Raw genomic sequence first — 60826 nt, 5'->3', positions numbered from 1 at the left:
ACCTGCAGACAATGTCATCAGGTACAAGGCGATCCTTAAAACTAAGGAACTAAAAGGTGGTCACTCATTGTGTTTTCTTAAATAGCCTCTTTATTTTTGAGAAAACCCTAAGGATAGGGCCACACCCTTTCTATCAATTTTCTAGGATTTTAAATGACACTGTTTTATCCTATGCATTCTTTTCTTTTGAAGACAGCAGTTCTCCAATGAATAGCTTTTTATATTCCTTATCCCTTTTTTGGATCTCCTGTAGCTCTGGAGAACACCCAACTTCATGATGTCAGGAGGAAGCAAGTTTGGGCCATGAAAAGAGCATCCCATTGTGGTAATTTGCAACTCATTCTCCTTTACTCTCCCCCCTACTGTGTCCCTGTTTCTTGCAGAGTCAGCAAACCAGAATCACCTCACCCTGTCTTTTGTGGGGCCTCCCACATTGACAACTGATATCTGTAATCTTTCTGTTGTCTTCTATTCTCGGTGAAACAAGCTAACCAAAAACTCATTGGATGTTGGTATCATATAAACTATGACCCTTCCATCCATTAATCTGTAAGTAATTTGAAAGATAATGCTCAGACTGATTGCTACTTAAGCAGATTCCCTTCCCCAATCATACTCTGACTCTAAGAGAGTTTTCTCAGAACCTATCTACAGGGCAAACACTATGCTGATCTTAATAATTCAGGCACTTCCCGCCAGGATGCATTTTTGGTCGTAGACTGTAAGTGTTCCAGGACATATAGATTGGTCTAGTCATTACCCCTCCCCGCGGATGAGCAATGAAGCCAGGAGTGTTTTTTATTTGATGGCTTCAAATATTTGATTTTTTGAGGCTAATGATTAGATACTCCTTGCAATGATGCTTAAAAAAAAATGCAGTATTGGGAGTTCTAGATCAAGTGCACATGGAAGAGATAAATGGACAGATGTAGAATATTAGTCACTGTAAGGATCTTATAATGACAATTAAAATTTCATTTTATTGAAGATACAGCTGAAAAGTTTTATTAATATCTTAAGTTGTATTTATTATTTTTAAAATATGACAACACACATTTCCTTTTTTTTTCAATTTGGGGAGGAGGTCTTCAGAAAAAAAATGGGACAATCAAACGTTAATACCTCCCTGTTATATCCTCAGGTCTTCACCCTCTCAATGCTCTGCAGTTGCCCTCATGTGATTAGCACTAAGAAGCCAGGTGTAGTGAGAAACGCACAAATAAAAAGTCAGAGTTAGGTTCAAATACGTGAGAATGAAAAGAAAGAAAATATCTGATTTTACTGGAAAAAATTTGTCATAGTGCTAATCTCCATCCCTCTCCGATGGTGAAGGTTCTAGAGAATGTGAGGAGCTTCTTTAAGGCTCTCAGGCTTGTTGTAACATCTTAAGGAGACGACATAAGTACTACCATGAGGAAGAGCCCTTGGCATTTTCTGGTGGACAATATGGAGCCACTTATCAGTGCCCTACCTGTACTCATCTTCAGGTTCCACAACCTGGCTGTCAACTGCCACTTACTCACAACCACCTGAGTTACAGTCACTTGACATCTCTTCACCTTTCTCTCTCCCTAGGATAATAGGGGTTTAAAAAGCAGGTGCGGGTGGTGCCACCAGATAGAGATAGACAAGAACCTTCAGCTCCTGTAAGAAAGACACTAAACACATTCAAGTTATCATAACGTGGTCTTTAAAAAGAGACTTCACCATTGCTTTTGACTATTTTTGAGGAGTGTTTTTATGGGGAATGAGCAAAGCTTTCCTTATAGACCTAGTAAAATTTCGTATTTGCCGATTTATGTTTTCCACTGCTAACTTTCATGAGAGAGACTTGTTTTGACCCTATTCAGAGCCCACTGTGCCAAGCCCACATTCACTGTGCTTCCTGGTCCATCTGTCACGTAAAAGGTTTGTCCAGGATAAACCTTTCCAAACCTTCTTTCCAAGGTCCATCGTTCTGATGTGAAGGACTGTGAGGATTCATCAGGATAGCTATACTAGTGGGAGAAGATGTAAGCTCTTACTGGATTTTCAGGGATAGTTACAATCAGTCAAAAACAGAAGGCAGCTGGGGTTGCCTGCCTTAAATGCTTTCCCTTCTCCCTGCTCCATAGTCCTCCTTTGGGCTCTCAGAGCCTCATCAGAGTTTTTTGGGTTTGTAAGTTTCTCCTAACATGGCTTTGACTTTTTCTACCAATTCATTCCCTTTTACATTTTTCTCTTGTTTCTTCCTTGTCTCCTTTCACTACTTTTTCTTCTTTTCTGACACTGACATTATTTCTTGCCTTTTAATTTCTCATCTCTTCCATAAAAGGAATAAATTTCATCATTGCTGACCAAGTCAGTCTATTTTTTGTTCTCTGTGGGCTTATGCCGAAGCTCTGTTCAAAACTGCCAGTGTGCACTGGGTCCTGATAAACTGTGGCGAGTGGAGAACCCACCCCAAAAATAAACAGGCACTTCCTTCTTGGAAGGGCCATTAGTAGCACAACTAATATTTCTTTCGTCAAAAGCTGTGAAAGGCAAACTGTTTCCTTACCAAAGGAGCTCCGTGAAACTGGCCTCCTGTGTTCAGTCAACAAATAGTTCTTGAGCCCCACAGGGCCAGGTGATACAAAAGGTGATGAGTTCAAGACAACAAGACAGGCTTAGTGTCTGTCCTTCAGAAGGCAAACGAGTAAACAAATAAAAAGCTCCATCAGTGACACCTCTGCCCCCACCACTCCTACCTCCTTCCCTGCATTATTTTTCTCCCTGCCACTTTTTACCATCTGACCTGCTCTATATTTTACCGTTAATTGTCAGCTTTTCCCCAACTAGAATGTAAGATCGATGAGGGAGGGATTTCTGTGTCTCAATTCACAGTTGAATCCCTAGTATCTGAACATTGCCCGACATGTGAAGGACTCACACATATGTGCTGAATGAATGAAATGCAACATGATACGTGCAATATCAGCAATGTGGGTGAAATGCTGTGGAATGACAGGAATCCACGAGAAAGGGTCACTGTGTGTGAGTGTGTGTGTGTGTGTGTGTGTGTGAAAAATCAGATGCAAAGAGAAATTTGACGCTTTTGGAGTAAAGTAAGAGCTTCGCTGAAGTAAGAGTTCGAAGAGGTTTGATCATCTGGTGTCTCTTGGTCATCTGGTTATCTGGGGTAGAGACTGCAAAGGGGGAAACGTGACATGTCCCACCCTCAAAGCGTATTAAACCGCTTGTTCCTTCATTGGGTTGTATTGGAAATGCTTACATTTCATTGGAAAAGGAGAAGACGGGGAGCATTCTCAGCACTTCCTAAGAACACAAAAGGAAGCCTAGGTCACCGTGGTCAGAAGGGCTGAAGGACTCAGGTGTGGGGAGTCTGGGTTTCTGTCCTGGCTCTGCTTTGTGGCCTTGAGCATGTCACTTTCAGGGCAGGGAAAATCCCATCTTCCCCTCTTGTGTGCTTATGGCTGAACTAACAAGAAAATTGACACAAGACCGGATTAACAGGAGAAAAGCCCAATTTAATATGTACACATTGGGGCTCATGGAGAAATGATGCTCGGAGAGTGAACAAAGCAGGCGGTACATAAATCTTTTATACAGAGAAGCAATAAATTTGTGAAGAATTGACAGGACAAAGAAACTTAGGTTTGGGGTACATAAATAGTGAGGAATTTAGCAGAGTTTGGGCTTGAGGTAGTGAATTTGCGAGGTTTGTCTCTGCAGCTTCGTGGCCCTGAATCCCCAGCTGTGTGATCTGGACGCAGGGAGAGCACCTCTTACACAGGAGACTGATTTCCTGCTTTCAGGGGAGCAGAGATGGGAGGGTCAGAATGCCCTCTTTGCTTCTCAAGTAACTTCAACTCAAAATAATCAATATGCTACGGTGGGATATTTTAGGGTGGCTTTCCCTGGGCCCCAACATCACCTTACCTCTCTGAGGCCGGCTTCCTCAGAGGATGATAATACAGACCTTGTAAAGGTGTCCCAAGGATTAAACAACAAAATTAACGTAGAATGTTTAACACAGCGCCTGCCTGTTAAACCCATAATTAAAAAGGTAGCTATTCTTATAGTAAGATCACAACAGAAAAAACTGAGTTCTTGCCCTCATGCATCCACATAGCTGAGGAGTGGGAACACATTGCTAAGGGAACATATACAGTTTCAGGCAAGGTCAAAACTAGTTTTCCCCCAGTTCTTGATTCCTATACAAAGTGCCGCTGAATGCAACATAAATATTTATTGGTGGCAATAAATATTAATATCCCCTCCCATTCCAAATCTTTCCAAACCTAGTAGGAAACTGAGAAGAGAGAGCACGCTCCTCGCCTTTTTCTCCTGCTCCTGAGGAGCTGTGATCATTTTCCTCCACTCAGAAAATGGTTCCCTGGGTGACGAAGTCATTATCCTGTTCCTTCCTCTTCTCCACACTCTCTCCTTTCCCACCCCCATTACTTCTGCTGAAAAAGTTTTTAGCAGAAAATCTTAATCCATAATTTTACAAGATGCTATAGCCATCTATTTAAAACATTTTTTTCTTTCTAGAATGCATGCAAACATGTTTTTTAATGTATTAAAGAAAGCACCTTTATTCCAGGGCAGATGAAGGGATAAAAAAGCACACAATGAAAGAGAAAGAAGGAAGGTGCCAGGAAGCAGGAAAGTCAGCAGGATCCAGTGGGCCTGGCTGGACGTCCCAGGGGTTGAGTTTCTGGGGGCTGAATGGCTTTGAAAGTGTGGGGATCGACCTCTGAAAGAAATGGGGTCCCAAGGCCAGACTTGGCCTCTGGGTCCTTAGTTTCCCTGCTTGGCCAACTTGGGCGCTAGATGAAATTTTGGACCCACAAGGTAAATCTAGGGACTCGAACTAGGTTCTTTGTGCCTGTTTCGTTTGAGTCCTTGATGTTATCACATACAAAATTGAACCTGGTTGTTGCTGTTTTTAATAAGAATTATGTAGGTGCCTCGCTACTTGGGTTTTGGAATTTTTACATATGGACACAGCCGTAATCAACCCAGATCAAGGTATAGAACATTTTCAATTCTCCAGAAAGTCTCCTCTTGCCCCTCCTGGGTCAAAAGACCCCACCCCAGGAAACCATTGTTCTGACTTCTATCACCATCAACTAGTTTTGCTTGGCCTCGAACTTCATATAAATGGAATCACATAAATGCTCATTTGTATCTTCTTCATTCACTCAATATTCTGTAGTTTGTTCTTTTTTATTACTGTATAGTATTCTATTGTATGAATACATCACAATTTATCTATTCCCAGTTGTTAGCATTTGGGTTGTTTGGGACTATTATGAATAAAGCTGCTTTGAACATTTGTCTACACATCTTTGGGTGGACTTACGCACTGATTTCTGGATATTAGGAGTAGAACTCCAGGGTGATAAGGGGGACACACATTCAGGTTTTAATAAATACTGCTGAACAGGTTTTCCAAGTGTTTGCTCTGTTTTATACTCACATCACTACTCTATATTACTTTCTGCCTTAAATGCATAACGGGTAACTTTCAGTTATGAGACAAAACATTCTTTGGGTTACTCTGCATTCTCAGCCCTCATGTACAAATCAAGGTGCCACCAGTTACTATTAATACTAGCTTGTACCTGTTGTTCCCTCCGCCACTAGGTACTCCCATAGCCAGTTCCTTCTTGTCATTCAGATCCCAGCCCAAAGGATGCCTTCCCACCTAGTCACTCACTATTGCATCTCCCTGCTTTATTTCCTTTCTGGCACTTACCCTGTTCGTTCATCACTTTAGTTACTGCCTATCTCCCCTCACTAGGCATGAAAGCTGTATGAGGGCTGGTATTGTGTGTCACAGAGTTGACTACAATATCACCCAAACCCAGAACAGAGTGTGGGACATAGAGGGCTCTGTGGTAGCCGGCTCCCAAGATGGCCTCCACTGATTTTCACCTTCTGGTGTGTAGTCCCCTTCCACACTGAATCAAGCTGACCTGTACATCCAATAAATATTGCAGAAGTACAGGGTGGCATTCAAGATTAGGGAATAAAAACATGTGGCTTCTGCCTTGCTCTCTCTAGGATCACCTGCTGTGAGGGAAGCCATTTTGTGAGGACATTTGAGCAGCCTGTGGAAAGGTACATGTAGCAAGGAACTGAGGTCTCCTGCTGACAGCCTGCATCAACTCACCAGCCATGTGAGAGAGGCACCTTGGAAGCAGTGCCTCCAGCCCCAGTCAAGCCTTCAGATGACCACATCTTGGCTGACATCTAGACCACACCCTCACAAGACACCTTCAGCCACAGCCACCCCACCAAACCACTTCTAAATTCCTGACCTACAGAAACTGAAAACATTCACGTTATATTGTGGTTTTAAGCTGCTAGGCTTTGAAGTAATTTGTACACAGTAATATTTAACAAATACCAGCACTCAGGAAATACATGTTGAACAAATGAACAAATAAACGAGTGAATTAGATTCACAGCAGCATAAAACAAAGTTTTGCACTATCTGCGTTATCCTGATCAGGGTGCATGTGCCACAGGCCTCTCTCCTCTCCTGTAAATTTTAGTTTAAGCTTATGATCCTGGAGCAGGATTACTGAACCTTAGCATTTTTGTTACTTGGAGCCGGATAATTTTTTGTTTGGGGGGCAGTCCTGTTCCTTGCTGTACGATGTTTAGCAGAATCCCTAGTCTCCACCTACTATGTTCCAGTAGCAATTTCTCCCTCCAGCACAATTGTCACAACTAAAAATGCCTCCAGACGTTGCCAAATGTGCCTGGTGTGGAAAAATCGCCCCCACTTGAGAACCACTGCTCTAAAGTTATCATTGAAAAGAGAATAGGAGTACTCACAGTACTGATTGGGTTCAGAGCTGGTACAAAATTTTATGTTTTTAAAACATTTGACTTACAAAAACCCAATCAACATGTAACTTATTTTTTCCAAAAAAAAAAAGACTTAGTTAAGCAAAGTACACCTATACATAAAACGATCCTTTCTTATAAGTAAATGGCCCAATTATTACATATCGTTGGCAGATGTGAAAAAAAGGACAATGCCATGAAGAACTCAAGTTCAACCTCTGGATTGAAATAAAATATTGAGGAGCTGATTTCTCCCAAGACTTTCTCTTTGGAAGAGGAACAGAAGTTACCGCTACAGTAGAGCAGTCCAAGAAACAAGTCTTTCTAGAATATACTTGTGCGTTTCCTCTTCCCTCTAGCCTGTAAGCTTTCTCAAGAGAGCCATGTGGCTTGCTCACTTATTTTGTTCATCTATCTGTTTAAATATCTCCTCTTCAGAAAGGGCTACCAAGACGAATCTTTAAGAATAGCACCCTCCCCAATCTGGCATTCCTTATCCTGGATAGCACTTCCCACCATGATATACTGTATATTATATTTTTCCTTGTTGTCTGCCTCTGCAAGGCAAAAATGTCAGTTCCTGAAGGGTGGGGACTTTGTTTTATTCTCTGCTGTATCCTTGCACCTGCGAGTGCTGTTGAGCACTAGGTCGGTCTCAGTAAATATTTGTTAAGTGAGCAAATGAATGGAAGTGGTGGGTGGTGAGCAAGGAGGGGTCAAATGGCAAGGAGGGCTCAGTGTTCCCCTAGGAAGGGGTGGGAGGGAGACCTTTCACTGCATACTGTATTGTACTTTTGGAGTTTTGGATGGTGTGAAAATAATAGCTACTGAAGCCAATTAAAAAGTAAAAGGAAAACATGGTCAGTTCCCCCCTTTCACCAAATGGGGCAAATAATGCCTACTCCACCATCTCAACATTGCTTTACATTCGTGTCACACTCAAAAGGTTTTTCACTGGGTCTCATTTACCTTTGGCGTGAAACTGGCTTGTGGTGGTGTTACTGTTTGCGCAACATAAAAGAATAGATTGTTTTGGATCCTCATCCCTCATTTTGAGAGCCTCTTGGACACTTTTAAGTCATACTTCAGTGTTTCTTAAGTTTTTTCAATATTTTCAGCCATATTACATAAGCAAAAAATAAGTAACCAAGCTGTCACTATGTGCCGTCTACAATTATGATGAACAATTATTTCAAGCATATTATATCTACTTGATAGCTACTTTCTGGGAAAAGTGAAGCGTAAATTCAAATTTTGTAAATCAAAGAGTTTAAATGCATCATGGAGACATTTTAAGATGATCTGGGATGAGTATTTTTATTTTTAAAAAAATGAAAAAGAATCCTTCTGCAAAGCAAGTGATTATCCTTGTGATATTGTGATTTATAATATGGAATATATATTTGGTCTTCATCCCTGTTTCTGGCATAAAGGTCCAAAAACCTTTAGAATTTCCTAACTGGAGAGGGCAACAAAAAGGTGTCTTTTTTTATGTGAATGAGGTGACTTTCGGATGGCACCTAAGGATGAGGGCTGGTTGCCAGGAGAACCAACCATGTGATTAGAAGGTTGGAACTTTTAGTCCCATCCCCTGACCTCTGGGGAGGGGAGGGGGGTGTGGAGGTTGAATCAATCACGAATGGCCAATGATTTAACCAATGATGCCTATGTAATGAAGCCTCCGTAAAAAAACCAAAAAGGATAGGGTCCAGAGAGCTTCTGGGTTGGTGAACACATGGAGATTTGGGGAGTGGCTGCCCAGAGAACAGGGAAGCTCTGCGCCCTTTCCCCATACTTTGTCCTATGCCTCTCTTCAGCCTGGCTGTTCCTGAGTTATATCCTTTTATAATAAACCAGCAATCTAGTAAGTAAAATGTTTCTTTGCATTCTGTGAGCCACTCCAGCAAATTAATCAAACCTGAGGAGGGCATTGTGGGAACACCTGATTAACAGCCATTTGGTCAGAAGCACAGGTGACAACCTAGGCTTGTGACTGTAGTCTGAAACAGGGGGCAGTCTTGTAGCACTGAGCCCTTAACCTGTGGAATCTGATGCTATCTCCAGGTAAATGGTGTCAGAATTGAGCTGAATTGTAGGACATCCAGTTGGTGCCTAAGTATTGTTTAGTGGTGTGGGGGAAAAAACCTGCACACATTGGAATTGGGTGTAGAATTGTAATCCCTTATTCTATCCTGGCCTATCCTTATCCTACCCAAGTTACACATGAGCATCATATCTGGCCTCTTGAGTGACATGATAAAAAGTCCCAGGGTGGCATCACAAAGATCCTAAAATACATCTGCCCACTCGCTGCATTTGAACTGTGTTGGGCAGGATACATGCAATGGTGGGGAGGGGACCACAAGTGGATAAACAAATAAATGAATAAGTGAAAGAAGAGATAATAGGATTGCTTTATGGGGAAGCAAAGTAGAAATTTACTGCACAAGTCATTCCATCTTTTTGGAATTCAGTGCAAGGAAGCAAAACGATACAGAAAAATATTATGTAAAAAATAGTCACTTTAGACAACTTTGGGTAGCCTGATAGTTTTTTGGAATACCATAAAGGGCAGCAGACAGTTCAGACTAATATTCAAAATTTAAAGATGTGATAGCTCCTACTGTGGGAAAAATAACTTTGGGAGGTGAGGAGCCAAGCTGGATATGTTCAAGGTTTACAAAAGTTGCCCAAACCAAGAACTAAGGGACAGTTCTTAGAGGTTCAGGGTCAATCTTCATCTTTTCACCCACTTTTACAAAGAAGAAATAATCATCAGCATTATCATTTTGAAATTTAAAGGGCAGACTCTTTAAGGAAGTGACAAACCCACATCACCTGTGATGCCTGGTGTTTACTGCAAGGATATTGGGTAGCAAAGGACATGTTGCCTCTTCAGGCAACAACTAGGTCCTACTGCTCTCTGGACAGCTCTGTGCAGGAGGAGAGAATGAGAACAACAGCTCAGTGTCCTCTAGGATACAACCTGAGCACCTGCTTCAACTTCTGTACACTTAACGTTTGAGTCTTCCAAAATGAGAGTATTGAGTTGGCTTGTCACTATTCAAAATGGGACAGTTTCACATCAAGCCACTCCTAGCCCATAGGCCTAGGGCCATTGATCAGTACCGAGCCAGCCCTATCTGTCGCAGCTAAGGAGCATGGTTGGCCACTCAACATAGAGGGCACAAGCCATGGCAACTTACGCAGAAAATAGTTAGGCTACTTTCAGTAAAGGCAGCTGTGGGTATGGTGGGAAGAGGTTACATCCCTACTAAACTATGTCTATTGATGGCAGAGCTATCCTAGTTATTAGGGTTATCTTTAACCTCTCTTCTGTAAAGCTGAATCACCAAGACTTGTCAAGACTTCTCTAGGATTTCTGTCCAATTTCTTCCCTTTTTCCCCTCTCGGGGCAGACAGACATGTGTTGCTCAGAGCCCTCTTCAAGAAATGACTTGCTGCCCAGCTGCAGGGAGTGTGATTGTCCTTCAGCCTCCAGGAGTCAGCTCCTTCAGGCTCTGCCTCAGCTTTTCAAGTCAAGGTCACACCCTTCTTGGGAGGATCTCTAGCCAATGACTGAGCAAGATGGTGGTGCAAAGGCCTAGCCATTTCTTCTCAGTGCAAGACTCCTCTAACAGGTAGTCTGTTACTGACATGGGGCTGGCAGACTTGTCAAGTCTGATTGCCTTCTGACTGCTCTACTTGCCCAATTCTACCTCTTCCCCTTTTCCTTTCCAGGTCTTACCTCCCAATAAACCTTTTGTACTCCAAACTCTTTCTCAGCATCTACTTCCTGGAGAACCTAGCCCACAACAGTGGATCTCTTCCCTTAACCCTGAGGGTATGTCAGATTCCACTGAGAGACTCGATGAGTAGTTTGAAAAAGTCTCACAAGATCTTGCATCCATCCCAGTGATTCTGCTATTCCCGCCCTGGGAACAGGGGAAAGTACCGTTGACTTTATACCTAGAAAGGAGAGGTGTAAAGGAAAACATGAATGATGGCTCAAAACTTGAATAACCATTATGTGAAAAAAATAAATGAGTACAAGTCACCAGGTTTTGGCTCAATATTGGAATTTTTCCCTTTTTTCCTTTTCTTTCTTTCGTTCTCTTAAACAAACAACTAGAAGTATTCAACAATAGAATTAGCTGCTGCCTTAGTTAGGAAACTCCTGTCACTGGGCTATTCAAAAAGCTGGATTCACTGAATGAGTGATTGGGCCACATGAATTCTGAAGTCGAAATGCCATGATTCTAATGAGAATTCAACATCCTTTACTTGCTGCTGGTGATACAAAGAAGAAAACCGTCTTTGACTCTAAGAGTTCAAAATCTGATCAGCAGGACCCTGTCCCAAGCAAACCTTATTTAAAGTTATTTTGGATAAATAGAACTGTTTACAATCCTATCTGTTCAACACCAAATCTGTGTATTCTCCCAATACATGAAGTCTTTAGAACATACTTAAAAACTAGAATTGAGCTACACACACACATACACACACACACACACACACACACACACACGCACGCACGCGTTAGAAGCAGGGGACCTCTTACTCTTGCAATTCCTCCCTCTGCTACAGATTTGGAATTCCTTGCCCTTCAGGCCATGGAATAAGAACCATCTATTGCCTTGAGATTTGCCCAGGCAGAAGCAGATTAAAGTGGAAAAGAGGAACCATTAAGAGGTTGTGTTACAGAGAATTTTAATTTTTGAAAAAATAATCAAAATTGTAGTTTGAAAATTAAGATTTTAAAGAGTTCAAAGGTGAAAAAGAAAAGAAATTTAAAAAAGTTACAAGGATAATACTCAAACTGGTTCATTTCTTTTCAATATGGTAATTAAAAATCAGTTATATTAACATATATCAATATTCATTCTCTACACTAATCCTTGGCAGTTTTTTGATATTTTTTTAATTGAATGGAATAACCAATTGGAAAAAGTTAGCTTCTAGATCTTCAACCCTGCAGAGGAGAAAATCTAGACATGCTAAACAGATTACATATTATTCAAGTTTGTATGTGTTACAATCCCAATAATTTAGATGAATGATAACTGCAATGATGTCTTAGCTGAGGGTAGGTTTAAGGCAATGTGAATTTTAGATTAGGTAAAGCTTAGAACGCAAATAAAAATAAAATGGGAGGCAAGAGACCATAGTGGTTAAAAATACCGGTGTGAGAATCTGGCTTTGGTTTGAATTCAAGCTCTGCCTCTTACTAACTAAAGAATCTTGAGCAAGTTACCTTCCCTTTCTACGTCTCTGTTTGCTGTAAAGTAAGAATAAGGAAATCTATCTCATATTAGTTTTGTGAGAATTCATATGTAAAGCACTCAACACATAGCTTGGTACATAGTGTCTAATCAATGAAAACAATCTATAGCAAAGTATAACCTTAAAATAAAAACCTTTTCACAATTATCACTCCAAACTTTTAAGTGGTCAACTGAAGTTTTAGACTAAGAAGACTGAAATACAAGAATAATAGTTATTACTTACTGAACTTCCACTGTGGGCCAAGCATAGTGCAGACACTTTATTTACATATCACTAATTTTCACATTATTTCAGGTACTATTGTCTATATTTTATAGATGAAGAAACTGAGGATCAGAAGGTCAGAGAGGCTACAAGTGACTCTATAAGTCCATCTCTATTCACCATGCCGTACTGCCTCCAAGAGTTGTGATGCAATCAAACTAATCTGTCAATAAAATTAATATATTTTAAACAATGTAACCAACTGCTGACTTCCATATCATTCTTGTCAGATGTCATGCAACTTCTGTTGAAATATTTCCAAAGACGGGAGGCTTATTCTCTTTAGTGAAATGTGCTTTAGTGGTTGGTTTACAGCGGTGAACGTAGAAGACTTGCTCTCTGTTTCAGTAAGTATTTTAACACCTTTCACAACGTGATTGATTTGCACTCCTGGGTGGGTACCACAGGTCTTGGAGTGCCTAGTGGACCCTGGTCTCAAATCCACTGCTGGTCTTCAATCTACTGGGCTGAAACAAAGTGCAAGATGGAAGATTCCACTGCCCTCCATCCCTCTCTAGTGCCACTGCTCTTCTGGATTTGCAGCACAACTGCCATTCCTAGAAGAGGCATCCCACAAGATACATCTTTTGCAACACAGAGAGGCTTTTCAAAGTTAGAGGAAGGAATGATTACCTTTGGGAGGAGTCAGAAAAATTACCAAGAAGGCTTATTCACTAAAATGATAACATGCTGGCTTGAAGAAGTTAAGTCTTTCACATTCAGTTAGCAACATGACACCAAAATATCATGTTCACTTTAATTTACCGAAGGATGAGCAGTAGGCATTGTTTTTTAGTTATTCTGTTGCACATTCTTCTTTAAACGACTTAGTACTGTATATGGAAATCCAAATATATATACCAAATAAATTAAGAAAGTTGCTCTCATCTATTTTTTTTAATGAGGAGCAACTTTTGTTTTCATAAAGACCTAAGATTCTTTGAAGCTGGGAAGAACCACTTCAGGACTCCTTTGAAGATAAGCTCCCTCAAAAATACTTATGTATTTGGTGTTTTTTAAACACACAACTAACAAGAAAAAAAAAAACAATTAAAAATGAGGAAAGGATAAGAAGATATATAAATGGCAAGTAAGCACATGAAAAAACAATCAACATCATTAGTCATTAGGGAAATGCATTTTAAAACCACAATGAGATAGCAGTCTATACCCACTAGAGTGGTTATAATCAAAGAGGCTGACAAAACCAAGTGTTGACGAGGATGTAGAACAACTGGAACGTTGCTTGTGGGATCGCAAAATAGTACAGCCTCTTTGGAAAACTGTTTGGTGGTTTCTTATAAAATTAAACATACACTTACCATATAGTCCCTCAGTTCCACTCCTAGATATTTATGCAAGAGAAACAAAAGCATATGTCCACACAAAAACTGATATATGAGTGTTCACGGCAGCTTTAGTCATAACAGCCAAAAGCAAAAAACAACCAAATGTCCAATGGGTGAATGGATAAAGACATTGTGGTATATCCATACAATAGAATGCTATTCAGTAGTAAAAAGGAATGGACTAAATAGACCCACACAAATATGCCCAGCTGATTTTTGGTAAAGGTGCAAGAGTAATTCAACAAAGGAAGGATAGCCTTTCCAAAAAATGGTGTTAGAACAATCAGACACCTATAGGTAAAAAAAAAAAAAAGAACCTGAACCTAGAATCATAGAATCCATGACAAGTATATAAAACCTGTAAGGATTTTAGGGCTGTTTATGCCACTATTGGCTACAATTAGAAGCCCCAAATTAACAGGGGCTTAATTACATAAGGTTCGACTCATTAACAACAACATCATCAAAAATGCAGTTTAGGGCTGGTATAGCAGTTCCCGGAAGCCGTGAGAGCCCCAGGCTCCTTCAACTTTGCTGCTTCACTTTCCTGGATACTCTACCTCCGTCCACATTGGCTGTCCAAGCCCTCACTCTGTCCACATTCTGGCCAGCAGGAAGGAGAAGGAATAAAGCAGTGGGCATCCTTCCGCTTTACGGACGTGTCTCAGAAGTCTCAAATGAAACATCTTACATCTCTTGGCCATCACTTACTTACAAGGCCCACCTAGCTGAGTGGGTGGCGAGAAATGTGGTCTTCATTCCAGGTAGCATTGTGCCCAGCTGAATATCAGAAGTTCTATTAACATTACTAGGAAGAACGGAAGAAGGTATATTGGAGAAAACTTGCAGACTCTTTCACAGGCCACATTTACATTTTTGTCTTCAAAGGTTCTCAAGCCTTTATCTTCTTGAAAAATCTGAACAAGAAATATGGCTTTTACATAAAAATCTTAAATACCCAATACTCATTAACTGACTTATCATTCATTCAATAAACATAAATACTTTCTTTGTTCAAGAAATGTGCTAGGTGCTAAATTATTAAGATAAAGACACTGTTAAGGGAAAAAATTCCTCGTTATTAGTAGCAATAAAAAAAACCCTTATTATTCATGAGTAGTTTTGTTGAGGAAGATTAGCCCTGAGCTAACATCTGATGCCAATCCTCCTCTTTTTGCTGAGGAAGGCTGGCACTGAGCTAACATCCATGCCCATCTTCCTCTACTTTATATGTGGGATGCCTACCACAGCATGGCTTGCCAAACAGTGCCAAGTCTACACCTGGAATCTGAACCTGCAAACCCTGGGCCGCCATGTGCACACTTAACTGCTGTGCCACCGGGCTGACCCCTCATGTGTGGTTTTTTTTAAGTAAACTTGTTTTTTTGTTTTTTAAAAATAGTATTTTATTGAGATTACTGAGTTGTTCTTTTTTTTTTTTTTTTTTTTGAGGAAGATTAGCCCCGAGCTAACATCTGCCACCAATCCTCCTGCTTTTGCTGAGGAAGATTGGCCCTGAGCTAACATCTGTGCTCATCCTCCTCCATTTTATATGTGGGATGCCTGTCATAGCATAGCTCAATAAGAATATTTGAATTTTAATAGCCCTTTGTAAATTTATGTCTTGAGTCTGTCGCCTGAATCATGTAAATATTTGAAAAATGATGATATCTCGTTTATTTTTAGTATTTATACATAATTGAATTCTCCAGGTCTTGATTCTCTTCTCCTTTTACTCCTTATCTCATTTCATCACTAACCAAATCTATACCTGGGTCCTTTGCAGAGAAATGAATATAAACAAAATTTACTCAAAAAAAAAAGAAAAAGAAAGAAAAGAAAATTTACTCAGTTTTCCTTAATAAATACTTCCTATATTTCTGGGTTTAAATAAATACCGAGAATGTGTTTATCAGTGCATTTCACTTATTCATATTATGTTTCACATGTAGCAGTATTAGTAATCTCCAAACTGCTATTCTCTTCTTTTAAAAAATCTATTTATTTATTCATTATTCTTTCGTTCAACCAATCTTTGCCAATTACCTACAAAGAGATGGCTAATATATTTGTCTTTCCCACCAAAATGTGACTCCATTGTGGTTCAGAAGTGTCTTTTTTGTTTTCATCTTTCCACTCTCAGCACCTGTTACACCTGGTATTTAAATAGCTACTCAATAAACATCTGTTCAAGAATGAAAGAAAGAATAAATGTGGTTTTCCCAGAACCCAGATCCATTGATGGTGCTCTGTTTTCCTAAAGACAATGAAAACAATCCATGGTGATGTTGAATGTTTCACTGACATTCCAGAATCCCCTGGTACTGATATTATTTACTTGCCCTTCTAGAAAGGCCCTAGAGATGTTTCAGCAAAGGAGAACAGTAGGGTATCCCAACCAAGGCCTTGTCATGGAACGTGCTCTCTGGTCTACGTCTCTATGCAGCAGACATTAGGTCCTTTCCCTGCATTTCAGATTCCCTTTATTCTTGGTCAAGTACAATACCCATTTCTTCTCCCTGACCTTTGACTCTTAACTTACTCCAATAAAACAATCAAGGCTTCTTTGTCAGCAGCTCAGGGTTAACTGTTCTTTCTAAAGTTTGACCTTCGCACTGTTTCTCATCTCTACCCTCTCATGTGTACATTTGCTGCCTAGGTGATATATTTTAACTTATTTATGCTGCCTGCATGCATAAGCTATTGCTAGCTGCACTCCAGTGACAGGAAAGTCACAAAAGGAAGGTGACCTGTCTTATAAATTGCTTAGATAGATCTTTTGACAAATGGTGGTTTAGAGAAACAGTTCAACACGTGTCCTTTCCTTCTAGGTCACTCACCAATTAAAATGTTCCTACAGTTGTTATTTATTCATTTTTTAACTGTCCAAGCTTGAGGCCTACTGACTATACCAGCCTGACTGAAAAATCAATGTTTTTAAATAATTGAGGCATTAACTGTATGGAAGTTAATCATGTCAAAAATGCATATTTGACTTACCCAGAATAACTCTCTCATATCCGAAGAGTGAGTTTGGTTTAAATTTACTATCAAGTCAATGAAATATTGAAATATTTCAGGGATTCCTGAGGATTTCATGGCTAAGAAAGTGTGTGAACTCCTCCTGAAAATAATTTCAAGTGGAGAGCAAATGCCCCAGAGGAAGGACCAGGGAAACTAGACTATAGAAATTTTGTTCTTATGTCCAGGTTTAAAAATTTTATATCAGATTCAGGGAAAACTGCCAGAAATCCACACTGACCCTGATTCCATTTCCAGATGCCTGTTTTGCTAGAAGAGGAAATTTTTTTTTTTAATGTCTTCTGATATATAAGCATTCTTATTGTATTTTAAACCCTTAATGAATTCCAAATGTTCCCTTTGCTTATTCTTGGGTACTCAGAACTGAAACACAGGCCAAAAAGGGACAAATTCTTCTTCTGACCTTTCTGCTCCATGATTGCTGCTGATCACTTTTGAATTGTAAATGATGCACTTTTGAAACTGCGAGCTCCCAGCCGCCTTTACCTGCCTCTAGCGATTGTCACATGGTAGCAAGCTCCGCTGGATGTGCAGACATGGTAGTACCTGTATCTTTTCTCATTTTTCTTTGTTCTTATGAGTACCTCACACACGAAATGATTCCTGAATTTAGACAACATTTCTAGTAAGTATTATAAACCAGCACTTTCGTTTCTGTGCCATTTATCTCAGTGGTAACTTCCAAAAGCTATTCTGATGGTTAACACCAAATTTTTACCTTTGCTTATAAAATGTAAAAATATAATACATTAAAAAATATAATTGATCGAGAGAATGAGAAGACAAGCCACAGACAGGGAGGAAATATTTGTAAAAATATATCTGATAAGGACTGTTATCCAAAAATATACAAGAAACTCTTAAAACTTAACAGTGAGAAAACAAGCAAGCAGATTAAAAAGTGGGCCAAAGATCTTAACAGATACCTCACCAAAGAAGATATACGGGTGGCAAATAAGCATATAAAAAGATGCTCCACATCATATTTCATCAGGGAAATGCAAATTCAAACAACAATGAGACACCACAACACATAATGGCCAAAATCCAGAACACTTGACAACACCAAATGCTAGCGAGGATGTGGAGCAACAGGAATTCTCTCACTCATTGCTAGTGGGAACGCAAAAGGGTACAGTCAATGTGGAAGACAGTTCGGCGGTTTCTTCCAAAACTAAACATTCTCTTACCATACAATCCAGCAATGGTGCTGCTTTGTATTTACCCAAGAGTGGAAAACTTATGTCCACACAAAAAACTGCACATGAATGCTTATAGCAGCTTTATTCATAATTGCCAAAACCTGGAAGCAACCAAGATGTCTTTCAGTAGGTGAACAGATAAACTGTTGTACATCCACACAAAAGATTAAAAAATGAAAAGCCATGAAAGAAAGCCATGAAGAAATATAGAGGAAACTTAAATGCATATTACTAACTGAAAGAAGCCAGGGACTGGCCCCATGGCTGAGTGGTTAGGTTTGCGCACTCCACTTCAACGGCCTGCGGTTCACCGGTTCAGATCCTAGGCACAGACGTACACACTGCTCATCAAGCCATGCTGTGGTGGCATCCCACATAGAAGAACTAGAATGACCTACAACTAGGATATACAACTATGTACTGGGGCTTTGGGGAGAAAAAAAAAGAGGAAGATTGGCAACAGATGTTAGCTCAGGGCCAATCTTCCTCACCAAAAGAGCATACCCTAAAAATAAATAAATAAATAAATAAAGCCAATGTGAAAGGCTAAACACTGTATGATTCCAACTATATGACATTCTGGAAAAGGCAAAACTAGGGAGACAGTAGAAAGATGAGTGGTTGCCATGGGTTAAGGGGGAGAGATGAACAGGTGGAGCAGAGGATTTCTAGAGCAGTGAATATTTCCTGTATGATACTGTAATGGTGGCTATACATCATTATACATTTGTCCAACCCCACAGAATATACAACACCAAAAGTGAACCCTAATGTAATTTTGGACTTTAGGTGATAACGATTTGTGAATGTAGGTTCATCAATTTTAACAAGTATACCACTCTGGTGGGAGATGTTGAAAATGGGGGAGGCTATGCAGGAGTGGGGCAGGGGGTATATGGAAACCTCTGTGCCTTCCTCCCAATTTTGTTGTGAACCTAAAACTGCTCTAAAAAATAAAGTCTATTAAAAAATATATATCTATATTTAAAATTGACTGGAGACTTAAAGGTTAGGATGTTAAAATGATGTCAAACTAAGATTCTTGTTATAGCCTTTCCCATCTTCCCATTAAAATATCATGAAAGAGTTTTTGAAAAATAGGAGTCAACCATTTGCAAGAGTCTGGGAAGAATTTCTACCTACTACAGTGCAGAAAAAGATAAATCAAGAAACTTTATCATGGATATTTTATCCTCCAAAAAAGAAGAGCAAAGTTGGTAGGAAGAAGTGAAAGCCTTCAAACTGTTATTCAATCAGAATCTACAAATGCCAGGAGAAGGCACAACAGAAGTACAGAGGGCCAGGGAGGCTGGTGGCTCGTTACAAAACGGAATGGATAGATCCCTGGAATAAGGAGCTCCAGATAAAGCAGAGTGCAGAAGCGCCCTGACAGCCCATAGTATTTAAGTTTGTAGTTTGTCCATTTATCCCAGCTGATTAAAGAAGAACCACAGATAGCCTCTGATTCTTGACAACAGAAATTCTCCTCATTGCAGACAACTGGACAATGGATCAGGGGAAGATCTCGTCATGGTGGCTGCTCAATAGGAGATCAATGTATACGTCTGCTGGATTCCAGAATTTGGGCAACGGAGCGTGTACTTGCACCCTCCTACAAGTTTAGACCTGTCAGTTTTCAAGAGGATGGTAAAGAGAAGCAGAGGAAATTTCATCTGTTGGCTGGCCAACTCTGACACTGGAAGGAACTTCCCCCATTGACATGAAAAGGAAAGCAATCGCCACCATAATATAAGATCTAGCAAAAAGTCTATAGTTCAAGGAAACAGAACACTATCTGAAGACTCCAAGGAAGGGCATATATCTGAAGATGATTTCCTATAGGAAAAGAAAGCTTTAGAAAATGTCTGTTTGTGTCCTTAACAGGATGCAAGGAGATATGGTGCCTATCCGTGACCCATAAGTTAAGAATATAAAGAAACTAAAAATTTCTCTGTGGAATGAAAAATGCCATTGGAGGCAAAAAAGCAAAATTGACTCTGCCGATAGATCAGTCATTTAAAGGATGAATATGAGTTTTTTCAGGGAACGTTCTTCGTCTCTCCATGGGCAGTTAGTGCTCACAGCTCAGGTTTTCCAAAACACAATTTGCTCACCTTTATTAACTCTTACTTCACTGTACTTCACTGTGATTGCATTTGGTGTCTGTCTCTGTCCCTAGACTGTGAGCTTCTTCAGGGAGGGGCATAATTTACGCATTTTTATCCCCAATAAGCAGCATAATCTCTGACCATTGGTCCCTCGTTACGTGCTTGATGAATGTATGAAATGAGGGCTCATGGTCAGCTTGGCTTTCTTGTTGGTTTACATTTTCGTTTCTTAAATCAGCATGCAAAAGACCCAGTCTGTGACCAAAGCATCACAGAATATAGGGTTAGAGTCTGGGATGTGAGGACAGAGCTAAAAGGTACAGACTGATTTTTTTGTTTTTGTTTTTGTTTTTTAGGAAAACAAGGAGAAAGTAGTAGACAAAGGAATGAGGATGCCAGCGAGTAAAGAGTAAATTAAAAAAGTAAAGTAAGTAGTGAGACTATTAGATTGATTTAGAATTAAGGGAGGACAGGTTACTTTCCTAAGGTCATTCTAGAAGTCAACAGATTAGTTGGGAATACTTAAACTGCCTTTTATCAGAAGATCAGGTTCCCTTTTCTTACTCTCTCACTTCATTTCTTTTCCCTCTCCCCCTTTTTTCTCTTTCCCATTTTCTTCTTTTTTCAAAAAAATCTTTACCATGCTTTGGACTTGCCAATGACATCTCCAAACATTACAGTGCTAGCCGTTATAACAGATAAACCCTAAATCTCAGTGGCTTAAAAAAGTTTAAGAAATTTAAGTCTAAAATGATTGGGGTCAGCTTTGATAGGATTTCAGGGGCGGAGGCTCCATTCATTTTGTGGCCCCATCCTCATCTAACGCCTTGAAATCTTCTCCATTCAGCTGGCAGATAGAGGTCCATTCAGGGACTGAATAGAAGTTCACAGAGGGAGGTTTTCATTGACCAGGGCCACAAGTGGAGCACATCACTTCGGCCATATCCCATTAGTTAGGGCTCAGTCACAAGGACACACCTAATTGCAAGGGAGACTGGGCAGTGGAGGCCAGCTGTGGCTCTGATAGAGAAAAATGGCTTAGGTGAAAAGCTAGCCTGCCTCTGCCACACACTCCAGGTTATTCCAACAACAGATACTCTTGATCTAGAGAACTATGTGTAGCCCTCTCCTTATATGCTCACTCAATCCTTGGAATAATCTCATGGAATTGGGTATTAGAATGTCCAATTTAGTAGCCTCAGGTCACATAGCTCTGAGTGACAAACCAAGATTTGTACCCCATTCTGATTCCAAAGCCCAGTGTACTATGCTGCATTTCTCCAATTAAATCATAATGTTGAAGTGAGATTATAAACTGACTAACCTGCGATTAAACTTAAAAGATTCTGTAACCACCACATCATTAACACAGTCCATCTTTGTCATGTTTTCCCAAGTGGAATGATGGACTTATGCTAATTTACCTGAATTCTTTCCCTTTTAATGTACAGCATAGATCTGAAGTGAACACTGCAGTCCCCAGGAGAGGAACACAGCAATATTCACCATCTCATCACTTAACATCTCATTAGTGCTAACAGACTAACACAATTTGCACTTCCAGAGTGAACATCTTTATACCTCACACTTTTAAAAGATATTTTAAATACTGTATACAGCTTTATCTTCACAACCCTTTGAACAGTAGAGACATCAGATACATCCATTTACGAATGAATAATAATAGCTAAGTTACTTCATGCAAGGAATGGTGCTAAGTATCATATATATTAATATATGATATATAGTGAAGTAATACATATGTAAATACAGATATATATAATACAAAGATATATTACTTCACTTAATCCTCAACACTGCTTAATGAGTTGTGTTTTTATTACCAGTAGTTTATTGATGTGGAAATCAAGGCACAGGTTAAGCAACTTGACTGCGGCAACGGAGAGAAGCAGTCAAGAAGATAAAACAGGTCAGGTTACTAGTGAAAGCCCCCAGGAATTTTCAGACTCCAAGTTCATAGGTTCTATATATTCTTTGTTTTGCCTTATACTTGTCATATATTATTCCTGTTCCTCAAAATACTTATCAGTTGGGGCTTTCATGACATTCCCTATTCTCCCTTCCCTGCAACCTCATTCATTACACCTTTATTCCATGAACATGTTGATTTGAGCATGTAAAACCTAATCGTTCCTATTATTTCACTAAAAAATGCCTTGTTATTCAAACATGAAGCAAAAAACTAATTTACTGTTTCCTAAAGTAAATCCACAGTTTATTCATGCAGAGAAATCCCTTAACTTCCTCTAAAACAAAAGGCATATATTCTATCTAAACATATACTTGACATATTAAAGAAACATCAGTTTCTATTTTAAGAAAGATTTCTTTAACTTAGTATCTTCTGTCAAATTTCTGGTGCCTAGCACAAAACTGGAGACAATTTTTTTTAAAAAGCAAGCTTTTAAAATATTAGTCATTTTAAGTGAGTCACTCCCTAAAATAATTTAGGAGTCAAAGAAAGGTGACTTTAATATCTCAGAAATAAAACCCTGATCAATTTATTCATCCATTCAGCCTACTATGAATCTTTGCTAATGCGGAAACTTGGGGGAAATAAAAAACACTGAATTTGAACCGGTCACTGGAAACTTTCTTCCCGGTTTATACTTTACTATCTAAATGCCAGCTGGAACTTCAGGCAAAACATAATTTGTAGAACAGTCTTGTGGCACATTGTATCCATCACACAGAACAGACAAGGTCCTGGAAGAGTGAGGAATCATTTTATGCGTCTGCTACTGACACATTCAATCCTCTGCAGAACTGGAGGCTGAGCTCTTTTGTGAGGCTCCTTTGTTAGCTGAGCCCAAAGGAGGCCCCTAATAGGTGCTCAATAAAGACCGTGGAAAAATCAATGAGGTCAAGATGGAGTTTACACAAGGGTAGTAGGAAGAGCTCTGAGTTCTCTCACTGCTAACTATAAACTCTCCATGACTTCTGCAACTCGTTTTGCAGGTCATCCAGCACTAATCCCTTTAGGGACAGAAACAATTTACACTGTGAACGTCTCTCTTTCAACTTCCTTAAGTTGACAGGGTGGAGGCCCTACCGCTTTGGGTTGGCACGTTGGTGCGGCACCTGCAATTTCCGCCCTTCTCCTTCCCCCTCTGCCTGGCTCCCGGTCCCTGCTCCTCGCCCCGCCAGCGGCCCACTCCCACCGACGGCAGGGTCAACCGGGGCCCTGCGAACTACCACGTCCCTCAAACCTTGCTTCAGGAGAAAACAGATAATGATCTTAATCTTTTAAGTCACTGCAGCACGAGGTCTTCAAATGAAAGCTTTATTTGCATAGAAAAATCTAACCTACGAGAAACGAGTCGGTACGTTCAACCTCTGTTCTTTGCCTCTCTCCATGTTAAGGCTTCCAAGATCACCTCACCCCCTCCATCTAAGAAGGCGATCTTTTCTCCTCGGGAGTTGTAGGCTTTCTGAAAGCGGAGGCGTCTCCTTCCAGGCCTCACCTCCCGCCAGCTCCGCCCCGCGCGGCCCACCTCACCCCTACTTCGCGCCCACCCATTGTCCCCTCGCAGCTGTCACTGCGCGCAGATCCAGAGCTCCCGATTGGAAAACCTTCCCGTCACTCAGCCCACACTCTGGGCCCGGACACCCCACGCTCTATTCCGAGCCTTAAAAGGTCTAAGGCCGCTTTCCCCCGGCCAGCAGGTAAAGCCGCGCCGGAAGGGAGGAAGGGAGGGGCCGCGCGCCCAGGTCGGCCCGCGTGGCAGAGGGGACCGGCGGCACGGGGGCAGCGCGCCGCCCCGCCCCTTCCTTCACCGTCTGACCGCGCCCTAAACCCCCCTCCCAAGTGCTGATCACAATGCCCAAACCGCGGAGCCACTCTCGTAACGCAGCCTCCGGACGGCCCGGGGGGCAGTTAACACCGCGAAGCACGGAGGGCGGGGCGGACCAGGCCACGGGGAGGGGGTGGGGGAATGTGAAAGGTCCCGGATGTTGCTGAACCGGAGCCCCTTCTAGAGGGAGAGACTGGCGCAGGCGCAGAAGGACAGCACGGAAAGCTAAGGTGGGGGTGGGGAGAAATTTCTTTCTTGCTGGTTTAGAGGAAGAGTGAGCCAGAGGAGGTTGCGAGGGATCCGAGGGGAAGGCGAGGTAGGGCGGTAGTGCGGGCGGGGGGAAGGACCTTCCTGCCCAGGCGCGCTCAGGAGAAGAATAGAGAACCTGAAGCTGAGCGGGGTGGAGAGGAGTGTCGGCAGAGGGAGAGGACGCGCGCTCCTCCGCTCGCCCTCTAGCGCGGGCGGGCGGGCAGGACGCGCACTAGGGAGCGGCGGTTGCACTGGGCCCCCAGAGCTGTGGGCACCAATCAACGGTTGCCATAGCAGCGTTTGACGTCATCGTGCGTGTGGTGCCCCTGCTGCCGGGGCTGGTGATTGGAGGAAACCCCGTGTCTGCGGAGCGGCTGTAGCCTGTGAGCAGCGAGATCCAGGGACAGAGTCTCAGCCTCGCCGCCGCCGCCGCCGCCGCCGCCCCCAGACTGCTGAGCCCCGTCCGTCCGCCGCCACCCACTCCGGACACAGGTAAGGGGCCCGGCCGCCGTCGCCTCGCCCCACTCCTTCCTGTCCCAGACCAGCCTTCCGAGAGCGCGGGAGCCGTCGCCGCTCCACATCCCCTCGGCCCGCTCGCCCGGCCGTAGCGGCGCTGGACTGAGGCGGAGTCTCCTCAGGCGGAGACGGGCGGCGGCTTCTCTTCCGCTAGGGTCGGGCGGGCGGCTCGCGGCTGCCTCGGGCTCCTTGCTTACGGCTCGACGCCTCGGCCCCCAGAAGCGCCCGTTCCCAGTTCCCGTCCCCGGGGTGGAGAGGGCGCCCACACACGAGGTCCCCGGGGACCCGCCCGGTCGCCGGCTCCCGGGGGCGGCCGAGGCAGCCCTGGCCGCGACCCATCCCCGTCCTCGCCTCTGCGCCCCCGAAGCCCCCTCCTCCGGGCCGCCCCGCTCCCCGCTTCCGCCCGAGATAATGACCCGGCGGCTGCGGGCATTGCAGTGGCGCAGGTGAGGCCGCCCCCTCCCCGCGGCCCCCTCCCTCCGCCTCCCCTCCTCTCCCCTCCCCCGGTCTCTCCCGCCCGCTCCTCGGCGCAGCCTCCGCGCCCCGCGCTGCGGCGCACCCAGCCCTCCCCCACCCGGGCGGCGGCGGCGGCGGCGGCGGGAAGCCCTGCGGCCGGGCCCCGAGCCGAGGCCGGCCCGGAGGCGCCCGCCAGGTAGACTAGGGCGAGGCCGCCTCCGGGCGCGAGGGTGAGCCGGCTGCGGGTGGGGCTCCCCGGACCGGGGCCGAATTTCCTGGGCTCCGCGGTGGGGGCTGGGGCTGGCTTTTCTTCTCCTGGTGAATGGGGGCTGCGGGCCCAGGTAGGGGTAGACAGGAGGATGGGGAGGACGGGGGCCGGCGTCTCGCGCTCGCCGACTGGGTGGGCTGGCTCCAGAGGGTCCCTGCGCTGGGTTTGAGCCGCGTCCCCTGCTCTGCGGGGGGTGAGCCTGAGCGTAACAGCCGGCGGCGGCCCGGCTCGCTGGGTGTGGTCTCGCCCCCTCCCCCACCTGCCGCAGCTGTCGGGTCCTTCTAGACTAAATGGGCACCCGCGGGTCCGGCGGCGGAGACGCCGGCCGAGTGGGGTGTGTCCGCGCCCGGCCTGCCGTGGTTCCGCATCTGCGGGCGGCGCTGGCGTCTCTACCCCGGGGCGCGCGGCCCCCCCCGCGCTCGGGCGGAGGCGCGCTGCTCCTCCCTTTTGCTCTGGTGGGGGGAATTAACTCTCAGCAGTAGGTTGGGCTCCTTGACACAGATCCGCCATGACAAAGAGGGAGAGTCGAGGACTGGTGCGGAGGCAGAGGCTTGGGCGGAGCCAAGGAGGGGGGAGATGCCGATAGCGCGGCTGGAAGGATCTGCTCTTTAAAGTCACCGTCTGCCCGTTTTCGTTTCACCCCATTCGATGTCTTACGTCGGTTAAGGGTTAAATGGGTGCGGCGAGTCCTCTCCGCAATATAGAGGCGAGGCCTTGGAGCACTATTCTGTGAGAAACCTAATGTACTTCCCCTTGTACTCGAGGGGTTGGAGAGAGAAAGCTTTGTACTGCTCCTAGATAATTTTTTGTTAGCAACAACGTTCTCTTGAGAGCGTTTTTGAGTTCCTTGGGGAAAAATTAGCAATTTTGAGAGCCCGGGGGTGGGAGTGGGGAATATGCGATCACGAATTTCAAATAGTTTTCGCATTGAAACTCTATACTTCTCATCCAAGCTAGCTGATTACTTGTTTAAATACTGGGGACCTGTTCGATTTGTTTGTTTGTTTAAATGTAGGATTTCCATGGGAAGGTAAAGGATGTGATTTGGGGGAATCAGTTGCCATAGCGAGTAACAGTGGCTCTTCTGTTCATCTTTTTATAGCGCACTTCAGGCTGTACATTTTTCTTTGAAATCGTTTAGTCCGTGGGATCACTGGTTTAATATCTGTGCTGTTTTAGCACCTTTCAAAAGTCTGTTTTTAAGGAAAAGTGTAACGAGGGTAAATTGAAAAGTCTAGGGAGCTTTAAAATGGGAGGAGGAGAGTTAGGTGGGAAGTCATGCCAAGGACAGCTTGAGTGACAATATATTCAATTAAATTTTGACTGCTAGAAACAAAATGCAGTAATTCTACATTTAACTTATTATAACGACGTCAGAAACACTGATCACACTGGAAGCACTTAAATACGTTTTAGTGCTCACAGTAAGGGTTGAGCACTCATGGCTATATTTTTTAAGCGTGTTTGTGTGTGTGTAACGGTAGAGTTAATGAAGCCTTTGGGGCAGTTAGATAGTCATCCTGGGTGGTTGTTTTATACCCAGAATCTCTTAAAACAGGCAATTTGATAATTTTCCCAGAAAATTGTCATGTTATGATCAGCTGACAAATGTTGCAAAGATCAGTGGATTTGGAGTGGAGGAGTAATACCAACTAAAATTTAAATGCTCCTGACCAGAGTGGGTATTATAAAAGTAAAAAGACATGAATTACGTTAAACTGACATAAATCACGATTCTGGAAGTATGGTAAAAATTGTAATGTTCTCAAAGGCAGTGTTTTTACTACAGAAAAGCTGCTTAATTTTGGATTACTTAGTGATACTGGAAACTGGAGTTGAGAGTTTGGCCAAGAAGGCTAAGGGGTGGTTTCTAAGGTAGCCTCTTGACCAAATGTGCTTTGACCTTATGTAAAATTAGGATCTTCTGAACAAAGATGAGGTAATGCAATTTCAGTTTTGCTAAACTGATGTTAATGGCTTTAAATTTGCCCTCTGCATGCTGAGTATGCCAATTTTTCCCCCGTTCTGATCGTCATTTTGGGAGGCTGCATTAAATTCCTCGTGTGAAGATCTTCTATTGGCAATTACATTTGAGGTGTTAATATAGCTTATTTACAAAAGGTGTAATTTTGGGTCTGTTTTGTTGGAAAAAAATATCTAAATGCTACCTTTTTTTCCTGCAGAACATCCAGTCATGGATAAAAATGAGCTGGTGCAGAAGGCCAAACTGGCCGAGCAGGCTGAGCGATATGATGACATGGCAGCCTGCATGAAGTCTGTAACTGAGCAAGGAGCTGAATTATCCAATGAGGAGAGGAATCTTCTCTCAGTTGCTTATAAAAATGTTGTAGGAGCCCGTAGGTCATCTTGGAGGGTCGTCTCAAGTATTGAGCAAAAGACGGAAGGTGCTGAGAAAAAACAGCAGATGGCTCGAGAATACAGAGAGAAAATTGAGACTGAGCTAAGAGATATCTGCAATGATGTACTGGTGAGAATCATTCAGTCTAGCTTGACTGTAATGTAATATAAAGTTCCTATAATGAATATCAGTTACGTGACTCTCAACTTTTTCTTTCTTTGGTTATTCTTTTCCTGTTAAAAATTGAGTGTTCTACATTTTGAAGTATTTAGGGTATGGTTAAAGATGTTAAAACAATTGTAGTTAAGTTTGTATAAAATAAATGGGATGATGATGATCAGTCAGTCCAAATAGACTGAAAAATAGACCGTCGTAGTATATTTTGTACTAATTGAAAAAGCTAATAGTATTACCCTTTCGGTTATGATTAGAATACTTGTCATAGTTGTAGAGCTAATTTTCTTAAATGTAGATAATACAGATACAGGAATTTTACGTATCTTTTATGTAAGAGAGATGTAATAGACATTGTAGACACAGTAACTTTCCCTGACTTAGCCACTATAATGTTAATGTAATGAGTCTGGCGTGCTGAAAATTCTGCCTTCAGAGTTGCTTTTGTCTCTTCTTGCATTTAAGTGTTGGAAATCAACTTTGAACATTGACAACCATAATAAAAGGTTATAAGTAACTCAAGCTTGATTTTTCAGGTTCAATCAAGAAATAGTTTTTAAGTATTCAGTACCCACCATGTTGAAGCACGGTTTCTCTAAAAAGCTGAAAAAAATTGAACATTACATTTTGGTTAATTTTAATTTGTTTTCTTACAAACAGAAAAGTTTAAATCTGAGGATAGATTGGTACAAGGTCCAACCATTTAGCATATAACATCCTATATACATTAATACTTTCCCATTTTAATGAACCAGGAGGTTTTGGAATAATATTTAAAGTGGTTTTACTAGATGATTACTTTTATATCACAGGACTTCAGGTTACACATTGGTCTCAGTATGAGAGGACTGGCATATAGAAAGATGGAGTATCCCAATTTCTCGGGATTGGTTACTGAATCTGGAATGCAGTTATGGAAATCCAGGTGCACTGATTATTTGAACCTTGTTCCTGGAAGAACTACTATAATGAGCAATATAGGATTATTTCTGATGCAGTGTTGTGGGTTTGAGGTTTTCGTTAAAGATGTGGTGGTATTATGATTCCTTTACACTAATCTTTGCCAGTGGAACAGCTTCAATTCCTAAACTACAAATACTTTTTTTTCAAATGGTATTTTCTTCAGGGTGCTCTTTTAAAGAATGATAATATTTTTTATCTTAAGTAACATGGGCTCACAAAGTCTTCTCATGTGGTGTCTGTCTTGGGTGTTTTTTTTGGTTTCTTGGGGGGGGGAGTTTTTGGATTGCTTATTTGAAATCTTCATGTAGATAGCTATCATTTATTTCTAAGTTGAGAAAGGAATCCATGTTTTTGTTGAGGCTAGATGATAGTTGCTTATGTTGTGGTTTGCTAAGGTAATAGGAATATTTAAAATTTGAAAATTATCATTTTCTATAATAAAAAATGTTGGGTTTTTTTCCCCCTTGCTCTCTTTACTGACTAGTATTTGTAAATGTTAATTGAACTTTGTTCACTCTGGTGTTTTTCCCCTAATTATTATTTACACCTGATAGATAAAATAATTTTTATTTTGGTTTCAAAAGGTTTGTTCCAAGTAATAATTTCCCTTAAGACAAAACTCAATTTTAGGAATAAAAGGGGATGTGGTAACATTTATCCTCTACTGACAAGCTTATTTGTGATTCCAGGTAGGTATTTGCATGTTTTCCACATGCAAAGTATAAAAGTTCTGTTATTCTGAGGATTTTCCTAAGAAAAAATTAACAGTTTTAACTGTTTCCCTTTGGTTACCTTATCAAGAATAAAAAAGTAATATGTCAGATCAGTGGATGAAAATAACTAGATTAATCTCTAAGTAGCTTCTCTTTCTTGATATGATTATTAAGGGAATTTGGTACTGATCTCTATCCATGTTCTATTTCAGAATAGCACTGGTGTCTCACTATGTTTAAATGAAATTTCCACTTTGAAAGTATAGATAAATGAAAGTTTAATTCCTTTGCCGTACAAAAGGTTCAGGGAATTCTAAACAAGCTTTTGCTTCCAGCCTTGGTCTTTTCAAGAGTAAAGCTCTGTTAGTGATTCCTAGAAAAAAAATTCTTTGAACTGATAAACTTGATTATTAGTGAAAGTATGTTCTCATTATATTTTAAGATCTTTGTTGTTAGTGCCATTGAGTGGATTCCGACTCCTAGTGCCTGTGTACAGCAGAGCTGAACCCTGCCTGGTCCTTTTGTGCCATCTTTTCATCTTCTGGCCACTATATCAGACAGTGCTCTGCTGCTCTTCACAGGGTTTTCATGACTGGCTTTTCAGAAGTGGGTGACCAGGTCCTTCCTAGTCTGTCTAGTCTGGAAACTCTGCTGAAACCTGTCCACCATGGGCAACCGTGCTTGTATTTGAAATATCAGTGTTGTAACTTTCAGCATCACAGCCGCTCACAGCAGCTCACAGCCGCCAGTGTGACAACTGACAGACGAGTGATGTGGTTCCCTGACTGGGAAATGAATCCTGGATGAGGTGGTGAGAGCTCCAGTCTTAACCACTTGTTTATGATCTTACATGATAAAAATGTAATCAATTATAGTTTTTATTACTCTAGTTTTTTCTGAATTTTGATTTTTTGTTTTTTTTTTTTACCTTGAGAAAAATAAGCAGGTGATCCTCTTTAGAATTAATGTTATTGGCTGGTGATATCCGTGATGAACCAGATTTCATTGTTCTATTCAGCATTTGTATCATACTAGCTAAGCTAACCTCCAGAGTTCTAAGTTTTTCTGAAGAGCTCTTTAGTTCGTTATTAAGTAGTTACTAATTTCTCCCGTTTACTAAGCAGAGAAAGAGTAGAGACCGTGTTACTTTGTCCAGGAGCTGTAGAGCATTACTGTGGGAAATCAGTCACTGGCGTATCCTTCACAGCATGGACTTCTCTTTATGCACAAGGACTTTGGGTTCTTCTCTTCCTTGTGTCGTTAATTTGAAATTGTAGTATGTGAACTATGCAATCCGCCTTTCCTGCCAGATCTTAGACCAAGGGCTTTCTTGGTACTGAAGGAGGAGCTCAACACCAGTGATCCCTAACGTTAACCTTTTCTGCATAAACGCACAAGAAGCAGAAAATTGGGTAGTTTTGTCTTGAACATGATGAAATGGAAAACAAAATGAAGTCAAAATGAAGAAATACATACTAGAAAACCTAATTTGAACTCAAAGAAGAATGTAGTGGTGTAGAAAGAGCTCCAGGTTTGGAGTCAGACCAGCTTTTTACCATTTAATAGCTGCATGGCCAAAGGAAATCATTGTTTCCCTCTGAGAAAACAGCCCAGTTAAATGGGAATAATATCCACCCCATAGAATTGTTGTGGAGAATAAATATCAGGTAAAGCCCTTGGCTACCTTCTGTTGCCCTGTTTGTCTTAGCTTTTGGGTTCTGCTTAAAAGCAGTGACATTACAAGCCTGCCTGTAATAGCACTGGGGTCTCTTAAGAGTCCAAGAATGCGATTTAAAGACCCAGGAAGCTTTAAAAACTGTGTTTTTCTGCAGCAGAAGTTTCATACTGGCCAGCTGATTTTCAAAGGTTTCCTTTAAAAATTTGAATTTGGTATAAGGCAGAGAATGGCTTCCTCTGCTTATGGGAGGTGAAGCAGTAAAATCGTGAGTCTGACATTTGTAATGGTTGGCACCAGTAGTTGAGTAATAGTAATAGTGATTCTGTTAACTTGAGTGAGTTCCATTTTATGCTTCTCTACATTTTTATTTGCCCAGGGCAGTTTTAAGGTGTCATTGCTGGGCACTGCGGTTTTTATTTCCAACACACAGAACTGCCATTAAGCAGAAGCAAGCTAGGAAACCAGGCAGCTTTTACATCCTTCCTAGTCTGAATATAATAATATGTGCCTTGGGCTTTAAAAACTGCTATATAGAATTGTAAGCTGAAAATCACTGAGGTAGCTCATTTATTGGAATAAAAGCTTCTCACAAGAATTCTGCAGTGATATACCCACCTTCACTACTTTATATATTTACATGTTTTTGTCAAATAAGGCTTTTGGTATGTTTCAGAGTACAAAGACTTTATGTGACATTAAAGTAGATACCTACAGTCCCTCCCAGGAAGGAATACATTGGACAGAGTGTTTTTGATAATGAAACTCAGTAGTCTTTTTAAAAGAGTTTTTGCAATAAGCATTCGGTATTGACCTGGTAAGGTATTTTGTACAGTTGGGAAGTCTGAGGTGTGTGAAATGAAAATGAGAAAAAGTAAAGGAGAATTGAAAGGTAGATGTTCACTGTTTGGTTGGAAGGGGAAGAATAACCAACCACTTAACCAAGAGAAACAGATTACCTGTCCTTTTTTAGCACAGTCATGCATCACTTAATCACGGGGATACAGTCTGAGAACTGCACTGTTAGTCTGTTTCATCGTTGTGTGAACATTGTACTGAAGGGGAGCAAAATTTGTCTCTTTAATGTGATGATGATTTTAGGCTGATTATTTTAAACAAAGACTCAAAGTTTTTCTTGTTAACCCCCCCTAAACTGCCTAAAAGAATACAGATTAAAAAAACCTGTCTCATGAAGTGAGCTGTCACTTTAGAATAATACGAACTAGGTGGTAGACAGGAAAGAACCTAGAAAAGTCTATGTGTGGGCTCCCCCATGTGTTGTTCTGTTTCTTTGTGGCCAAACACTTGCTCCTTTTCACCTACCTGTGAATCACCTTTCCCTTTGAAGTCCCTGGCTTTCCTCACCTGGCTTTCTTTTGTGTTTAGCTGAGGATGGTATTTTAAGGTGAGGGTTTCAGTCATTTTGGCCAGTTACTTGGTTTTCCTGGGTTTCTCCCATGTATACATGTTACTAAACTTTTTTTTCCTGTTAATCTGTCTCATGACAATTTAATTCTTGGCCCAGCCCGAATAACCTAGAAGGATAGAGGAAAATTTCTCCCTCTCCTACAGTACTTCACAAACCTAGATGGTATAGTCTACTACACACCTAGATTATATGGTACTTATCTCACAGAACCACTGTCGAGTTGTACACATGGTTTGTAGGTGACCAAAACGTTATGCGGTGCATGACCATATTGCAATACTAAATAAGAATGAGATCCTGGGGCCGGTCCTGTGGCCAAGTGGTTAAAGTCGTGTACTCCGCTTCGGTGGCCCAGGGTTTCACTGGTTTGGATCCTGGGCGCAGACATGGCACCACTTGTCAGGCCATGTTGAGGCGCCATCCCATATAGCACAACTGAGGCACTAACAACTAGAATGCACGACTGTGTACCTGGCCGGAGGGGGGTGCCGGGGCGGGGGCGGGGTTGAAGAAAAACAAAAAGACGATTAGCAACAGCTATTAGTGCAGGTGCCAATCTTTAAAAAAAAAAAAAAAAAGTGATATCCTTCCTACCTATTCTAGTGAGAGATACAGATGACCTGGAGATGTTTAGTGATTACATGAGCTGTGTAGAGAGTTAAAAGTGAACTAAGAGGAAAAGGTTAAAGGATTTGAAATTGGAGTTAGAAAAACCTGTATAAAATCTCAAAGTATAGGAAGAACATGCACACTTCTGAAATAGTGGTTGAGCTCTTTTAATCTGCCCGAGAAAGAGGAAGAAATTGTATGCAGCCCTAGCAGAGGTATTTGAATTAGAAAGGACGGAAATAAGCTACCTTAGATTTGTGGTAGCTTATCAAGAATGATTTAGCTCTTCATTTTTTCTTGTAAAAACATCCATCATCAGTAAAGAGATCGTGTTGGTAACACCTTAGTAGTGGTATAGTAGAAGCATCCTAGTTAGTTGATTAATTGAAAAGTAGTTCCGCTATGTGATCATACTTGTTTTAAACATTTATTTTAAATTAAACATATAGATATGTATGTTCATTTGCCCATTTTTAATGTGGGGCTAAGACCTTTTCTTTGAATATGTGTACATGCACAGTTTGAAAATAATTTGCTAGCCACCCCTATAAATGCACCCTTTATAAAATGCAGATTGAGTTTGCATAGTAGAATGAGAACTTAAATGCTTGATAAGCAATCAGTTTAGAATCCTTCTAGAAATGTGCAGTTTTTCTAATCCTTTAGTTGCTTGTCCAACCCAAGTGATTTTTTTGTGTGTGATTCTCCTTTACAAACTAGTTGTTCCAAAACATTCAACTTAGTTTTCATAGGAATGCATCTTTTCGTACTTGTTTTTCATAACATTTAAGTAATGTAACGTTTTAAGTAATTATAGCTACTATAATGGCATAGTTTTGGAAACAAGTATCAGACTCTTAATAAAGATATGACTGCTAATAGAAGCTGAAGGGGATTCCAGAGAGTACTCAAAAAACTTACTATACTCAAGCATTTAGCCCAAGTCATGGGCATCATCAGCATTTACCCAGGAATGAAGAACCTAAGTGTAAGCCAGGCTATCAAGTGGAATTTGGTTAATCATTAGGTGAGGGGAACGTTGCTGCAATTAAAGCACTTTTTATTTTATTTTATTTTTTTTAAGATTTTATTTTTTTCCTTTTTCTCCCCAAAGTCCCCCGGTACATAGTTGTATATTCTTTGTTGTGGGTCCTTCTAGTTGTGGCATGTGGGACGCTGCCTCAGCGTGGTTTGATGAGCTGTGCCATGTCTGCGCCCAGGATTCGAACCAACGAAACACTGGGCCGTCTGCAGCGGAGCGCACGAACTTAACCACTCGGCCACGGGGCCAGCCCCTAAAGGACTTTTTAAATAATTTTGCAAGACATGAGACTAGAAGAAGATGGGTACTGGTTAGATCACAAAGGGCCTACTATAATGTTATAAAGTAAGGAATGGGGGACTTTAAAGGCCATGGAAGAACTGCAAGCAAAGGAAGTGACACTAGATTTTGCCTCTTAAAAGGAGGGTTGGTTAACATGCAAAAATAGTTCTGTTTTCATAAAGAAAATCAGAGCTTCTTTTGAGAGTTTTTTTGAAGATTTGATCTGTGGTAATCTGGTTCTGTTCTTTGGACTAATTTTCTCCTTTTACTAATACCAGAATAGGTTCTCAGTGTCCTCTGTCATAGTTTGTTAATCATCATCTCTATACATTAATCTTAGTTTTTTGGAATTGGTTCTTTAACCTATGAAAGACTTAGGGTTTTTCTCCCATGAATATAATACCTATTTTCACAGCTGATAGGTGGTTCTAGCACATAAAGGGAGCCAGTATAGGAAATAGTTCTGCCTTTATAATATTGAATTAAATGTTATTGGACTATTTAGATTAATTTGACCACTAGTTTTTAATTCCAAAATAAGTGGTCTTTGGCAGATTTATATTGAAGAATGTGTTTGTCTAAGAAAAAAATTTTTTAAGTCAAAATTATGGGTGTTCTGATGTCAGCTAAGTTAAAAAAAAAAAAAAAACAACTTTGTAGTCCATTGAAATAATAGGCCTTAGAATTTTTTTTTCCAGCATTCTTGAGATTCAATTGTGATTTCATCCTGGTTCCCATAGCTCTTGCTTTATTATGATTGTTTTACATTGAGAATAGTCACTGATCTTTAAAGGATTTAGAATTGCTATTGATTTCAACGTGCCAAAAGCCAGAGTTTATCTTTCTTTTGAAACTACCTGTCCTTTCTAACTACAGTCATACACCACATAACAATATTTTGATCAACGGCAGAATGCCTGTATGACAGCGGTCTCATAAGATTAGTACCACATAGCCTAGGTGTGGTGTGTAGTAGGCTATACCGTCTAGGTCTGTGTAAGTACACTCTCTGATGTTCACACAATGATAAAATCATCTAAGGACGCTTTTCTCAGAATGTGTCCCCGTCATTAAGCAACACCTGACTATGGCTAATTTAAGTATGTTTTCTAGACTTAAAGTGGTATCTTGGACTCAGCTTTGACTTCATTTTCTGATTGCAAGTTGTTATTGCTGTGTTGTTTAGATTATTGGTTCTCAGCCTTTTACATTCATGTTGATGCTCGGTTGTATGATACACTCCCATGAGTAGTACCCAGGATTATTTGCCATTCCCGTTGTACTAGTAGTAGTTGTACCCCTTACTCACCCACTCAGAAGCGTATTGGCGAGAAAGTAATACTGTAAGGATAAACTTGATCTAATTTTAATGGACAGAAGCTAAATTGTAAACCTTTTACTGCTGGTGGTCATTCACTTGGACTTGGACCTTTGTTATTTTCCCAGTTCTATGCTGCATACAGCTTTTACTCTTAGTTTTCTGTAAAAGAATGCTTTCCCTCTGTTTTTCTGCTCAATCTTTGCCTAAATCCTGCACATAAAGCTTTTGGTCTTTTCACTGTCTTTGATACAAGCTGTTGCTAATTCCTATCTTTATGGCCAGAGGGTTTCTGTTTGGTTACTTGGACTTAGATCTTATTTTAATCTTGATGTCTAAGTTGTTTTCAGCTTTAGAGGATTGGCTGCATTCCTTAATTCTTGAAAACAGGACTGTGGATGTTTGTGGTATTTAATTTGTAAAGTACACTGAAGGAATATGTTATGCTTAATATTTTTTAAGTAGCACAAATTTGAATTTGGCTTAGGAGGAATGGCCTGCTTAACCACCATATCTCAGCAGTTCCCGTTGTACTAGGTACATTTCTGTGCAATGGGTCCATTTGTTCTCTAGTGAGTAATTCCCTGTAATGATGAAAAACTTGTATCTGTGAAAATGGCTGTGTGGTAGCCTTGTTATTTGTCATTGATTTAGTTTTGCATTTTCGGATAAGGTAGAATGTGACATAAGTAGTAATGTGGTATAGAATAGTCGTCTTTCTTGGCAGATTTCACTAATTTTTTTCAGACATTCTTTTGCTACACTGTGGATCTTGGCAACAAAGCATGGATGAGTATAGCTGATTTGTTAGTATGATCCACATGCACTTTTTTTACGTTAGAATAGATTACTAAAAGGTTTCAACGTATGTTTTTCTGAGTTTCTTTTGAAAGAATGTGGTAGGAGCCTTCTTCCCTTGTACCCCGAATAAAGTATGCTTACAGTGATATTAGCCACGGGTAGTATGACAAGGTAAGAATGTAAGGACAGTCAGTCGAATGTTAATCTGTAGAGTTAAATAGACCAAAGTAAGACTTTGTCCAGTAGATTGACCTGTATGTATGTTTGTTCTTTTAAAATCTGGGAAAGATCCTATTACATTTAATTTGCAAGGAGTGCCCAGTTTTATTGTACTGGAATTTTGTCTATTTGTTCCATGAATTGGACATCATGAGAGAAGTTAGAAACTTTTTTAGTGGAGGTTAATTCCTGTTTTGCAAGCATGTTTTGGGATCTAAGTTTTTTCAGATTTGCCGTGTTACCAAGGAACCCAGTGGTGAGTTGAATGCTTCTCATTTAAGTGATTAGTTACAAATGCTTTTCTGAGAAAGACCTGCTTCTCTTGTTGATCTAAGACTCATGAACTGTCAGCTCATAATTTTTTTCCTTCTTAAAACATAATAAACACCATTGCCAAGAATTTAGGAGGACGTACTTGGGCTACATTCAACCCAGGGACACTTGATGAAAATCCTACCGAAAACACATTACTTCTAAAATGTGATTCTGTGGAATTGACAGTTGAGGACAGTATTATATAGGCAGGCTGTAGTATACTTAGAACAAGCTAGTTCTCAATTCAGTAGTTTGATAAGTACTTTACTACTGTTTGGCACCTGTTTAGAAATATGACATCCCAAAGTGAACATGCTCTTTGTTAAGAATAACAACTTTCTCTTTTAGTTTTCCCTTTCCAGGTTTCCATCTGATAGAGGGGATTATCATCAGACTGTTAATTGGAACACTGGGATAAGACTTGAACAGTCTTGTGTAATATTTCTAAAAATAAAGGAAACTAAAGTGTGAATTACCTTATTTTAGAGGGTGATATAAAATAACACAGTCTATACAGACTTTTTGGGTTTGAAAGTTTTATATTAATGACTTTGGGCAAGTTATTAGATCTTTGTGACTATTTCCACATCTTCAAAATGAGAATGATAATAGTATCTACCTCTAGGATGTTTTGAGAATTAGTGAGTTAACACCACCCCCATGGTAATACTAAATAGCAATATACTGCTTACCTTCTGTATCTCTGTGATACCACTTCAGTGTGGCTTGATTTATTAATTTTGAGACTAAATTTAAGAGAATTTTAATAAATCGCTTAAACTCTTTATATTTAATATTTGTCACTTGCTATTCTATAAGCCCTGTGCTATTAAAAAAAAATATATAAAACCCCTGCTCTTTAAAAAATCACAACAACCTCGAGAGGAAAATAGGCATGTGCACAAAAAATATCACAGACTGAGAGGGAAAGTACTGCATGTTGGTTGAATATGGAAGAGCTGGTTTTCAACCATTTTAAAAAGCGACTGATAAAATCTAATCCCACTAGGGAGTTTATTCATAATACACAGTGTGCATGTGCCAGTTAAAAAAACACTATCAAAAATTAGGTGTTTCCATCACAGAATATTTGTGATGGAAATATTTGAGAAATGGGGCCTTGATTGGTGAGATACTTCAGCTCAGGATAAGGTTGATGCCAGCTGTAAAAGGGGCTCTGGGGGAGGGGAGAAGTAAAGCTCCCAAGAGTGTCAGACCACTTTTAGCAGTTACCACTTAATGCGCAAGGAATTCTTTTTGGTACTGCGTACCGTTTTACTTTTTATCTTTAGGAGCTACCTTTTGAATATGAGGTAAAACATTGATTCTCCTGGCATGATTTTACTAGCCTTAAGGATCCAGAGGCAGGCAACTCTCTGAACCTGATTTAACTTAGCAGTTTTTCATCCCACTTATTGTTAGCCCGTTCACCCAGTTGACTTTTCAAAAAAACAAACATTTTACAACACTCCAGGCTTTTTGTCAGCATTAAGTTTTGTGCAGATATCTTTTATTTCGTTTTGGGCAAAAATCAGGGAGCAACTGTCTAGCTTTTAAGAACAATCATAATGAAATTTTAGGCTGGCTTTTAACATTCCTTAAACACCAGGGATAATACATCTTGGCTGTATCAAATTACTCTTTGATTTTTTTAAAACCTAAATGGCGAAGATTGGCATCTATTTATTATTAATGGAACTTCCATTCAGTTAAGTGATTGGTCAAAATTCTCTATGATTCCATCCTTGAAGTTAAGCTGCTCTGTCCCTTCATAGCTATATGACCTTACCATTCAGAGAACACTGAAGATTTTGCTCTCTTAGGCCAACATTGCACAGAAGAGTGAGTTTATAGTCAGAATGTCTGCAGTACCTAAAATTAGTTCCTGGCAACCTGATTCATTAGCATTTTTGGTAGAGCACTTTGCTAGTTGGTTGGTTGGAAGCAACTGATCAAGTTAATATTGAAGGAAAGGAAGCCATTCGAGCCACAAGGGGGAGTAAGAGACTAATTTCCAAATTGTTAGGCCCCTATTGCAACAAACATAGCCTGCTTTCTTTTTAGAATTTTGAGATCTAGGAATGATAAAAGGCTCAGATAAAATGATAAAAGTGATTACATACACTGATTATATACTACAGGATAAAGTGATTATATACTTACAGAATAAAGTGAAAGTTCTGGGGAAATTCTCCATGTACACAGGTAAATTGTGCAAGACTGGAAATTTGAACTTCTACATTGTCCTGCAGAATTGGAATTAAATTTCCTGCTGAGGATGTTATTAAAAATGATATTTATAGGGTATTTTGACCTTTTTTTTCCCCTGTTTTTTCTCCCCAAATCTCCCTAGTACATAGTTGCATATTTTAGTTGTGGGTCCTTGTAGTTTTGGCATGTGGGACACCACCTCAGCGTGGCCTGATGAGTGGTGCCATGTCCGTGCCCAGGATCTGAACTGACGAAACCCTGGGCCACCGAAGCGGAGCATACGAGCTTAACCACTTGGCCACGGGGCTCGCCCTGAGCTTTTTAATTAAATAACAAAATAAATTGAGAGTTGAACTTTATAGAATCATTGAATTTTAGGCTTGAAGGAGTATCCAGGCTAGCTTTTTCATTTTCTCGGATCAAGAAACTGAAGCTTAGAGGTTCAACAACTTATGTTAGATCATACCGTAAATACTCATATTTTCTGTCCCTTATGGTAGCATCACCTTAGTTGTAGATTAAAACATTATGTTTGCTCTAAAATGTGTGGGTTTTAGGAGGGATGGGGAGGTTGTCAAAATAACTGGAAAAATTACCACTTTGTTTAATTTCATTTAATGCAATGGCTTCAGTTTTAGACTTTATTTTAGGCTTCTATACTTAAATGAAAATAACAAGTATTATATTTGAGGGCCCTTGTGCCTCAATTTCGTACCACCTTTTGCCTTCTAACTACTGGCATTGTTTGTGCATGATTCGTGTGAAAGCAGAGTATCTGTATCCTAACTTCTCTGTGTTTGTTGTGTTCATGGAAGAGGGCCATGATAGCACAATCTGAAAAACAGGAATGGGGTATGGAGGCTTGGTCTTTCCCACTCACGTATTTGATGAGGTCAAGTCAAAGAAGACTGTTAACCCAGCTATCTTTTCAAGTTGCAGCCAATAACTGTCTCATTAGGGGTTGATTCTTTTGCTTTGAAATTCTGAGGCTGTTTACTATTTGTTAATGACATTTTATGTATATTTATCTTAATGGAAGTTAAATTTAACATTTGGACCAATTGGTGAAATGCTCTCTAAGACAAAATAGGAACCTCTTCGCCATCCCTCATATTTTTGTTTACAAGCAAATCACCTGTTTTTGTGCCATTTCTCTACTGAATACAAGTTTTACCAGCCCAGTAAGGAAATTTGAAAAACACAGATGAGCACAAAAAGAGTGTCAAGATAGTGTGCCAGACTCATTGGTAGTGCCATCTTCCAGAAATAGTCACTATTTATTAAAAAGGATTTTTCTTTAGAACTTATTTTTATATAATAATTGTAATATTAAATAACCGGAAAGGAAAGTAACCTTTTCTATATATGGTAGTTAAATTTTCTTATCAGTTATTTATTCTTTAACTTCTCATTTTTGAAGTAATTTCAAATTTAGAAAAAAATTTGGAAGAATAGTACGAAGAATTTCACATATATCCTTTACCTGATTCCCCAAATGTTAACATGTTACATAACCACAGTATAATTATCAAAATCAGTTAATTAATAAAGTTGGTGAACTATTATATAACCTGTAGAATTTATTCACAAATTATACCACTGTAATCTAATTTTGGTGCAGAATTCAATTCAGGATCATACTTTGCATTTCTTTGTAATGTCTTTCCTTTACGCTGGATCCATTTTTCAGTCTTAGCCTGTCATGATTTTATCACTTTTATAAAGAGTACTGGCCATTTTGTAGAAGGTCCTTCAATTTGGATTTATCTGGTGATTCCTTGTGATGAAATTCAGATTGCGTTTTGGAGAGGAATTCCTGGAAGTGATATTCTTCCTTCCTTCATGGTTCATATTGGGAGATACATGATGTTGTCCTGTTACTTAACCAATCATGTTTAGAGAGGACATTATATTTTTTAATTTAAACAGCAATGAGGACTTCTAAAAATATACCCTGTGGTGCAAATCTATCAATTGAATTGTTTTTTAAGGTAGATGCCCCTGTAAGTATACTTTGTCAAAGTTTATGAACTAAATGTATTTTGCCAAAGTGCTTTCTAAATGGATTATATCATTCTATAATGAATGGAGTACTTTTTGAAAGGGGAGTATATCCCAGCTCTATAACTTGTAGTTTTTCTTTGAAATATACTTTTTGATAATTGGCTTCATGTATTCTAATTGGCAAGCTCAAATCAGAGCACATAGCCCAATGATTTGAATGCATAGTGGCAGGTGGGCCATTCTTTAGGGCTGAAACAAATATATAAACATTTTATAATGGGTTCTTGTTAGTTTTTACAGTTTAGTCTAAGGACCCTTAGTCTATACATTCTCTGTTCCCATTTAAGAAAGAAAGGAAAGAAAAAGTGACTTTGAATTTAATGAAAAGCTAAGGAATAGTTGTTGGGGGGGAAGTGTTCAGTGCTTTAGAGAGGCTTTTCCTGAGATAAAATAGCAAGGAGGAAGTGTTGACATTAATGCTGTAGTGAAACACAAGAAGATTGAATGGGGGGAGAGGTCATGATTTTGTATTTGAAGGTTCTGTCGCTCCTCTTGGTGGCAGTTAGTACCAAAATCCAGACCTCCTGACTTCCAAATAGGTTTAATCTACCTTGCTGCCCCAAACTATACTCCCACCCTATTGGATTGTTTTTGTTTTGCTTAGCCTCCTTTAGGGTCATTATGTGGAAACCTAGAGCAAATCCAAGGGTTCTGGAAACATTAGGATGTACCTAGCCTGCCCCTTGATTCTGCTCTTTCTGAGTATATGTGCTTAGTTCAGCACCCAAACACTTGTCATTGCTTTTTCTTTTTGAGTATTCGTTATCTAACATACAGTATCAGCCTCAACCTCAATTTCTATTATGTTTTGCCTTAACTATTTAGAAGTTTGGTAAGATGATGAACTCTTGATAATAGACTTCAGGATTCTGAGCTAAGATGATTTCCTCCTTCAGTCTCTCAAGATTTTCTCTGTTATATTTAAATAAAGTTGTTCAAATTATAGATGTATTATAATTCAACCTGGGGATTTAATATTTGAGTGCCTAATATGTGCAAAATGTATCTTTAAGAAGTAAGTAGGTTAAGAATCATACATGCGTTTGTGAAAAGTTAAAGATGCGAAATCATGATTAAATTTAGATGTGATAGAGCATAGGATATAAAGTAAAAAAATAAAACTCTTCTGACATCATCCCACCTCTTCAGAGGTAATCTCTACTAGTCCTTTTTGTATCCTTCTGGGAATTTGATGTGCCCATGAAGATATTTGTGTCCTTGATGCATGTACGATAGAATCATATACAAACTGTTTTGTAAGTTACACGCACACAGACTTAGATGGATAGCTTATGCCTCATTCCATTTTGGTATGCACTGCATTCTTTTTTTTTTTCTTTAGTTGCAGTCGTATTGGCTTACAACATTCTGTAAGTTTCAGGGTACATTATTGTATTTCAGTTTCTGTATAGACTGCATCATGTTCACCACCAAGAGTCCAGCTTTTACCCAGCACCATACATATGTACCCCTTTACCCCTTTCACCTTCCCCCACCCCTCTCCCCTCTGGTCACCACTAATCTGTTCTCCTTATCCATCGTGTGTGTGTTGATCTTCCACATACAAGTAAAATCATACAGTGTTTGTCTTTCTCTGTCTGACTTGTTTTGCTCACACCTCATTCTTTTTAATGTCTATATAGTATTATATGGGTGCGTTATTGATAAAAATTAGGGTATTTCCTTTTGTTTCTCCTTCAGTTAAAAGCTCTTTACTAGACACTAGAGGTACTGCAAACTAAAGTGAGTGGTTTTGAGAATTAGCTTTAGGGAGAACGTAGGATTGGAGCTAGGTATTGAAAGGTGGATATTTAGCCCAGATTATTTTTTATTTTTTTATTTTTTTAAAGATTTTATTTTTCCTTTTTCTTCCCAAAGCCCCTCGGTATGTGTATTTTTAGTTGTGGATCCTTCTAGTTGTGGCATGTGGGATGCCGCCTCAACATGGCCTGATGAGCAGTGCCATGTCTGCGCCCAGGATTCGAACCAGCGAAACCCTGGGCCACTGAAGCAGAGCGTGCAAACTTAACCACTCGGCCATGGGGCTGGCCCTTAGCCCAGATTATTTTAAATCAGCAGTTCTTAAAAGTGGTCTTTGACAGACCCCTGGGATTCTTTTAAGGGAGCCCATGAGGTCACAACTTTTTTTTTTTTTTTTTTTGGTTTGGTGAGGATTGGCCCTGAGCTAACATCTGTTGCCAATCTTCCTCTTTTTCTCCTCCCCAAAGCCCCAGTACGTAGTTGTATATCCTGGTTGTACATCCTTCTAGTTTTTCTTTGTGGGACACTGCCTCAGCATGGCTTGACAAGCATTGCTAGGTCTGCACCCAGGATCCAGACCTGTGAACCCTGGACAGCCAAAGTGAAGTGCACCAACTTAACCACTATGCCTCGGGGCTGACCCCCACAACTACTTTCTTGACAGTACTAAGTCATAATTGGCTCTTTTAACTGTGTCGACATTAGCATTGATGCAAAAGCAGTGGTAGCTACTGATAAAGAAGTGGCACCATGCTGTACTGGTAATTGATATTACATTCTTTACCACCATGCACACAGTTTTTAAAAAAGATGACTGGCTTTACTTAATCTCCTTGAAGCTGTAAAATTATTGTATAATAGCTGTTATGTAAAGATCTTTTTAATATTCTGTGAGGCAAAATAGTAAGTACAGCAGTGATTTCCAGGAACAGCATTTGTGATTATTTGAGTTGTGAGCTGAACTAGTTGCTTTTTTTTTCATGGAATGCTCTTTACTTCCAAGAATGGCAGGCAGGCGAGCTATGTTTATTCAGACTTGGGTATTTGGCAAACATCAGCTTGAAAATGAATGAAATGAGCCTGTCACTTTAGAGGAAACAAATGCTATTTGTGACCAATGATAAAATTCAAGCTTTGAAGCAAAAATGAGAATTTTGGAAAACTTTTATCCACTACTATGATCCTGACAGCTTTCCAAATTTTTTTTATGAGTATTAAGCAATCTTAAGACCTAAAGTTTTTAAACTATGAATATGGAGCATTCATTGTTACTACTTTTTTTCTAGAAAGTGTTCCTGTTGAGAGAAATACTAAGTACCACTGTTGGAAAGAATAAGTTAGCATTTTTTAAACTTCAGGAAATTATTTCTTGTAAGCGAAGAGTCCAGAGCTAACGTGGGTTTCTGGGAGGGTGGTGGGTTGGTTAGTTAAGGTGTTGTTTTAAAGTGATGACAGCGCAAGTATTTTCTATAGTAATTTACTTGATTTCTTTAGACAGTACTTGAAGGAAAGAAAATAGTTAGGGAATGTGGTTCAGCTTAAACTGTTTTACCCTTCAAAAGGATAAGGTTTCTTGTTCTGTTCTAAATGCTCTGTGTATATTAACTCATTTAATCCTCACAACAACCTTGTGTATTATATCTGCTGCTACCATCTCCCTTTTACAGATGAGAAACCTCTGAGTCCCAGGGAGATTTCAGAATTTGTAAAGTGACACAGTCAGTAAGCAGTGAACTGGGATTTGAACTTAGGCAGTAGGCAGTCTGTCTCCATAGTTTGTCCCCTTTGCAAGTCTGCTGTAAAAAGAATAGGTACTAAAGGAAAATGTTTTTCTTTTATGTTTTGTCCTTTGATATGACTTAATCCTATGTTTTTAAATGAAAGCTTTTTGTACGTTATTTCACCACTCTTACTAGTTACACAAATCTTAGATTACTGAGCCCAACGAAAAGTACTAAAGTTGAGAGTACAAGAACACTAAAGCAGATTTTTGAGTGTTGAGATCCCCATATCTTGTATTTACATCTGAGTTGGAGTGCCTGCACTGTTTCAGGAGCTGTGATTGGTGCTTTCCTGTTTGTACTCTCACGTGGACCTCATAGCAGCCTTTTGAAGTAGATTTTCATTTTAATTATTTTATAAGCAGATTTTCATTTGTCATTTTATAAATGAGAAAATTAAGGCTCTGAGAGATTAATTTGCCTGGGATCTCTAAATTAGTGATGAGAGTGGGGTTCAAAGTCTGCCTGATTTGAGAGTTTATACTCTGGTGTCACACCAAGCTGTTGCTCCAGGAAATGCTTGAATGCCCAGAGATTAGGGTCTTGCAGTAGCTGAGGCAGCAGTTTGGGTGTTTTTAGGTGGTTTCTAGTCTAATTGTTACCTAAAGTTTTGATGTTTTACTGTATTAGAAATACTTGACCACAGGCAGGATTGAATGTTTATTTAAATTCTAAATTCCTATTAGTGGTGGCAGGTTGAGCCTACTCCAGGAAGGGCAGTCAGGAGTAGATGACCTGTCAGTTTATATAGTTCCTTCATTTTAATACACTTCAAAGTCAAAGCATTGATGTTATGAACACCATCTTTGGATCAAGGCACATGTTAGATATGATTGTTAATGTATTCTGCCCTGGCTAAATTGGCTGGTTTGGGGGGAAATCATTATTTGACCCAATATATCTTGTGTTTTCATAACCTAAGTGGTTAATTGTACCATGATGCTGTAGAGAGAGAAAAATCTTTTATCTCTAACATCTAAAGCTCTACGTATTTTACCCATTGATTAGATTAAGGTTCAGAACCATATCATTTATTTATCTCTGGATTATGAACCATTTACGAAGAGGTATTGGATATAGGCTTCTGGTGGCAACTTGCTGCTTCCTGTCCCACTTAACATTAGGATGACTAGTGAGTAAAGTCAGAATATGTATTAACTCTACTTCAGCTTAATTGCTTGAGGAAGTACTGTGAATTTCTGAATATTTCACCAAAATTCATATGGATTAACATTGTAGCCTCAGTTTAGTGCTTGAGTGTAAGATGTTCTTAAGTTTTGTGTTTGACCTGAAAATCCTTTTCTATTATAAATTCTATTTGGATTAGAAAGTTAGTATATTTTGTTACATGAAGAATTTTAAAAGCAGAAAGTATATCAGTAGTCAGCTTAACCTTCCTTTTATAGTTGAAGTGGTGATACCTCATCTACTTTTTTCCTTGTTTAATGCCTCTCCTTTTAAATTCAGATTCTTACAGTGTCCTAGAGTCATCATCACTTTTCATTGTAATACTGTTGATGAATGAAATTTAGGAGATTGCATTGTATATTTAGCAGGAAAGTCTCTGGATAGTTTGAAATAGCTATTCATCCTTTCTTTCCTTCCATTTTCTGTTTTGCTTGCCTGTAATTTTTTTCCTTATCACTGTTATTTTCTGATAAGTGCTACTTCCTTTTTTTTTTTTTCTTCCTTTGTTCTTTTAATTTTGGTCTTCTCCCTACATTTGCCTGTTTCCTCTGGCTTCCACGTCTGGAAAATTGAGCTTTCATTTCTGTTTGGTCAATTTGATAAATTAACATACTTCATCACCTCTTTCGTGTTACAATTAACTTAATTCAACAGACTCTCTCTTTCATATCTTACATTAGAGTTGAATGAGACCACATTTGATTTATGAATCTTCTGTACAAAATTTTAAAGTGATCCTCTCATTTCTCCTTAAAATCTCTCCAAAAAGAGTGGAACTCACTGTCTGACTACGTGGCCTATTGCAAGTTTGGACTGCTCATAAATTTTCTCATTGAGCAGAAATCTACCTCTTGCTAAATTTAACTACTCTTGTCTTCCGGAGCCATTCGTGTCATATTCTTTCAATCCTCGTGACAGTTTCTAGTTTCCTCACCATTGTTTGCTTGCTTTCTGGGACACTCTTCAGTTTGTTAATGCTGGTCTTGATATATTTTTCTTATAAAGGTTGGCACCTGAGCCAACATCTGTTGCCAGTCTTCTTTTTTTGTTGTTGTTCTTTCCTCCTCGTTTCCCCCAAAGCTCCCCAATACACAGTTGCATGTTGCAGTTGCAGGTCCTTTTAGTTGTGTTATGTGGGATGCCGCCTCAGGGCTTGATGAGCAGTGCCATGTCGACACCTGGGATCTGAACCGGTGAACCCCGGGCCGCCAAAGTGGAACGTGTGCACTTAACCACTGCACCAGCCACACCCTTGATAAATTTTTAAAGAAACTAATAGACTCTAGACTTGGTCTCATCAGCACAATGTAGAACTAAAGTACTTTCCTTAGCTTTGATTCCTAGTTGTATTAATATTTTGGAATCAAATTATCCTTTTTAGTAGGCATGTCACCGTATTGAGGTAGAGAAAATGTAGCATAATGTTAGCAGTACAGGTCAGATTGCCTAGTTGGAGTTGTACCTTAACAAGTTACCTGTGGTTTTGAGCACATTACGTTACATTGCTGGGCCCCATTGTCTTGGAGATAATTGTAGTTTGTACCTTAGGGTTGTGGGAAGATTAAATTGAATAATCCATATAAAGTACTTAATTTAAGTGTCAAAAATGTCATGTGAATGTTAATGATTATTTTCCTCAGTTTATTGCTGCATAACAAACCAATCAAAACTCAGTGACGTAAAACAGTGATTTATTCTGGTGATTCTGTGGCTTGCCTGGACTCCATTGGGCAGTTCTTCTCATGGTATTGGCTGGGGTCACTCATTGCTGCCTTTAGCTGGGGCTAAAATATCCAAGTGGCTCACTTTAACATGTCCCTTGACTGGGGGTGGCTTGGCCTTTCTGTTCAGGGTAGTTTGACTTTTTACAGGCTGGCTCAGGACTCCAAGAGAGCAAAAGAGGAACCTGCCAGTCCTCCTCAGGGTTAGGCCCAGAACTGGAAGAGCATCACATTCTTTTGGTCAAAGCAAGTCAACAAAGTTAGTCTGGACTCCAGAGAAAGGAAATAAATTCCACCTCTTGACAGGAGGGGAAATGGCATACATGAAGAGGGAAGGTAGGGGAACTGGTGGAGGCCATCTTTGGAGACAGTCTACCACAATTATATTCTTTCATAGTTAGCTTTTTAAATGAAAGTGTTAGCCTCTTTAAATTTAATCTTTAATCCAGTCTGTCTTGCTTTTTGTTTCTTAAATCTAAATGGTTCTTAGCATCATGTCATTGGAAGATTTGATAGATAAAAGTATGCCATTTATCCTTTCTCACCTTTTTTTTTGTATAAGGAAGATTGGCCCTGAGCTAACATCTGTGCCAGTCTTCCTCTATTTTGTATGTGGGATGCTGCCATGCTGTGCTTGGCACTATAGCATGACTTTATAAGCGGTGTGTAGGTCCACACCAGGGATCCAAACCTGTGAACCCCAGGCCACCAAAGTGGAGCACACGAACTAACCACTATGCCACCAGGCTGGCCCCACAAATTCTTTTATTTTTAACAGCTTTATTGAGGTATGGTTGGTGTACAATGAACTGCACGTATTTAATATGTGCAGTTTGATGAGTTTGCTTTCTCAACTTAAAGTCAGCATTTCACCAGAAACATTTGCCACTGTCGATGCTTGGTCCCTTTGGCCTATCATTAGGCCAGTAAGCAGGCTGACTACTGTTATTTCACCTTCCTGTTACTTTGTAGGTTCTAGTTAGCAGCTTTAAAGTTGTTTTTGTTGTTTTAATGAGGTGTTATTGCTAATTCACTTCACTTTGGGGGAAGAGGTGCTTAACTGCTGTCTTAGAAATTCTCAATATGAGGCCAGCCCAGTGGCGTAGTGGTTAGGTTCATCACACTCCACTTCAGCTGCCTGTGTTCACCGGTTTGGATCCCAGGCATGGCCCTACACCACTGGTCAAGCCATGCTGTGGCGGTGACCCACATACAAAATAGAGGAGGATTGATATGACTGTTGGCTTGAGACCAATCTTCCTCATGCAAAAAGAGGAGGATTGGCAACACGTCTTAGCTGGAGACTAATCTTCCTCACCAAAAAAAAAAAAAATTGTGTGTATGCGTTACTCAGTGTAAAACAACATTTTTAAGGCTACCAAAATAAAGATGAGTTACTGTTTTCTCATAACATTTATTGACGCCTTGCCTAAATAACTTCTTCAAGTTTTCTGATGTATACTTGAAAGTTTTACATGTTAAGTGATTCACCCTCAACTAACTGCACATGTTTGTGGCCTTCATCTTTACATGTATAGAGAGGGTTAGATAAAGTCACTGAAAAGTGAAGGATGCGACCAGGCAGTGTTATTCTTAGTTTCAGTTGTCTTCCTTGCTAGACCACTTACCCGCAAACTTAGAGACTGTCTTGCTCACCATTATATTCTCAGTGCCTAGCACAGTGGTATATAAGTATTTGGAGAATAAGTGGAAGAAATATGTTGAAACAGTGAAATGTAAAACAGGAATGCCTAGATAGAGAGTTCATTTCATGGCTGGGCTTAGTTATTGTCACTTCTTTTATTTGAAAGTATTCTTAGTGTAATCTTAAATAATATGTAAATGAGCCAGAGAGCAGTTCACAATTGAATTGTATATGGAGCTTTCTTTAAATTTATATATTTTCTTCCACTGTTTAATTTGAAGTTATTTGTGAATTCTGGTTAATCACATTACACTTTCTTTTGTTAGAATTTATAGTTTTAACCTTTAGCCTAGCCAATCAGAAATAGAATTTACCCTTAAAACCGTGGAGTGCCACAGTTTTAAACCTAGACTGATTCCAAAGCCACTATGCCAAACAATCTCCCAGAGATGAATGAATGAATAATGCATTTTGTATTAAGATAAAACTTGAAAAGACCTGGTCATTTGTTTAAATGGAAAAAAACCCACTTACTATATTAAATGGAACTATCTTCTGTTTGAGGCAGATTCTCAAAGAGCAGCCATAGCGTTCAAAGAGTATTTATGCCCCAAAGAGCATGGTGTTCAAAGGATAATACACTTTTGCAGCTGATGCATCCTTGAATATGAAGGTATGGGTGTGGTATAATAAAGATTTTGTTATCCCAACCAAAGTGCTCTTCTGATCTCAGGCCGGTAGTTTCAAATATTGATTAATAATCACAGGAAGCATCATGTCAGGTTGACTTGTCTCACCTCCAACCCCTTCCTGTAATGCAGTGCAGCTTTGCCACCTTGGCCACCACCCACTTCATCTGTGTATCTGTAACGTAAGTGTGGAAAGGGGAGAGAAGCTGGGTTAAAAGCTTATCCACCCCTCCCTCCATCATTGAAAATAGTAATGAAGTAGGCATAACAAAGAGTTATTTTACAACGTTTTTTCAAACTATTTTGCATGTAGGTAGGTGCTGTATAGACTAAAACTATTTAGTGAATGCCAGAAGAATAAAAACCAAGAATTAAATACCTTTTTCCATATAAAAATTGACTTGTTTGGAGTTAAGCCCAGTTGAAAATTAACTTTCACCTTGATACCTAGAGTATATTTAGTAGGAGGAAATAGAAGTGGTGAGCATTTGGGGTTTTTTAACATTTGCCTAATTATTTCTCCGCCTTAAAAGAAAAAAAGACTAGTTTGTTGTGCCTTCTGCCCCTAATATGATTTTCCTTTTCTCTTTGTCACTTGTAGAATATTATTATTAGCACATTAGGATTTAAATTAGTTTAGATTATTATAGTTTTACACAAAGTTATATTTGGTGAAGTTTTATTTTCTGTCTAGGGTGATCTGTAAACATGTATCTTATTAACTAAAAATCGCTGTAATGAAATTAAAGGTTTATTCTTCAGATCTATAATTCTGATAATCCTACCACTTAGGATTTAGTTAGGAAAAGTAAAACTTTTACTTCGAACAGATTTTTACCTGTTGTGAGCTATTAATACTTGAATTGCGTTCTTATAAATGAAGTTAATTTTGTTCTGCTTCCTGTGTCATGGACTCTGGTAGTGTCTTTTACACTATTGGTTTCTGCTTAAGTCTTATTCCTCCAGAGTCCCAAAAGGTTTGTCTCTCATTCTTTCCATTCTAATGTCATGACTGCCTTGAAAATGGAGAGTTTGCCATCTTGTTTGAAAATGTTATGAGCTATCATGCTTTCATATTCATTGAAACGTGCAGTCTTTATGAGCATGTAAATAAATCGCAGTGGGGGGGGAGGCCAACAATCAAAGGTATAAATAATTAAATAGTAAACTGAACACTAACTTCACATTTTGAGTATTGCTGTCCAAGGCATTCTACTTCCAAACCACAAATTCATGAGCCTACTGCATTCAAAAATTGTTGTTATTAGCAACAACTGGGTATTAAAATTTTATAGCTTAGGCTATAGTATATTCTTAAATGCAGATTCTTTCACTTTTGTAAATATCTTATTCTTATTATGACTTTTTCTTTTCTTCCCAAGTCTCTTTTGGAAAAGTTCTTGATCCCCAATGCTTCACAAGCGGAGAGCAAAGTCTTCTATTTGAAAATGAAGGGAGACTACTATCGTTACTTGGCTGAGGTTGCTGCTGGTGATGACAAGAAAGGTATGCTGTGTTTTTCAACCTGTTTGTTGAACTTCTATAAAATAAGATAGTATGGAAGTAGTCTATTTCTGAAGTGTAAGCAACTTTTTTGTTGTTTTTTAATTGCTTAGAGCACTAAATAAAGAGCAGTAATATACTTTTTTTCTTTTTTTTAGTCCTAGACTATTTATTGCCTAATGTTGGTATTCTAAAATATAGCCTTGCTGAAAAGCCAGTTTTGTGCATAGGAATGTTTCCTCACAATGTTAAGAAACAGTCGTCACAGCATAACTGTAGAGCAGTGCCAACTAATCATTAAAAATATAATAGTGCTGAGATAAGTACGGAGTTGTTTTTATCTTGACATTGACCAATGGCTAGAGTGGTATTCTAGGAGAAGCCTTTTTTTTTTTCTTTTTAAGAGCCGTGTTCTAAGGTTGCTACAGCTTAACATTTTAGAGGATATCATTGGATATCAAAAGTTTGGTCTGAGGGGTGAAGATGAAATGTAAACTTTATCAGTACCTTTTCGTGTGTTTTATTATCCAGGGATTGTGGATCAGTCACAACAAGCATACCAAGAAGCTTTTGAAATCAGCAAAAAGGAAATGCAACCAACACATCCTATCAGATTGGGTCTGGCCCTTAACTTCTCTGTGTTCTATTATGAGATTCTGAACTCCCCGGAGAAAGCCTGTTCTCTTGCAAAGACAGTATGTATTTTACCTGATATGTGTAAATTTAGTACTTCTTATTATTTGAGCACTGAAATATGCTTTTTTTAATCATAGGCTTTTGATGAAGCCATTGCTGAACTTGATACATTAAGTGAAGAGTCATACAAAGACAGCACGCTAATAATGCAATTACTGAGAGACAACTTGACAGTAAGTACATAACAGTATCGTTAATGGTTAATGTGGTTGAAGAGATTTTGTTACAGGTTACTAGAAGGAATATTCCTAGTCTCTCTTATTAAATAGAAGATCTTATCTGCTATTAAAACTATAAAGAAAACCACCCTATGGAAACTGAGATATTAGACCAAGGACTAAAAATGTACACTTTCATTAGTTATGTATCTGTTGTTGAAATTTAGTTTTTAAAATAATTTTGTAATCTGGTTTTGAACTGTTAATCATACAGGCTATTTTATTCTCCACCTCAATCTGGGTGATTCCAATTTTTCCATTTCAGTTGTAGAAGAGTACTGAAGTTCTCTTTATGTTTAAATTCCATTAAAAATGGTTTTCTTGACCATAAAGTTGCTTCTGTACTTATACAGCTATGGCAGTGTGTTGATCACTTCAGTTGCAAAATTTCAGATACTTTACAGAATCCAAATGGAAATCTATTTTGCTTGGTCTTAGTGAAAAAAGTGATTGTAGAAGGTCATGATTGTCTTTCTTGGTTTACTCCAGACTGAAAAAAGAACCTCAATGCCAATATCACACCAAAAAAGTGAATAGTAATGCTTTAATAATGTTAAGTATCTAAATAGTGTTCAAATTCCCATTGTCTCTTTTTGTGTTTTTTTAAAACAGCTTTTTAATTTGAATTGAGGGATCCAAATAAAGTCTTGACATTGCAATTGGTTGATATATCTCTTTGGTCCCATAGGTTTTTCATTCTTCTCCTTCAGATAAATATTAAATTAGAAGTTTTGAAGTTGAGGTGAAAAAATTATCAAGTATCTGCTGTGTGTCGGGTAAAGAGCCAGGAATGAAGATCATAGCTAGTGCTACTGGTTTGTTAGCTTTAGGGGTATTTCTCTTGGGGACTGTATATCATCATTTTATACATTTCGCTTCTTTCAGCTTTATTCTAGTCCACTGCCAATTTTCTGAACCAGTTCTACATTCTAGTGTTGAAAATTCTCAGCAAAGAGTTTTTCGAGCAGTATCATGTACTTGTTTATTACTAAGTAAACTTAAAATTATTTTAGAAAGTGTAATTGGGGGGAATGTTGTGAGATTTTTATTTTAGTCAAGAGAGTGAACTATAGTTTCTTGATGAATCTTTATTTATATCAAATGAAAGAAGCACTTCAATCTGTTAGCTAATTTTAATTTTAAGAATTTTTCATAGCTTTCTGGTTTGAAGTTATGAAGTAGTTGTTATTCTAAAAGGTAGAATCTGAGACCTAGTTACTCTGTTGCATTGACATCGCTTTTTGAGAGGCCCTGATGTGAAATATATACTCCCAGCTGATTTTGGTATCAGTGTAGCATGAAGAACATATGCAACAACTGAGTAAGAAGAAAACCAAGGTTAGGATTCTGATTCTGTCACTATTTAGTATGTGTCTTTAAGCCTTGGTATATCACTGGTCACCATTATAGATTGATTGGATCATTTGTCTGTCAAAGAAATTTTGCTAAAACTACCTAGTATTTGAGTGTAGATCTGGATTTCCAATCTTGTCAACACATAACCCTAGGAAGAAAAATATCTTGTATCAAATTTTTTCATGTTTGTATGGAAAATTCAAGAATTTTTGAAGGTTAGAACTGGAAAGAGATGTTAGAAGACAGTTTAATCTTAACTTACAAAACTCCCTGTTTAACAGGAGGGCACAGGCTAACTGTAAAGTCTCCTTTCCAGGCCAGAGGTATATGTGATTAATAAATAAATAAAATTAAGGGGTGATTTGGGGGGAGAAAAAAAAATTACTGAGATTTTTTTCCCCACTTCATTTTTCAGTGTATAAGCAATATAAAATTTAAGATTGTTTTGTTGATCCTTTTATAATTACCTCTAAAAATCATTGTAGAGTGGTAAAACTTATGTTAATGTTTGAAGCAGCTGAAGTAAGTTTTAGATCTTTTAACTTGCTAAAAACTAGCATTAATGAAAAAAATTAATAATCCATAATCCTACCACTATGAGACAATCAAATTTTGCCTCTTAGATAGGGTTCTGACCATACTATTTTGTGAGTTCAACTATTTTGAATCATACAAATTCACAAAGGAATGTTTTTCTAAGTTAAAAATGTTAGAAAAGCTAAATTTGTATTTTAGTTCAGACTTGATCCTAGTTCTTGAATTTCATGGAATCTAGGATTCTCTTTGGTGGTGGGAGTCAGTTTATAAGTTCTACCAGGGGAAAGTGGTCAACCTGAGCTCTTTGAGCATGGCCCAAGTTAGATGATTCTGGTTTAGTTACACTAAACTTATACATCCATCCCTTATTGGGGCTGTACAGGACAGTCTGATACTCTGATAGCTATTGATGCTTAGTATTTTGTAGCACTTATATGATTTCTTCTACTTTCTCTTTACTGTCTATGAATAACCAAGAATATCCTATATCTGACTTTATTTGAAGATAACTCCGTTACGTACTGTATTTACCATGCTTACAAAATGATTAGGGAGAAGGTAAATGTATTGAGATGTTTTGCATCTTGAAGCTGTCCTCAGGGCTGCAACTTCTTTAAGAAAGCCTTTCAGCAAAAACCATGGTTACATTCTGGTACCTTGGCATGTGTATTAAGACTTTGTTTCAAACTGAGACATCTTTCCTTCTTTTACCAGTTGTGGACATCAGATACCCAAGGAGACGAAGCTGAAGCAGGAGAAGGAGGGGAAAATTAACCGGCCTTCCAACTTTTGTCTGCCTCATTCTAAAATTTACACAGTAGACCATTTGTCATCCATGCTGTCCCACAAATAGTTTTTTGTTTACGATTTATGACAGGTTTATGTTACTTCTATTTGAATTTCTATATTTCCCATGTGGTTTTTATGTTTAATATTAGGGGAGTAGAGCCAGTTAACATTTAGGGAGTTATCTGTTTTCATCTTGAGGTGGCCAATATGGGGATGTGGAATTTTTATACAAGTTATAAATGTTTGGCGTAGTACTTTTGGTACATTGTGGCTTCACAAGGGCCAGTGTTAAAACTGCTTCCATGTCTAAGCAAAGAAAACTGCCTGCATATTGGTTTTTGTGGTGGGGAATAAAAGGGATAATTGGTTCCAGTCACAGGTGTAGTTATTGTGGGTACTTTAAGGTTTGGAGGACTTACAAGGCTGTAGTAGAAATGGATATCCCGTGGATATTACATGTTGAACCATGTATATCTATGGAATACTCAGTCTCAGTGTGCACACTTTTGGCTACAGCTGCAGAAGTGTTCCTTTAATCGTGACCCAATTTACTCTGGATAAGGGCAGAAACGGTTCACATTCCATTATTTGTAAAGTTACCTGCTGTTTGCTTTCATTATTTTTGCTACACTCATTTTATTTGTATTTAAATGTTTTAGGCAACCTAAGAACAAATGTACAAGTAAAGATGCAGTAAAAATGAATTGCTTGATATCCATTACTTCATGTATATCGAGCACAACAGTAAAACAAAAAACCCATGTATTTAACTTTTTTTAGTTTTTTTTGCTTTTGTGATTTTTTTTTTTTTGATACTTGCCTAACATGCATGTGCTGTAAAAATAGTTAACAGGGAAATAACTTGAGATGATGGCTAGCTTTGTTTAATGTCTTATGAAATTTTCATGAACAATCCAAGCATAATTGTTAAGAACACGTGTATTAAGTTCATGTAAGTGGAATAAAAGTTTTATGAATGGACTTTTCAACTACTTTCTCTACAGCTTTTCATGTAAATTAATCTTTTGGTTCTGAAGCTTCTCTAAAGGAAATTGTACATTTTGGGAAATTTATTCCTATTCCCTCTTGGCAGCTAATGGGCTTTTACCAAGTTTAAATACGAAGTTTATCATAACAACAAAATACTACTAATAGAACTACTGTTCCCAACCATGTCCCATACTCCCTCCTCCCCCTGAAATAAAAGTTTTAGTTGTTTTTTCTTTCAGAGGCAGGGGGGATTGATTGGAGAAAAGTAATTGTTCCATTTAAAATTTTGGTATATGGCATTTTCTAACTTAGGCAGCCACAATGTTCTTGACCCATCATGACATTGGGTAGCATTAACTGTAAGTTTTGTGCTTCCAAATCACTTTTGTTTTTAAGAATTTCTTGATACTCTTATACCCCGTCTTCAATTTTAATCCTTTATTCTATGTGTCAGGTGCACAGGATTACCTTTTTTAGCCTTCTGTCTTGTCACCAACCATTTCTTCTTGGTGGCCGTGTACTTGGGAAAAGGGCCGCATGATCTTTCTGGCTCCACTCAATGTCTAAGGATACCCTGCCTCCTTTGCTTGCATCCCATAAACTATTCCCCTCATCCTACTTACTGCAACAAATCTCTCCTTAGTTGATGAGATTGTGTTTATTTCCCTGTAAACCCTACCTATCCTGAATGGTCTTGTCATTGTCAGCCTTTAAAATCCTTCCTTTTCCTGTCGTCTTTAAATAATGATGGGGCTAAGTTATACCCAAAGCTCACCCTACAGACTATTTCCTCAGTACCTTGCAGAAAACACCAAACAAAAATACCGTTTTTTAAAAGGTGTATTTTTTTTTCTTTTAGAATGTAAGCTCCTCAAGAGCAGGGACAATGTTTTCTGTATGTTCTATTGTGCCTAGTACACTGTAAATGCTCAATAAATATTGATGATGGGAGGCAGTGAGTCTTGATGATAAGGGTGAGAAATTGAAATCCCAAATACTGTTTTGTTGATTGTTTTATTATGACCTCAGATTAAATTGAGAAATACTAGCCCTTTGGGACAATTGTCCCAAATATTACATTCAAATAAAAGTGCAATGGAGGCCTTGGGGTCTTTCTTTCAAGGAGAAAAGATCTCTTATGCATTTGGGACAACATAATAATACACTTCACTCACTGCTCGCTCTTTTTCTATTGGTTTCTCCTGACCCCTAGGCCAAGGACATGAAATAATCATTTTATAGCTAAGAAAAATTCATCTAGACTGAGGAGACTGATCTCATTCAAGTAAATTATAAAGAAAACCTAAAGCCTGTCATATTTGCCTATTTAATGTGCATTGGTCATCTACTAAACTAGTTTGATTCTGAAGTAAATTGTGGTAATACTTATTATTAGTTGTTAATCTGTTTCTGCGTAGTAGTGCCCAATAGATGAAAGAAGATTACAACCTGAGATTTTTTTGCCTTGAAATTTGAGTAATAAATTTTTTCATAACTTATTTAATTCTCCCCAAATCCAGGCTTCATGTCTGTTTTTGTCAGTATGCCATGATAGTTCCAGGTGTTTGAAGAATCCAACAATGTATTTTTGGGTGTATTATTGGAATTGTTAAAAAATACATATATACAGTCATGCGCTGCGTAACATTTTGGGCAACAGCAGCCCACATATATGATGGTGGTCCCATCAGATTAGTATATTGCCTAGGTGTGTATTAGGCTCTACCATCTAGGTTTGTGTAAATACTGTAGGAGAAGAAGTAGTTTTTTTTCTGTGCTTCTAGGTTCTGGCTGGTCTGAGAATTAAATTGACATGAGAGGTTCATAGGAGGAAAACAAGCTTAATTATATACATGAGAGAAACCCAGGAAAACTGAGTAATTCACCAAAAGAGCTGAAGCCCTCACCTTAAATACCATCAGCTAAAGACAGAAGATGTTGGGGTGGGAGAGTCAGGGACTTGGAAGTAAGGCAATTCACAGGTGGGTGAAAAGACCAAATGTTTGGCCACGCAAACAAAAACGTGGGGTAGCCCAACAGGCTTTTCTAGGATCCTCTTCTACCATCTAGTTATGTCATGCTAAAGTGATAGCTTGCTTCCTGAGACGGGTTCTATTTTGTGCGGTGAAGGGGGAGGTAACAAAAACTTTTGAGTCCTTTGTTTCTCAGTCAGCTTAAAATCCTCACTTTAAAGAGAGAAATTCTGGGGTGGCAAATTTTGTTCCCCTTCAGTACACGCTTCTGATGTTTGTACAATGACGCCTTTATCAGAATGTGTTCTATCAGTAAGCGATGGATAATGTCTTTGGGATTGTCCTTTGAGAGTGGAATAGTGTGATCAGTTAAAAGGATGGACTTTGCTGCAGCTCTGGCCTATGGTCCTGGTTTTTCCACTTAATAGTTCTGTTACTTGTTTGTGCTATAAAGATCATAGGAATGTGGAGGTGGCCTTATCACCTAGTGGTTAAGTTCAGCAGCCTGGGTTTGGTTCCCCCGTGCTGACCTACACCACCTGTTAGCGGCCATGCTGTGGTGATGATGCACATACAAAACAGATTAAGATTGGCACAGATATTGTCTCGGGGAATCTTCCTCAGCAAAAGAAAGGGAGTTGGGAAGTCAGGAATGTGGGTGGAGCATAAGGTTATCAAGTGGCTTGAGTATAGAGGCTCAGCGTTTTTTTTCCCCTCTGTCTCTCAAAATACCAGTCCTACCATGGTCAAAGCATACTTTAAAAGCCAAACTGGAATATCCTGTTCTAGGTGGTTGTCAGACCTTGATTTAAGAGTGAAACCTTGATTGAAAAGTTTGGGAACTCAATCTCCCGTAGACTCTGGATGCAGATCTAAGAATTTTGGAGACTTTCCAGCAGTGGCAGCATCATTTAAATGGTTTATATCCTCTCCGTCAGGGGAGACTGGCAGTTTATTTGGAGGCAAATACATCCGAGTCACTACATGAGAACCTACGATGTGTTAGGATCTAACTGGCACTATGTTCACAGTCTTACACATTTCTGTAGGGAGAGGTCAGGAAGTCTCACATTGCTTTATTATATCTTGTCATATACCATATAGTAATTTACAGTAGTGGGATTGAAACATCTACAGTCAGATGGTGGCTAAGACTGGGCACTTGGAAAATGGCTAGACTTGGATCCTTTTCTAAATGTAAAATTACATCAATAAAATACCTTTCTGTTATCTTGTGACTTAACAGCAGCCACAATCTCATTGGTGAACTCTACCTCTCCTTTTAAAAGATGCAACCTAAAAATAACATTGCTGGGTCTATGTAGGTATTTTTTTTAGCAACTTCACAACAGGCCTCTAAGGAAACATATTCTCTGATGACAAAATGGTATTGAATCCATCACAGTAGTAGATCTGCTTTATAAACTCGAAAACTAATTTTAAAAATGTGTGCATCCAAATCTGATTATGCTGCTTACCTGGATCCTTTGAAATCTATTTTGTATATGACTGTCAACCCCCAAGTATTTCAGAAATTGAAAATAGTGGAATAGGAAAACTCTTGATGATAGGCCCACTGTTTGGAAGACATCTGCGCTTGTCCTGGATTACTATTACTGTAATTACTCGATTTATAAGAATGCCCATCATGCTGGGCAAGCAAGCATGTGTGTCCTTTGGATGCAGAAACCAGGTTAGGGGAATGGACATGGTTAGGCAGCACAATATCAGCCCTAGGTGATTCTAGAAACTCAGATGGTTGATAAGTACTTTTTTCCCTCATAGTTGAGTCCATTCCGTGAAGTTTCTGAAAGTCCAAACTTAACTAGTCCAATGTTCATAAAGATTTGTTAGTATTAAATTAGTTTCCAATCCCAGAACTTGAAAACTTAATATTTTCCGTAGCTGCTTACACGTTTTTGTTATTGGATGTCAGTTTGGGCCAACACTGTTCTGAGTGTTTAAGAAGGACTACTCAGAGAAGATGCATGAGTTAAGACTTGCAGAATGAATGGGATCCAGATGGAGGTTACAGCATATACAAAGGCATTAAGATAGAAGAACTTGAGACAGTTTCCATGCACTTGCAAGTGTGAGAGTGAAGAAAGAATAGGTTATGTTCTGCTTTCTAAATAACAGTCCTGCGGTTTTCACTTTTAGTGCTTTTGATCACTTGGGGGGACCTTGTTTAAAATGCCTATTCCTACTACCTACTCTCAAGGATTCTAATTTCTCAGGTTGGAGCTCAGGAATACGCATTTTGAGTAAAACTCCCATGAGCAGCAATGATTCGGTGTCCACACTGCTGAAGTCTGTACGGAGTGAGGGGACAAATAATATTTGGGAAAACAAGGGTGTGTAAGACTACATTTTGAGCCAAAAAGGCTGTTCCTTTTAAAAC

At 39.4% G+C, this 60826-nt stretch overlaps 1 protein-coding gene across 8 annotated transcripts; it reads left to right on the top strand.

Moving 5' to 3' along the window:
• The first annotated feature begins 23561 nt into the window (after positions 1-23561).
• Positions 23562-57553, top strand: YWHAZ (tyrosine 3-monooxygenase/tryptophan 5-monooxygenase activation protein zeta). 8 transcript variants are annotated; one of them, XM_070631904.1, is made up of 6 exons: positions 23562-23787; positions 27588-27892; positions 51746-51869; positions 52398-52561; positions 52640-52735; positions 55388-57553. In XM_070631904.1, the coding sequence occupies exons 2-6, from the start codon at positions 27599-27601 to the stop codon at positions 55445-55447; spliced, it is 738 nt and encodes a 245-aa protein (XP_070488005.1). In that variant the 5' UTR covers positions 23562-23787; positions 27588-27598; the 3' UTR covers positions 55448-57553. The 8 variants fall into 8 exon arrangements, with proteins under 8 accessions (XP_070488005.1, XP_070488002.1, XP_008524849.1 ...); XM_070631901.1 differs by lacking the exon at positions 23562-23787 and adding an exon at positions 23861-24145; XM_008526627.2 differs by lacking the exon at positions 23562-23787 and adding an exon at positions 24505-24656.
• The last annotated feature ends 3273 nt before the right edge of the window (positions 57554-60826 follow it).

Source organism: Equus przewalskii, chromosome 8 (assembly GCF_037783145.1).
Source record: "Equus przewalskii isolate Varuska chromosome 8, EquPr2, whole genome shotgun sequence".
Lineage (NCBI taxonomy): Eukaryota > Metazoa > Chordata > Mammalia > Perissodactyla > Equidae > Equus > Equus przewalskii.
This window is presented reverse-complemented; position numbering and strand designations above follow the sequence as displayed.

What these genes read in the sequence shown, in the direction of transcription:
- YWHAZ (XM_070631898.1), top strand. An exon ending in ATATCTGCAATGATGTACTG is followed by an intron (nt 27,893 to 51,745) that starts GTGAGAATCATT and finishes TTTCTTCCCAAG; the next exon opens with TCTCTTTTGGAAAAGTTCTT. An exon ending in CCTGTTCTCTTGCAAAGACA is followed by an intron (nt 52,562 to 52,639) that starts GTATGTATTTTA and finishes TTTTAATCATAG; the next exon opens with GCTTTTGATGAAGCCATTGC.